The sequence below is a fragment of the Dermochelys coriacea genome, chromosome 5, assembly GCF_009764565.3.
Source record: "Dermochelys coriacea isolate rDerCor1 chromosome 5, rDerCor1.pri.v4, whole genome shotgun sequence".
In the NCBI taxonomy this organism is placed as follows: Eukaryota; Metazoa; Chordata; order Testudines; family Dermochelyidae; genus Dermochelys; species Dermochelys coriacea.
The window spans coordinates 95994637-96066725 of NC_050072.1; the positions used below are offsets into that span (position 1 = coordinate 95994637).

General features: G+C 39.8%; 1 protein-coding gene and 1 long non-coding RNA gene across 13 annotated transcripts; one reads left to right on the top strand and one right to left on the bottom strand.

Moving 5' to 3' along the window:
- Nucleotides 1–4433: 4433 nt before the first annotated feature.
- Nucleotides 4434–56086, bottom strand: CEP78 (centrosomal protein 78). Of its 12 annotated transcripts, none has more exons than XM_038403176.2 (17): nucleotides 53897–56086; nucleotides 46342–46624; nucleotides 45579–45754; nucleotides 44965–45037; nucleotides 44221–44324; nucleotides 36768–36942; nucleotides 34676–34789; nucleotides 32791–32855; nucleotides 29908–30013; nucleotides 27854–27871; nucleotides 27025–27157; nucleotides 23505–23550; nucleotides 21386–21535; nucleotides 13290–13367; nucleotides 10731–10897; nucleotides 8323–8476; nucleotides 4434–6913 (listed from the first exon to the last, which is right to left on the bottom strand). In XM_038403176.2, exons 2-17 carry the CDS (start codon nucleotides 46592–46594, stop codon nucleotides 6392–6394), a joined length of 2334 nt encoding a protein of 777 aa, XP_038259104.1. In that variant the 5' UTR covers nucleotides 46595–46624; nucleotides 53897–56086; the 3' UTR covers nucleotides 4434–6391. The 12 variants fall into 12 exon arrangements, with proteins under 12 accessions (XP_038259104.1, XP_043371248.1, XP_043371250.1 ...); XM_043515313.1 differs by lacking the exon at nucleotides 53897–56086 and adding an exon at nucleotides 53787–53873; XM_043515315.1 differs by lacking the exon at nucleotides 53897–56086 and adding an exon at nucleotides 53218–53351 and having other exon boundaries at nucleotides 21386–21532.
- LOC122460431 lies at nucleotides 48678–49057 on the top strand. The gene is made up of 2 exons (XR_006281733.1): nucleotides 48678–48739; nucleotides 48940–49057. It is a non-coding gene; the product is annotated as an uncharacterized LOC122460431 (long non-coding RNA).
- Nucleotides 56087–72089: the final 16003 nt, after the last annotated feature.

Genomic DNA, 72089 nt, shown 5'->3' on the forward strand with positions numbered 1-72089 from the left:
TACAGCGGTGCATAGACAATCCAGGAAGTTTTTGGAAAGCGTAGGGGACAATTTCCTGGTGCAAGTGCTAGGGGAGCCAACTAGGGGGAGCGCTTTTCTTGACCTGCTGCTCACAAACCGGGTAGAATTAGTGGGGGAAGCAAAAGTGGATGGGAATCTGGGAGGCAGTGACCATGAGTTGGTTGAGTTCAGGATCCTGACGCAGGGAAGAAAGGTAAGCAGCAGGATACGGACCCTGGACTTCAGGAAAGCAGACTTTGACTCCCTCAGGGAACAGATGGCCAGGATCCCCTGGGGGACTAACATGAAAGGGAAGGGAGTCCAGGAGAGCTGGCTGTATTTCAAGGAATCCCTGTTGAGGTTACAGGGACAAACCATCCCGATGAGTCGAAAGAATAGTAAATATGGCAGGCGACCAGCTTGGCTTAATGGTGAAATCCTAGCGGATCTTAAACATAAAAAAGAAGCTTACAAGAAGTGGAAGGTTGGACATATGACCAGGGAAGAGTATAAAAATATTGCTCGGGCATGTAGGAAAGATATCAGGAGGGCCAAATCGCACCTGGAGCTGCAGCTAGCAAGAGATGTCAAGAGTAACAAGAAGGGTTTCTTCAGGTATGTTGGCAACAAGAAGAAAGCCAAGGAAAGTGTGGGCCCCTTACTGAATGAGGGAGGCAAGCTAGTGACAGAGGATGTGGAAAAAGCTAATGTACTCAATGCTTTTTTTGCCTCTGTTTTCACTAACAAGGTCAGCTCCCAGACTGCTGTGCTGGGCAACACAAAATGGGGAAGAGATGGCCAGCCCTCTGTAGAGATAGAGGTGGTTAGGGACTATTTAGAAAAGCTGGACGTGCACAAGTCCATGGGGCCGGACGAATTGCATCCGAGAGTGCTGAAGGAATTGGCGGCTGTGATTGCAGAGCCCTTGGCCATTATCTTTGAAAACTCGTGGCGAACAGGGGAAGTCCCGGATGACTGGAAAAAGGCTAATGTAGTGCCCATCTTTAAAAAAGGGAAGAAGGAGGATCCTGGGAACTACAGGCCAGTCAGCCTCACCTCAGTCCCTGGAAAAATCATGGAGCAGGTCCTCAAAGAATCAATCCTGAAGCACTTAGAGGAGAGGAAAGTGATCAGGAACAGTCAGCATGGATTCACCAAGGGAAGGTCATGCCTGACTAATCTAATCGCCTTTTATGATGAGATTACTGGTTCTGTGGATGAAGGGAAAGCAGTGGATGTATTGTTTCTTGACTTTAGCAAAGCTTTTGACACGGTCTCCCACAGCATTCTTGTCAGCAAGTTAAGGAAGTATGGGCTGGATGAATGCACTATAAGGTGGGTAGAAAGCTGGTTAGATTGTCGGGCTCAACGGGTAGTGATCAATGGCTCCATGTCTAGTTGGCAGCCGGTGTCAAGTGGAGTGCCCCAGGGGTCGGTCCTGGGGCCCGTTTTGTTCAATATCTTCATAAATGATCTGGAGGATGGTGTGGATTGCACTCTCAGCAAATTTGCGGATGATACTAAACTGGGAGGAGTGGTAGATACGCTGGAGGGGAGGGATAGGATACAGAAGGACCTAGACAAATTGGAAGATTGGGCCAAAAGAAATCTAATGAGGTTCAATAAGGATAAGTGCAGGGTCCTGCACTTAGGATGGAAGAATCCAATGCACCGCTACAGACTAGGGACCGAATGGCTCGGCAGCAGTTCTGCGGAAAAGGACCTAGGGGTGACAGTGGACGAGAAGCTGGATATGAGTCAGCAGTGTGCCCTTGTTGCCAAGAAGGCCAATGGCATTTTGGGATGTATAAGTAGGGGCATAGCGAGCAGATCGAGGGACGTGATCGTTCCCCTCTATTCGACACTGGTGAGGCCTCATCTGGAGTACTGTGTCCAGTTTTGGGCCCCACACTACAGGAAGGATGTGGATAAATTGGAAAGAGTACAACGAAGGGCAACGAAAATGATTAGGGGTCTAGAGCACATGACTTATGAGGAGAGGCTGAGGGAGCTGGGATTGTTTAGTCTGCAGAAGAGAAGAATGAGGGGGGATTTGATAGCTGCTTTCAACTACCTGAAAGGGGGTTTCAAAGAGGATGGCTCTAGACTGTTCTCAATGGTAGCAGATGACAGAACGAGGAGTAATGGTCTCAAGTTGCAATGGGGGAGGTTTAGATTGGATATTAGGAAAAACTTTTTCACTAAGAGGGTGGTGAAACACTGGAATGCGTTACCTAGGGAGGTGGTAGAATCTCCTTCCTTAGAGGTTTTTAAGGTCAGGCTTGACAAAGCCCTGGCTGGGATGATTTAACTGGGACTTGGTCCTGCTTTGAGCAGGGGGTTGGACTAGATGACCTTCTGGGGTCCCTTCCAACCCTGATATTCTATGATTCTATGATTCTATGATCATTCAAGGGTGTGGATTTTTCACATCCCTATTCTAACAACCTAATTTCCTAGTGTAGATCAGGCCTAAGTGGGGCTACATATTAGACTTGGAAGCTGGCAGTGGTACAAAAGCAGCCATCCACTAGATAAATGGGGTATGCTATAAAGAGCACATGACACCTAGGACCTGTGAACTTCTGGATAGATTTAAAAGTGCCATCTTTGATCTATCAAACCCTTAACATGCTAGTACTAGCCTACCTAAGACCACCTCACCTCTTTATATACTGCTACAAGTGCAGTCAGTGGAAGAGCTGATTCTAAATTCCCATTGATATGAGAAGGGGCTTGTTGCCAAGATCACACTAAGGATATCAGGATGTCTGGAACATCCTCCTACTCCAATATAGCTACACCTGCTGACTTTAAGAACATGCTGTAGGACCCATTTGTTTGAACTGGCCTTTGAGGAGAGTTTGGTCAACATTTCAGTTCTCCCTAAATACTAGGTGGTATTGGTATTTAGACCTGTTCCGATGGAGCAAGCTGATTGACGTTTGTTTTTTGTTCATTTTTGTATTTTGAATTAGCAAGGTGCGCAGATAGTTTATACAAAAAAGTGTTTTATTGCTCTGAATTGAAAGAAAAATAATAAATGTAACTAAGACACAGCTAGTACCACATCCTGTTAACTGATGCTCATTTTGTCCCAGGTACTCTCTGTATGCCAAAAGTTGTGGCATCTCTTGGAAGCAAGCATGTAGCTTTTCTTTACCCAGTTACCACAGTGTCTCTCAGACCACTATCTGGTGTATGCCAGAGAAACAGGGTAACGTTCTCTTTAATGACATACGAGTTTTTCTTCAATAAATCAACTACCACAGGTCACTTTTGATTAACCAAAGTAGATACATCGGTATGAAATTATTAGATAATATTTTCAAATAGTTACTTGTATACAGAAAATTATTACTCAGGGTCTAAACAATCTGATAAAATTACAGTTTTGTCATATTCTGCTTATTACCTGCTACAAAGCATGTTTAAGAACCTGCTGTCACTCAAAGACATCATCTGTCTCCCTCTAACCATAACCTTGTGCATGACCTTTTCTTAGGGAAATGTGACTGCTTAGAGAAACCAGCTATAGCCCAATTCTTCTATAAAGGTTTTAATCCCTAGATCAAGGACTAGCCACTTTCTTCACACTATAGTCTTGTTAAAATTTCATTATTTATCCTGTGTTGATACAGTCACTTGCCCCTGTCAACAACAGGTAAAGGTATTTGCTTGAGAGTCCTGGTGATTAGACTAACTTGTGGTGCTAAACCTTGTTCTGTGACCTTTTCCATAACCTCTGATAATCAATCAGTGAAATCAGGGTAAATGTATCAATCTACTGCATAATTAAATGACGACTGTAAAAGTGCTATTTAAATGTGCAGTAATAAGCAAAGTTAGTGACAAGGTGGAAACAGATTTTAGTACCTCCTTTCTCCCAGCCCTATGCATAATTCACTAATCCATATGGTTTTGGGGGACTAACAGCATCACTTCCAACTCTTCAAGAGTGAATTCTTTTAAAAATATGAACAGCTGAGCTATCAGATGCATGCACACTGTTCAAAAAAAAAGAAAAAAAGAAAAAAAGTTCAATTTTCCACAGAAAAATTTCCAACTTTTGAAAATAATTGCTTGTTTTATAATCTTGAAAAAAGCCACACTTCAATTCATATATTGCCTTGATCTCTCTTCATTACAGCCATTATTCCTTTTTGTCAATAACTGAATACAGAGTAATTAAAAATAATACTTTGGACACTTCACTTCTTTCAGTTAGCAGCCGTCTTGGTTAGCTCATATTCTCTCTTTAGGAGGACATATTACAGATGGTTCTGGTTATAAAGGAGTTGCTGTTCATTATGTGTACAAGAGGTTCCCTGAAGGTGGAATAGCTAGATGATCTCAGAGGAGTCCATTCTAATATTCACAAGCCCACACTTTTTCCACTAGAAACCTCATGACAAAAGGACAAGAATGTTTCATTCTTTACAAACTTTATTTTAAAAATATTTACATTTATTTTTCTATTTAAAGTATTCTTCTGGATTCATCTCCCACAAATCTATCAAGAATATTAGGCAGAAATATTTCAAGAGGAAAGTCCAGAGAGAGGGAGAGAGAGAGCAAGTAGATTTTTTTCAGTCCATTCAGTATCTGCAGAAGTTTATTTAAAATTTAAATAAATAAAATAAAAAAAAGTGTTCATTTCAATATTATGCAGTTGATTTAAGCCTAGAACAAAATCATGAATTAGTAATTTTGTTTTATACGTTTCATACTCAGAGAAGGTACAGAGAAATTAGAAGTATACGGTTAATTGCTACAGATAGCTTAAAACTAAAAAATATTAAGGAAACCATTGCTTCAGCAACATGCTACATGTTTTTCATTAACTAGAAAGCTAGATATCACCCACAAGATATATAATAGGTTTTTCATTGAAAAGAAGGAATTTTCCTAGCTTACAGAGCAGTATCTTATTTCTAGCCATTAGGAGAAATCATTAGCTCATGATTTCTGCTGTGAAAGGAAAAAAAGTTTCATCCAGACTTCCATATTCTTTCAATATTTTTCCATTTGCCTGCGATAAAACATTTTCTACTAGAAGCAGTTCCCCATATGATACGGTTGAACAATTTTGCTGGAAAACAGGTTCAATTTTGTTGTTCTTTTAAATTCAAGGAACTTCAGTCTCTAGGGATGCCAATCTTTCATAATCACTGACATTTCATATTTCTTCATTAAATGGACTGCTCGAACCAGAGTGCCTCAATGCTGTTCTGGAAGGTCTGCTAGGGAAAGGAGTTAGTTCTATCTTCCTAGGTATTTTTGTTATTCTCAGCAGCATCAAAATCTGATTTTTCAGGCTCTACATTCGTTCTGTCATTGGCATCACTGCTAAGATTACCAACAAGAGGACAAATTAGATACAATATGAATTTTTGTGATAAGGGCACTTATCCACTAAGAACTGGACCAACACAATTAATTCATTTAAAAAGACAATTTAACAGCCATTTGATAGTAATGACTTCACTAGCTAGTCTTGAACCAGCAAGCAGGAAATGATCCCAATACTAAACGTCTTAGCTATCTCTATGAAGCCAAATTAAATTGGTTTCACTATTTCAGAATCACCATTATCTCAAAAACTAAAATTTCAAGTGGGACATGCTAGTGATTGAATGCAATCAATAACTGTCTCAATACAAAAACAGAATCGCCATACCTAATATAGGCTGATTAAATAGAGATACGCTCCACTGTCTGAAAACAACAAAAATGCTTGAAATTTTCAATTGAGTCAGTAAGAGTTATGGCTTACATTCTATAATAAAAAAAGATGAAAACAAATCACTTAAATAAAACTAATTTCAATTCACATGTTACTGTCAAAGATATACAAAACCACTATTGTCTATAACTATGAAACAAGAACATACTTTAATAAACAATGTTGACTAGCACGGGATTTAGACTCACCCTTCATTTTCCCAATAATGGGAGCTATGCGTAAACAATGAAGGGAGCATATACCATATTGTCTTCAGCACCAATGGATATGTAATTACAACTAAACAATGGTTTTAAATATGATCAACTGAAAATGCAAATCATAATTAGTACTGTCTCATTTTGTTTAAAAAACTTTATTATTTAATAAATCTATATTCATTTGTACTGCACAGCAAATCAAACACCCCTCTGCATCACATCAGAGCCTTTCTAAACTCAGATAACATTGAAGGGTACCATTCTGAGGATGTATCATTTGGTTTTCCTAAAAACTGTGTAATGAGAAAAGATTACCGTTATATGAAACAGAAACAGTAAAGAGTGTGGAAAGTTTTCAAAGCATACATTTCTCAAAAAAAAACTACGGACATTTTTTTATTCTACACATGTGGAAAACAATCTGAACTTTCTTTTTAGACTCATTTCAAATGCTTTTCATGGAATAGATATTTTCTTGTATTTCAGAATCAAATCCTTCTGTGTCATTTCTAGAATGATCTGCTGTTTGGAGTTTACTTTGATCTCCTCGGGCTGCAACATTTGCTATTCCAGTTTCATTTGTTCTGTAGATGTGTTTTTGTGGGGAAAGGTTTTGGCTGTCTTCACTAGAAGTGGCACTGAATTTTTTGCTACCCTTACTTTTCAGATTTACATTGCAATCAGAGAATGAACGCTGACTAATAGCTGATTGCTTCGAAGAATGTCCTTTTGTCTGTTCACTTAATCTGACACTCTTCTCAGAGGATGATGGCCTGCTATTTTTGGATGTTTCCTCTTCCTTTCTTTGATTATCCATTTGAGCTTCAGTTTCTCCCCATAAGCCTTGCTGCTGTTGAACAGTGACCTGAAATTCTTGTATTTCTCTGGGAATGGAACAGGTATTACTCACAAGAACCTGAGAATGGATGAGGCCAGGAAGAGAAAGTTTGATATCTCCACCAACATTCTGAAGCAAAAGATTCAAAATAAAATCAAATTTCTTAATGAAGCCAGGAAGCCACTAATTTAATTTACTGTATTTTTACACAGTCTTTGTAAAATACATACGTAATGAAATTGGATGAGGGTACATTTTTAGAATATCCTTTACTTTTTCCAGAAAGTTCAGTTTAGGAAGGGGTGGGGAGCGGAAGAGAAATAATGAGGCCTTCCTATAATGGGTTAAGTTTCAAAAAAGATTCAAACCAGATTTAAAATCAGTTGGAGACAGTGTAGACAAGGCTCCAGAGGCCAGAACCACAACTAAATCAGTCACAAAAACAGTTTTAGCAACAAGATCCTCATCTACAGTAACACTCCAACTAGTTTTAAAGCTCGTTCAGCTTAACTAATATTAAAACCGATTTGATTTAGTCAGAGAGTGTAGACCAGTCCTCAAAATTCCACAGTGTCCTGCAGCTGGTAGCATGCTTGTAAACCATTTGGACTACTTTTAATATGGATGTGAAGTGTGTTACAAGCATGTTAGAGGGTTACAATGATATTGTAGCATAGCACATTTTCCTGGGGTAGACAAGGTTTTGGATACCCACTCATTTTTTAACCTGGCAGTTAAGATCCTCTGGAACATTCAAGCTGACAGCCCCCAGATCTGCACATCTTTAGAATGGGTGTTCTTACTGAAGGGCTCTAGACTCTGGAATTCACTTCCCTTTAGTCCAACAGACTCAAGTTTGCTAACTTTTAGAACATGCTGCTAAGCTTTATCTTGTCAGCACCATATTACAAATTTATACTCGCCTGCTCCTTAGGATAAATGGCAGGTTTAACATTTAATATAACTGCCCCGCCCATGAGGGCAAGAAATGTGAACTTTATACTACTGAAAGGGGAAATTCCTAACTTTTCCATGGAACACGCAGCACTTGTTTCTAACATCAGATTTTAAAGTTGGAACACATATATATAACTAATTTAGGTAATTTGTAGACATTTCTAAAAATTGTATTCATAGTAATTCTCTTCCCTTTCCAAAGCTTCTACAGCAGGAATCATGCTAGCTAAGAAAACCTGACTTTTAAGTATAAGAAATATAAAAAATACACCATTTAAAATGATTTTCTGTAAAGAGTGACACATCCAGAAAGGTGTGGTACTTGTACTGATTTGGGATAACCTGCATTACTAATGGATGATTTTCACACTTCAGTAATATGTTATACTTTTATATTCACACAGATTTTAGACACACACTTCTGCACATGCCCCCTCTACACGATATAGGAGATTCTGAGGCTCTAAGAAATGTTCATGTGTCCTTTATCAATGTATGAATATCACATACAGTGGGGCAATAACCAGGAAATAAAGTATACTACCACAATTATTCTTCAGATTTTTCTCCCCCACACTTACTTTGCTATTCTGTGTTTGTTCCTGTCTTTCGTCTTCATATGATTTCTCCTTTTGTATAATAGCAGGTTTGCTGACAGTAGAATTCATTTGGGGATGGCCCAACAAACCAAAATCAGATTGGTCTATCCCAGCTATTGTAGCAAGTTGCCCAAGTCTGTTAAAAAAAAATATATGTAAAATGTGATCTTTCCGGAATGAGCAGTAGTTACCTGTACCAGAGGAAGGAAGAGAGCTGTTGCAAAATAAATATTTGTTTGAATTTTCGGCTTTTCTAAAGCCTGGGGAGTCCAAGGATAATTAAAAATTATGGCTACTGTAAGCTACTGGAGTTGCCCTCCTGCTTTTGCACTACAACTAAGACAACTTCAACTGGGAAGCTAAGAAGCAGTACAGATGGAAGGGTTGCTGGGAAAGGAAGGGTAGATGCTTGTATCTTATGGGTTACCTTTTCTGCCCAGTACTATCAGAGAGGCAGATTGTGATATTATTCATTGTTAATAAAACTAAGTTTCCCTATTAATCCCAGATTCCCAGTGAAATCAATGGGGCTATATATGCAGTCAGATAATATTCAATGTAAGCAAGAAAATCACAGTTTGGCCTAGAGAGAAGAAAACCTTACAGGTTTTGCCAAGCAGATCAACTGACTGGATTACAACACACATCTTGTGGTTTTAGAATACAAAATAGTGACCTGAGAAGAAAAAAAAATCAAATGACCGACAAAAATCCCTGTTAACATTGACTAAGTATATAAGACAGGATAAAAATTAATTTAAAAACATGAAAAAAGTCAGTCAGTCATTCTTGAACATTTTTTTCTACAGAAAATTTTTTATTTCAAAGGTCTTTCTGACTTAAGGAGTCTCATTCCCAAAGAACTCATACTAAGAATAATTCACTTGTCTCAGATTAATCCTACTCTTAAATGACAGAAACGACACACACATCAAAGAAACATGCAATACAAGCACACACACAAAAAACAATAGTGAGGAAAAAAAGTACAATTAATTTAACTTATTCACTACTATCCTTTCCAAAGTGTTTACAAGCTGATCCACCACTCCTGCACTGATGGAAAGCAGCAAGTAGCAGGAAATTTCCCTCATCAATGGGGAGGACAAAAATTTCCAAACTAAGACTGACCCCATGAAGTACATCCCTCAGCCTACACAGCTTCCTGCAGCCCCCATTGGCCTGGAACGGCAAACCGTGGCCAGTGGGAGCTGCAATCAGCCAAACCTGTGGATGCTGCAGGTAAACAAACCGTCCTGGCCCACCAGAGGATTTCCCTGATGGGCCGCGTGACAAAGGCTGCCAATCCCAGGTCTAGGGGCTCTATGGACAGTCCCTTCTTAACTGGAGAGTTCACATGTCTGAAGTGATATCTGCACAGGAAGAAAAAAGTTCTTCAATCTTTCTCCAAGTGCAATGTGTTCATGAGGTAATAGACATATTGTTTGGAGTAGAAGCCATTTGGAAAGCCACCTCTATCACTGCTGAACCAGGGACTGGGTGACGGAAAGAGCTGTGTGAGTGGAACTTACAAAAGCCATATTTGCTCATAAGACATAGGAGAATGATTGAAAGCCACCAATTAGTCAACTTTTAATCACCAGGCCTACAAAATTTATTGGAGATTTTTGGATTGAGATTTTCCTGTGTTTAGTAGTCTTGTCTGAGCTGTAGAAATAAAGAGCCAATCTTAAAGTCCAAAAATACAACTTGTTCATTTAATTCTGCCATAGCTTTTGTTTGGCCATGCTTTTCTTTTTTGATTTAAGTGTATACCTTTTAAGGGTGGAGAGGAAAACCTCCAGGCCATGCTATTCCATTCCAAGGTTGTCATGGCAAAGTCATACTTTACCTTCTGAGACAAGAAAAAAGCCAATGGGGGAGACGAACTGCTCTTGGAAAGACAGTAGAAGGTTCAACAAAACAAACTCAGACTACTGCCTCTAATCAGAGTCTGAGACCAGAGGTCCCCTGTGCAGTCGGAGAGGGAACTCCCCCTCAGCACTAGGATTTCTGAGAGCCATATTTCCAGAGCTGCTGGGAATTGGAGGCGACTCCAATAAAGTATGCTTGGAAAGAAGGAGAAGAAACTTCCTTCTCTTAAGAAAAAAAGGAGGGAGTTGGAGATCCTGAAAGTCTATCCTAGAGACAGGTAAGTAAACTTGATTGGGTTAGCTTGCGTGAAATGAGGAAAAAAAATTGGAGAGGGGGAAGTTTATTTTCTATTTATTCCTGATAGTGCATACCTCCCCTCCAGGTGTCTAGGTGACCCATAAGATCCTCCTAGATACCTGAAGGGTAGGCAGGCCCTTTCAGGAGGAAGAGGGGGCAGGAAGAGGGGGAAGATTTAATAGAAAAAGGTAAAATACTCAGATATTACAAAAACCTACCCAGCATCTTTAAGAAGGTCTAAAAAAGCATGAAATTTTTGGAAAGAGGTCTCAATGCTTCCCAGAACACCTTCATCTTCCAGAATCATGTTGGTTACTGACTGTGCATGAAGAACCTCAGACAGAGAGAAGTTTAGATTCCTTAACCGGGCATTTTCAACTTCCAGCTACAAAAATGGTGAGAAAAAAATTAGTATCACTTAATGTTATCACTGAGGATGATATAAGCCTTGAAAAAGGATGTAAGGCATTTCAAACTGCGCTCTTTTAGGTGAAAAAAATTTTCTGTGAAACTCTTTAAACAACCAAGCGTAATCATTATCAACAAAGAGACACCTCTTACCAAAGGTTAGTACTCTCTTTATATTTACTGGTACAAGTGTCTAAAGCAGATCTCAAATTGGGCGAGTACAGTGCACCTTTCGCCAGCTGCCTTTTTGTGACCGAGAATGTTCGCTTTCATTTAAGAAAAAAAAGCAAGTCTGCAGTGTGGCACTGTCCTCCTGTATTTGGAATAGCTTTGAAAGGTGTGAACTGCCCCCCATACTTCTTAGTGATGTCTTACTTCAGATGCACATTGAAGATGATTAGAATGTTAACACTTAAGGCTCTGTCTACACTAGGGATCTTACAAGAAACATAGCTGTACTGATGCAGCTGCACAGCAGTAAGATCTCTCATGTAGCCACGCTTCGCCAACAGGAGAGAGCTCTACTCTTGACATAATTAAACCATCCCCAAAGAGCAGTGGTAGCTATGTCAGCGGGAGAAGCTCTCCTGACAACATAGCATTGTGTATGCTACCATTTATGTCGGCAAAACTATGTCACTCAGGGGGGTGTTTTATTCACACCCCTAAGCGACATAAGCTTTGCCAATGTAATTGGTAGCGTAGACATGGCCTAAATATTTCATTGTTCATGAAAGCATGCAAGAAAGGAGAGGGGTTTACAGATCTGCACAATCTACTGCGGGTGGTGTTTGAAAGAGTACCATGACTTATCTTTTTCCTCCCAATACAAGGAACTTAGCAGAGTAGAGCATCTGATCCCCACTAAGGGAGAGCCAAGCCAAAAAAGCCCAGCAAGACATCTAAGCACCCCACCACTGGGAAGCCCTAAGAGCTCAGCAGTGCCCACAGATTTTATTCCAAACCTACTGAGGGACAGCCAAGCTCAAGCTGTCCAATGGCGCCTAGAATGTACACACAAATTTTGGACATCTGCATCCTGTACTGGGAGTGATGCCTCATGGCAACTCACATGGGTTGAGCTTGGAAGAGTATTGCCACATTTAAACCCCAACATTTAACACCAATCTAAACTTATATAAAGAACCCAAATCCACTCATACATTCTGTTTCTTTGAAGCTGAGTTTTGTTTAAAGGAATCCTATTTACTTGTTACTCTCTAACCAAGAGACTCTTACTAGTAACTCCACGGAGAAATAGTTAATTGATTGCCTATTATAAATCACAAGCAATCAAAGATTGTTCACTTTTTGCTAAGAGTGATTATCGAAGTGGCCTGGATGCTAGATACTGAAAGCACACTGAAACAGCAGCTGGGCTAAAACTGGAGTTCAAGACTCTGAAATAGGACCAGCAGTAAGAGACCAAGAGGGCAAACACACATGACTAAATACAAATGTCACCATTTCTCTCAAGCTGGTAAATGACACACATTACTTTGACCTTAGTTATTCATACCTTTTCTTATCTGGGACTACAGCAATGCAATATACCTGGGCATAAAGCCTGCAGTATTTAGGAAACTAACTAGTACAGAATGCTGCAGTGTGTCTCCCAGCAATACAGGCTACTGTGAAGACATCAAACCTGTCCTCTGTTCCACATTGGCTTCTCATAGAATACAAAATCAAGTTCAAGATGTTTGTCCCCATCTTCAAGGTGCTCCAGGATATCGAAAAGATCACCTAAAGCTCCATGATAAAGACCATGGTCAACAATTATGCTCCTATGCCACAATGCAGCTCATTATAATAAGGGTGAAGCTCACGTGTACAGAAGATACAACATCCTCAAAAGCCAATCCAAGTCTGTGGAATGACCTCCTTCAGGAGCTAAAGACCATCATAAACCTCACCACCTTCAATGCCAAGTGAAATATGCATTTCTCGGACCTTGCCTTCTCTAGCATATAGCAGCATGTATATTAAAAAACAACATTCTACCAAACAAGTCACTTCCTTGTATGCACTTCTCCTCCTGCAGAGATGGTGAGAGAACAAACAACATGTGATGGATGTTAGTCACGTCACTTAGTACACTACTGGAAAGTGTTTAGATATACCAGGCTCATCAATGTATGAAGAGCCCCTATTGAAAATAATGGAACTCATCATTTTTAAGTAATTCAAACCCTAGAGTTTTTTAAAAAAATCAGTTCACATAATTTGGCTTGACCATTATATAATATATTAATGCACACCTAATTGTCATTGATAGTTACGCCAAACTAAACATTTAGATAATACAACGTATGCAGCTATAAAAGCAAATGTGAACTGATATTTAATATTAAACAAACAATAACTACCTCCATTATTCGTTCATCAGCCTTTACTCTTGCCCTTCTTTCTTCCTTTAATTTTAAAAGGCATTCTTCCAGCTCCGTCTGTCAGAAAGTAGAATATTATCTTTAAAGTATCAGACACACCTAAATACTCTATAAATATATTTGTGTTCTAATTGGATGTACACTTTCAGTCCATAACATTATAGATATGATATAGTTGACTGCAAGAACGTCATTTTTGGTTTACTAATATGTAATTTTGAGGCAGTGGGGAGATTTGATGGTGAACAAAGGAGAGGGAAATACTTTTTGTTTTTTAATAAAATGATAACATCATTTAGATTACAATAAAGTTTAAATGTGATTAAAATGTTTACTTTAAATGTTATTGTCAACATTTTTCAATAATTTTGTGTCTCCAACTTTAAATGCAGGGATTGTTTCTGTTTGTTTCTTTTTGTCTGTCTTGTTTTAAAAATAAATAAGTCTAGCTGGTCAAATCTCAAAGTGAGGTTAGAAAAAGTAAAATGCATTTTTACTTGATAGCTACATTTATGCTTTTGGTAGGTATTTATCATCCAGGATTGTGAATGTTTACAGGAATATGAAGATTTCAAAGTTATAGGCGTTACCCTACAATACTAGATCTCCCCTCAATTGGTTACTTCATTGGATTAAAGAGGTTATTTATTTTAATACTTTTATTTTTCAGGACCCCAAGCCCTCTGTTAGGGTTAAACAAACCATATTTATTATTAATATTGTTATAAGGCAAGAAAATAAAGGTCTCAATCAAAATTAACAAATTCAGATAAAAGAAAGCAAGACTAAATTGGAATATGACATTTTGGATTATACTCCTGTTTAAAACCATGCTCGAAGACCACCAATGTAGGAGAGATTCTTGAATACTGATCAGTGAAGATGGAAATCTGCACAGGCTAAAAGGAAAGTAGAGCAGAGTTGTAGCAAAGATGTATACAACAAGGGCTGGAGAAGCTATCGGCTGCCTCTCCTGAAGTGACAGGTCACACATGGAGCTTATTTTGTCAGGATTGGCCAACACTACCATTAGAAGCACTTAGAAAGAAAGATACTTCCATCCATTATCCCATTTAAGGTACTATAACTAATGTGGTCTTGTGGCACCAAAGAAAAAAAACCAAACCAACAGTTACTTGTCCTTATAACTGTGGTTCTCCCACATGATTACATGCATGGATCCAAAATGTAGGTATTGTGCACAGCCTCTGAACTTTTTGGATAGTAATGTCTTTTGGTGCTACATTTATCACCACTCAAGTTCACATTAATGAACAGATACCCAATTGGCATTCAGTTCCTTCCTCTAATATCAATAATCTATTGTAAAACTCCAAAATTGTGGGTAAGAAGGGAAGTTAGTGCACATTGATGCAATCAAATTCCCATCAGTGTCCGAGACAGAAGGAATATTAAAAACTATACTCCTGTGGAATCTTAAAAAAATGTCAGCTCTTTTAGGAGGTGGGAGTAATGGATCTAGGGGTAAGCAAGAGGTCTATTGCAAGTTCTAGAACACAGTTAAAAAAAGGTTCTGATGGAATTACTCAGTAACAAGTTACAAACAACTCCAAGTCCGGGACTTCAGCTAGGCTTCTCAGAGTTTCTGAAAGTCTTGCAATCCTGGGTTAGGGAGGCTGGTGGTTCAAGTGACAGGATCATTCACAGACTAAAAACATGAGAATGGGCTTTCTACAGCCTCATCTTTCTCCAGGTATTCAGAGCCAGAGGCGAGTATATGCAAGGACAACTATTGATATGGAGAAAGCCTCACAGAAACTTATCTTAGAGACAGATCTAGCTGGATACAGACTTCTTCCTTCACAAGCGCTAAAGGTACTTATCTATGGCAGAGTTTCTGCCATCACAAAGGGGACTTGGTCTTCGCTATCACAAATCAAGAAAAAGGGGGACTTGTGGAGGGGGGCGGGAATTCAGAGATGCTCAGGAAAACATTCCAATAATGCCAAAACTGGTTTTTTGCCAGTATGTAACTCTACATTAAAAAAACCCTCAAAGATTTTTCTGAGGGAACAGACAGCAGATGTTACTGCATTCCTGCTTCTTGCCTACATCAGAAGAAATTGCATAACAGTTGGGGCTGCATCTCCTTCTACATTGTCTGATGGGTAGGTGAGGACAAGATATGCAGGTTGTGTGCAACAGAGACACTAGCATTCAGAAAGTTCCATATCTGCATGCTGAGGTGCATACATCCACCTCATCCTGGAATCCAGGCAGGCAATGCTTGAAGAACTTTGGAGTCAGCCATAGATTTTATGGATCTGACCAATTCTCAAAGTGCTCTTTGCAACATCATTTACGTTTTTCTAATGTTACCAAGCAATTCTCTTGTTTTTAGGGATTTAAAATCGCAATATACTTTTGCACTGGGAACAAACTTGGTTCAGCAAAGGGTGGCAAAGTTTATTTATTTTAATTTTTGCTGTTTTGGCTAAGTCACTACATTTCTTCCCAATGTAAAAGTTTATAGCACAGTTAAACCCTTGAAAATAGGGTTTAACTGTGCTATAGGGCTTGTAAAAATAAATAAAATAAAAAAATGATAAACTTTAAAATGGTACTGCAAACAGCCCTACAGTAATTCTTTAGGTCTAACAATTTCATTTGTATAGGCGCCGACTCCGAGGCTGGAGCTACAGATGCTAACTTTCCAATGTGCTGTGGGCTGCTCACTGCTCAACCCTCTGTTCTGCCCTAGGTCCTGCCACCACTCCACTCCTTCTCTTAAGCCTGCCATGCCCTCGCTCCTCTTCCCTCCCCACCAGAGCCTCCTGTACACTGTGAAACAGCTGATTGCGGCAGGTGGGAGGCGTCAGGAGGGAGGGGGAGGCGCTGACTGGTGGGGCTGCCACTAGGAGGGAGGCACTGGGAGCTGGAGTGGGGTAATGGATGTGGGGCTGCTGACATATTACTGTGGCTCTTTGGCAATGTTCATTGGTAAATTCTGGCTCCTTCTCAGGCTCAAGTTGGCCACCCCTCTATTACATTATGTAATTCTTTAACTAGGCTCTGCCAGTTTAATATACCACATATAACAGACTTCTTAATTATCATTATTACATACTTGCCCATCAAAAGTACATTAGGTCTTATACATTTGCCCAATAATGCAAACACTACTGGCACACTGCTTACTACTGTTAACAGTCCCAAAAAATCAACTTCAGTAGGATTTACTGAAGGTGGTAGGCACTACCACTGAGAGTAAATGTTTGCAGGATCAGGCCCTTAATTAGAAACTTGCAAATACATGTCTGCACTGTAGAGAGAGGAAAAAACAGTTTCTGATGAATCTCCTCCTAAGTATTATTAAAGCCAAAATTTCAAGTGTAGTTGACTGAATTGCACCCATTTGTCATGTTAAAGCAGGTGCATATGCCAGGTTTGTTGTGCAGCCTTGGTACTCACTTTTGAAATGTGTCCTTTAGTTAGTTTACCCTCTTCTGCAATCCTTATGCAGAAAATCATTTATTGAAATTTGTCAAGGGGAGTTATATCTCCAGTTTCTGACTTGCGTAAAGTGAAGCACAGAGAGAAGACTGTCACAAGAGCCTTAAAAGAATTCCATGGATAGTACAGGGATAGGTTTAAGGAGAAAACAAAATCGGTCCTTAACTCCTTTGCAGTTATGGTTTCACATTAGATCGCTAATACTAGATAAATTACCAGACAGATTAGCCTTTAAAAACTAAAAGGAAAAAAACAGGCTAACCCTTTTCACATATTACATAAACACCTGCAGTACTTATGTAAAGTTAGAGATTGCACTATGTGGAGGGTGAAGTCCACCATTTAAATCATTATTTACAACTGTATAATCCTTAGGGCTTTCCACTATGCATAAGAGCCAATTCAAGCACTTCTGATTCCCTCTAGTGGAGGGAAGGAGTATATCAGTTCCTATTTTTATTTAGTTTTGAAAAACACTGACATTTTCATTTAAAATTTCAGAATCGTTTTATCTTGTTTTAAAAATGAACTACATTAACTATTATTATATTGAATATAAGAATTAAAGAGTCTGTAAGCTGCCATTATGGCAAGAAGCATAGGACAAAAGGAAGCAATAAATTTAAATGCCACATTATGTCATCCTTTTCAAGTTCAATAGTACTCTGACCCTTGAATAGTCGCATTGAAATAAACCGGCTACCCACTGCACCAGGAATCATAGAATCATAGAATATCAGGGTTGGAAGGGACCCCAGAAGGTCATCTAGTCCAACCCCCTGCTCAAAGCAGGACCAAGTCCCAGTTAAATCATCCCAGCCAGGGCTTTGTCAAGCCTGACCTTAAAAACCTCTAAGGAAGGAGATTCTACCACCTCCCTAGGTAACGCATTCCAGTGTTTCACCACCCTCTTAGTGAAAAAGTTTTTCCTAATATCCAATCTAAACCTCCCCCATTGCAACTTGAGAGCATTACTCCTCGTTCTGTCATCTGCTAAAGGAACTACTTACTCAATGTGACAGGTATCAGAATCTGGCCCGCAGTTAATAGGAAGGGCAGGACACTGTGAAGGCATTTTTCAGATATGTTTCAAAATGTACTGAATTTGTTCACTCTCCAAGAGAAGCTTTATTCTAAATATAAAAAATACCTACTCCCCATATCCTCCATCCCCTTCCCAGTCTAGGATTTTTCAAGACAGACATGTAATAGGTTCTCCCTTTGCAAGAGAGCCTATATTGAAGTACAGTCATTCTGCTGTCTCCTCCATATCCCAATAGTTCTCTATATTCAGAAAGAGCATAGATCTGCCACTAAGCTAAATAAGTTAATATTTTATTTATTTTGATTACATAAAAAACAATCTATGTCCTTGGATAAATCTTTAAGAACCTAATCGGTACAATCAGATACAATGAATGATAGCTCAAATGGAGTGATCTGAAGCTAAAACCACTGCAAGTGCGTGGTTTAAAATAATGTTAACTTGCTGGCAAGGTATCTTTTGCAAACTAGATTCTCAACAGCTAGCATTTCAATGTCTAGTTATTCTACCTGACAGGGAGTGTTTTATAGTAATACTACTATATTACCATTTCAGTATTACTGAACCATTAAAACAAACCCCTTATTTTCTTTCTCTTCCACACATCATTATAATACACTCTGTATGAAGATGTTTGTAGCAGCTGTCAGGGAGTCTTGCTGTCACTCTTCATTTTGCTATAGATAGCAAGCAAAGGAATCGGGAAGAATAATGAAGAAATGAAAAAGATGTTACTATAAAGCTCGACTGCAAATGGAGCTTTAAAGTAACTAATTTCAATTTACTTTTTAAAACATTTTTGTACAAGGTACATTAAAGTATTTTAATAAAAAAAAACTATGTTAAAAATACATTTACTCCCTCTATGAATTTCTAAGGAAACAGAAATAACCACTTCATTATTGCTTTTATAGATTTGTACATCATGAAAATTTTATAAATACATTAGAAGCAAGAGGAAGACCAAGGACAAGGCAGGCTCATTCCTCAAACGAGAAGGGAAAGACAGTACCAGAAAACACAGCAATGGCTGAAGTGTTAAATGCCGTTTTTGTTTCATTTTCAACAAAAAGGTTAGCAGTGATCAGACAACTAACAGTGAGTATCAGTGTAAATGGGGTAGGATCTGAGGCTAAATTACGGGAAAAAAACAAATTAAGAATTACTTAAGGGGTCTTCAAGTCAGTAGGACCTGACAAAATACATCCTAGAATACTTAAGAACTGGCTGAAGAGATCACTAAGCCATTAGTGATTATCTGTGAGAACTCGTGAAGGATGGGAGAGATCCCAGAAGACTCAAAAATTGCAATATAGTATCTATCTATAGAAAGGGGGCACTAAGGAAAACCAAGGGAGTTATAGACCAGACAGCTTAACTTCAGTATTCCAAAAGATAACAGAGAAAAAAAAAATCAAACAATGAATTTGTAAGCATCAAGAAGATAATAAAGTGATAAGTAACAGATAACATGGATTTGTCATGAACAAATCACATCAATCCAATCTAATATCCTTCTTTGACAGGGTGAGGAAAAGCAGTAGATGTAATATATCTAGACTTTAGTAAGACTTTTGATACTGCCTCACATGACTTTCTCATAAACAAACTAGGGAAATACAGCCTAGATCGGGGTGGGCAAACTTTTTGGCCCGAGGGCTGCATTGGGTTTCCGGGAGCCTGTGTCTCCCCAAACAGCCAGGCATGGCCCAACCCCCATTCGACCCCCCCCCCCCGCTTCTCGTCCCCTGGGACTCCTTCCCCATCCAATCCCACCTGTTCCTTGTCCCCTGATGGCCCCCCCAGGACCCCTGCCCCATCCCCCCCACAACTCCCTGTTCCCTGACAGCCCCCGGAACTCCCGCCCCTGACTGCCCCCCATTGCCCCATCCAACCCTTCCTCTCATTCCTGACTGCCCTCCCAGTACCCCTGCCACATCCAACCACCCTGTTCCCCACCCTCTGACCATCCTGCCCCCTATCCACACCCCAGACCTGACCACCATCCTGAACTCTCCTGTCCTCTATCCAACCCCCCTATTCCCTGTCCCCTTACCATGCTACCTGGAACACCGGTGACTGAGCCACACCGCCCAGAGCACCAGGACAGGCAGCCGCGCCGCCCAGCTGGAGCGAGCCACGCCACCGTGCAAGACAGAGCACCCAGTCAGGCTGCAGCTCTGCTGCCCGAGAGGAGCTCTCCGCCCAGAGCATTGCGCTAGCAGCGCAGTGACCTGAGGCTGCGGGGGAGAGGGAACAGCAGGGTAGAGGGGCCGGGGGCTAGTCTCCCGGGCCAGGCAGGAGGCTCCCATGGGCCGGATGTGGCCCGCGGGCCACAGTTTGCCCACCTCTGGCCTAGACAAACCTATGATAAGGCAGATGTGCAACTGGTTGGAAAAATGTACTCAGAGTAATCAATGATTCACAGTCAATCTGGAAGAGTATGTCAGGTGGGGTCCTGCAGGAATCAGTCCTGCATCCCGTTCTCTTCAATATCTTCATAAATTATTCGGATAATGGCATAGAAAGTACACTTATACAGTTTACAGAAGATACTAAGATGGAGGGATTGCAGGCACTTTGGAGGACAAGATTAAAATTTAAAACAAACTAGAAAAATGATCTGAATTAGATAGGATGCAATTTGATATGGACAACTGCACAGTATTCCACTTCGGAAGGAATAATCAATTTCACAAACACAAAATGGGAAATGATTGTTAGGAAGGAGTACTACAGAAAACAATTTGGGGCTTACAGTGGCTCACAAACTAAATATGCATAATACTGTCACAAAAAAATAAAATAAAAACATCATTTTAGCATATTATTTAGCATGAAAAATGTAAGCAAGACATGAAAAGTATTTCTTCCACTCTACTTAGCACTGAGAAGGTACTGTGTCCAGTACTGGGAACCACACTTCCAGAAAGAAATGGACAAATTGAAGGAAGTCCAGAGGAGAGCAACAAAAATTATTAGAGGTCTAGAAAACATGACCCCGGAGGAAACACTGAAAAAACTGACAGGTTTCAGAGTAGCAGCCGTGTTAGTCTGTATTCGCAAAAAGAAAAGGAGTACTTGTGGCACCTTAGAGACTAACAAATTTATTAGAGCATAAGCTTTCGTGAGCTACAGCATCCGATGAAGTGAGCTGTAGCTCACGAAAGCTTATGCTCTAATAAATTTGTCAGTCTCTAAGGTGCCACAAGTACTCCTTTTCTTTTTGAAAAAACTGAGTTTGTTTAGTCTGGAGAAGAGAAGACTGATGGGGGACAGAATAACAGTCTTCGAGTATGTAAAAGGTTGTTGTAAAGAGAAGGGTCAGAAACTGATTTCCTTAACCACTGAGGACAGGAGTGGTGCTTAAAATACCCTGTTGAATTGAGGCATATATGCCATATGTTATAACAGAAGTACGCAAATATTCAGAGTTCCCTTTCAGTGATTATATACCCATTTAAACCTAATTCTAAAACCCCATTTTTCTGGAAAAATAGAAGCTCTATGCACTCATCTTTTGAAAATTCTGAAGAATTAAATTATTTCTTCTTACCCTTAATTGTTGGTATCGTCTTACATTAGTTTTAACTGGGGATTTTGTCAAATCAGAATCATGCATAATGTCCTCTAAAGCCCCTTCTGTCTCTTCAGTTTCAGATGTAGAAGCACTTTCCACTGTCACTTTCACAGGAGTGCCTGTCTGCTTATATGAAATAATATGAACATAGAGCATTATTAAACAATGCTTAACAAGGAAATAAGTCATATAATATTACTAAACATTTCCGATTAGAAGCTGTCATCCACCAAGTTCTTTCTTCTGAATTAGTTGCAACATGTTCATTTTAAATAGTTCCGCACAATCTAGAAATAAGTGTGCATGTGGAAAGAGAATGATAAATCCTTTGAAAAGAAATTTCTATGCCAAAATGGGGCAGAGCGTATCACCTGTCAGACGCTTTTACTTTATTTGTAGCCTCTCTTTATACTTGACTTGAAACATTTTAGTCAACCAGGAAGAGTATTTTTTAAGCACCAGAAACTATTAAAATATTAATTGTTTCATTATAATAACAATGGGCACAGAGGTAAACGTTGTGCCTGGATGGTAAATTTTTGTTACAATTATGCCAGGGTTCTTCATGTTTGTATGTAAGCACACCTCCACAGAACATACAGTGCAATGGTTGTGAGTGACAACACATTTAGCCTCACGGCCTCAGGAAGATCAAAAACAACAGTTTGACAGTTGTTTTTTGAAACACTGCAGTGTCAGTAGTGTGTAAGACACCTAATAGTACAAATAAAAACATGGGGAAGGATTCTCCCCTCAGTCCCCGAATTCTGCTGTAACAGTGCATAGGGGCCATAAAAGCCCCTTAGCAGACCAAGGGAGAATTCCCCCTACACAGGTAATACATAAGATAAATCCTAACCACTGTCTTACCCAGAAATCTCCTAATTTTGGTATGACAGATGGGAGCCTGACTGCCTGCAGACAGGAGAGGCAGAGTTATAGCGTACAGTGCTTCAGTAATTCTGCACAGCTCTGGGTTGCAAAGATGCTCAGAGGTACCCCAGGCAAGGTCATAACTTAGAGCAGCTCCCTGAAATGCTAAAGTTATGCTGGAAGCTGCTTGGGTTCCTGATCAGCTCAGATTCCAGTTGAGAGCAAAAGTGACATTATTCCATTAAAATCACACCTAAATATGAGAATGGCAAATTTTGCTGTAACTGTCAGGGCTCTCTGCCCCCTACAGACAATTTTTTTAAATTACCATCAATAAGATGGTCATGCTTTCAGTTACAGATGAAATGATGTCAACCTCAAAGCAGGTGATTGGTACCAGTGATTTCATTAGTATTCTTCCCTCAGTATCTTCTATAAAACAATTAACCGAAATCAAAATATTTTGATTTTTTTAAGCTAAATTTAAAAAAAAAAACAATAAAACACAACTGAGGCCTGTCTACATGAGTCAGGTTTCAGAGTAGCAGCCGTGTTAATCTGTATTCGCAAAAAAGAAAAGGAGTACTTGTGGCACCTTAGCGACTAACAAATTTATTTGAGCATAAGCTTTCGTGAGCTACAGCTCACTTCATCGGATGAGAACACTGTACTGATTTAGTGAAATCAATATAATCCTCTCATTTATTTCAGTTTAAGTCAGGATGGAATTAGTCTTCACAAAGGCTTGAGGGGGGATAAGATATGCTGTAGTATGGAGTTTTCGAACCACAAACATCCTTGATAATAAAAAATGCAAAGCCATGCCATCTTAATTATCTTTTTCTTAGTTATGTTGGAGTCTCACAAGTGTAGATTTGCTTAATTTAAAAAACAAACTCAGAAAATAGTATTAAAACCACTTATTTAACAATTAAAAAAAAAACCTGACACAAAGGAAGAAAATAAAACCTCAAGTACTGCTTAAAAAAAAAATCTTCCAAAATGTTCCCAAAAGTGTGACCATGAAGTGTTTTCACATACAGTTTCCATGATTCCAGGAAGTATTTAAGCCATAAAAAACACTCTTCACTTCTGTTTTGTCAGCTTGTGGTTTTATACTGGAAGCTCTCTGGGTACAAAGGATTTTTTTTTATTTGTTCAGCATAGTATCTACAGTACCGCATCATGCGCCTACCTAATGATATGTATCTGATAATCATACCTGGAACTTCAGTGGTAACTCCTGGGTACCATCCACTGGGAATCCCCTACAATGATATGTTTAAATCAGGGTGGGTTTTTTGAGAAAAATATTGTAATTTTGTCAACACTGTAATTTCAAGGTATAATTTTGATTAAAGGTCTTGATCCTACAAATACACATTGCTAAGATATTCAAAAGAAATAAAAGTTAAAACACGCTATAAAAATACTTTACAGGATTCTTTGAACAAACTCATTAAAATATAATTCTGTACAACAAAGTGCTCTACTTTCTAATCAAGATTTAGGTCACGCTTTCAAAACTAGGTGCCTAAAGTTAGGCTCCTAAGTCCATATTTAGATACCTAAATAAGCAGCCCAATGTGGCACCATTGCAGCTGCCTTTGGAGTTTATAAGATATGTTGGGTGCTTGACACTTTTGAAAATCAGGTCTCATTTAAATGATTAAATACGGATTTAAGAACACAACTTTAGGCATCCAGTTCTGCATATCTTGGCCTCTAATTTTATAAATTATTTGTAACTACATGTACAGTTTTTCTGAACGTTTCCTTGGCCAAACCTGCTCATGCAGGAACTATGTAAAAATGGTATTGTGAATTCCAATGTCTCAATGCTTGCAAGATCAAAATTATTGCTTAAAAAAAAAAAAAAAAAAAAAAAAGAAGAGCTATTTTCACTTGTAAACTAAAAGTCAGACCTGCACCTAGGCTCATAATGGTAAGCTGCACCCTTTCCTTCTTGTGCATCACCACCAGCAAGAAAGGCTGTGACAAACCAGATTTTTCCTTCGGTTACACCTGTGCATTCCTAGTGCCTTCAAAATTATGCTCTCAGTATTTTTAAGTCCTTATAAAGCCCTCCTATTGCCCTGGTATCTGAGCACCTTAAAAAAAAAAAACAACCAACCCACCCACCCAGAAATAGCAACAATTACTCTTTCTTCCTTCCCAATCTCTAGCAGAAATAGCCTGATTATAATATTTTGAAGGCGGACTATGTTTGTGGATGTGCAAAAGAACTCAAGGGAAAGCAAGTCAAAGAAATAAGTTTTGTATTTAATTCTGAAAGCAGTAAAGTCTATGCTCCGTCTTATTCCGCACAGGAGGGAGTGCCTCAAACTAGATCCAGCTTCTGTGAAAGTTCTGTCCCCTGCATTCACAGGCCTCCACCTAACAAACAACTATAAACCAGTGAAATCATTTCACCAACAAACTCAGAAGAAAAAGAAACAACAATATTAATATCTCTTTAAATATTTGGGAAGCACTCAAAGATTATGGTGATGGGAGCCATGTCAACTGACAATTTCATTGTGCTAGAGGAATACAGATACCTTGGGAGGTAATGGTCAGAAATGAGGTGGTATCACACGTAGATAGGGCCAATCCCATTGAGGGATTTTACTATCATGAGAGAAACCCTGAACTGTATTCTATATTCAATGGGGAGCTAATGCAGAAAGCAGAGTCCCAAACTAATGTGTTTACAGCAACCATTGCTGTTATGTTTGTACCAGTTGGAGTTTTTCAGTGTTTGTGGCTTCACTCTTAGACACAAGATGCAACAGAAGTCATGAATGCATAGATCACTGTGGCCTGGTCTGTGCCCTCTGAAACACTTGTGCAGACCAACTGTCTTCACTAGGTTAGCTCAGGTGTAACCAAAGTTGTTTGTAGTATGTTGCACAATAGGCCTAAAAACTAGGCAGCAAGGTATCCCTCATGCTGATTGTTGTAGCCAAGCCACATTAAATGATAGATAGATAGATAGATAGATACATACTAAGGTCAGAAGGGACCATTCTGATCATCTAGTCCGACCTCCTGCAGAGCGCAGGCCACAGAATCTCACCCACCCACTCCTATGAAAAACCTCACCTAAGTCCTTAAATCATGGTTTAAAGACTTCAAGGAGCAGAGAAGCCTCCCTCAAGTCAACCATGCCCCATGCTACATAGGAAGGCGAAAAACCTCCAGGGCCTCTCCAATCTGCCCTGGAGGAAAATTCCTTCCCGACCCCAAATATGGCAATCAGCTAAACCCTGAGCATATAGGCAAGATTCACCAGCCAGATACTACAGAAAATTCTTTCCTGGGTAACTCAGATCCCATCCATCTAATATCCCATCTCAGGGGATTAGTCCTATTTACCCATGAATTATGCAGCATCATTCATGAGCATCCAATTAAATTTTCAAGTTATGATTAAGTTAACACACCAAAATGAATATGCTAGTATAGTGAAAGTTAATATTTATTCTGCTATTGTCTGGAGTCAGTTTTGTCACCAAAGGTGGGGTGGGGGAGGAGGAGGGCCAGGTAACTCCTGTAAGGCTTAGGAGCGATGCATGGCCATTACCTCCTCCTGCTAGCCTCTTCTAACCTGACAAGAACTTTGGCCCATTTCACTGTTTGAGTCCCAGACTCCATCATTCCTCTAACCACAAACAACATAGTCTCCCATTCTGAGGAGCTGCTCAATTCCGCTAATGTAGAGTGGATTACAAATTTCTGCATATCTTACCCTGCCTGGATGATGAGGTTCAACAAAGATCCTCCATCACCCAGATCCAGTGATCAATTTCTTGCACCTTTACTGCTGTCTCAATTGTGGAAGATTTCCCACTCTTTCTTTTTAAAGGTTTCAGAGTAGCAGCCATGTTAGTCTGTATTCGCAAAAAGAAAAGGAGTACTTGTGGCACCTTAGAGACTAACAAATGTATTTGAGCATAAGCTACAGCTACAGCTCAAAGGTGCCACAAGTACTCCTTTTCTTTTTAAAGGTCGCAGAAAGTGAGCAGATTGGGAAATTCAATTAACTCCACATTAGGTGAAAAACACAGCAAATAAAAAAAGACAGACAGGTAAATAAGCCAGGAAGGAAAGTATTAAAAAAAAGTGGCTGTTTTGTGAATCTGTGTGGCAAAAGCAGACTGATGGTGAAACATGACACAAAGATAAATTATATGTTTATTTGTATGGTTGCGTAAATTGATTGGAATTTAGTAAACAATTATCTTGATGATGTACAAGAAGGAATAGTACCCTGCTCAGCCTCTCTCAGTTGCATTAGCACTGCAGAGCTAAAAGGAGTAACAAGCATTAAAAAGTGTTGTCACTAATGCTAGGTGATATGACTCAACAAAAGGAATGGATCAACTGAATTAGGGGGGAGGGTTAGCTCAGTGGTTTGAGCACTGGCCTGCTAAACCCAGGGTTGTGAGCTCAGTCCTTGATGGGGTCCATTTACGGATCTGGGGCAAAAATAAGGGATGATACTTGGTCCTGCTGTGAAGGCAGGGGACTGGACTCGATGATCTTTCAAGGTCCCTTCCAGTTCTATGAGATACTATAACTCCATATTTAAAAAAAAAAAAAAAAAAAAAAAAAAAAAAAAAAAAGTTCCCCACCCCTGCTTACAGTATGACCTTTGTAAACCACATCCAGTTATTCTAACATAATCCAAAATAGAATCTGCATATTGTATTTTCTTCCTCATGCTCTCGATACTTCACCTGCACCTCTTTGCACGCGCTGCAGTACGCCAAGGTAGGAAGCCATATGCACCTGGTGGTAATGGTTTTGGTGAATGACTATCTTTATCAGATGGACTCTTTCCAGGGTGTGTGGACTTTTTAGATGCTAATCCTGTATTGTAAAGCAGGAATACGGAGAGACGAGAGAGTTCATTACAGTTACAACATGGAGAGACAGCTAGAGTTAAGGTTGCTTTGACATTTCCATTTTAAGGATCCTCTTTCAGCTGCTCATAACTTACTCAAACATACACCTTTCCAGCTGAAATTTTTCAGGGCGAGTTTCTGACTAAGAATGAATTTTTCATTTTTGAATGCTTGAGTGAAAATAGTTCAGGTATTCTTCAGTACCAAGAGAGTGAGAATATATCCTTATATCCATTAACCCAGAGACTGATTTAGCTTACAGTATGGACTGCACCACATTCCTGACTGTATAGCTAAGTGCCCACCCCACCTTTGGTCTTGCATCAGTTAGAACCGGCAACATTTCAAGTGCTCATGAAGTTTATATCATTTACCTTAGTGAAATGTCTGAAAATGGAAATACATTATTTTACTTTGAGTTATATTTCTCTGGAGGACATTCTATAATCCTGCTAATCTGGTGGGAGTATAAAAAGACATGATTGATGTTGATGGGATTTCAAATTCCTGGTCACAGTTTAGCAAGTAACTAGGATTAAGGAGGGTTTAAAAAAAAAAAAAATTAACAGCAGCAGGAATTTTTCTCCACATCCTCACAACCCCTCAATTTCAAACCCTTTGAAATCTACCGATTCTGCACAGTTTGACTTATTATGCTTACCTCTGTGTCTCCAAATCACTGAAGCAAAGATTAAAACAAGAGAAACAGCCAAAGAAATGCAATTAAATATGATTTTAGTAACTTTTTAAAAATATTTAGACTATCATGTGTTGCATTTATTAGCCATGTTTAAGAGATGTATATTCAAAATAAGAACATTTTGACTAATTTATTCAAATTAGCAGGTTTACTTTCAGTAAAGAAGCAACAGGACTGCCATTCACACATAGAGCCAGATTCGTCCTATCTTATGCTGGCAGTGGAGAGTCTGCTATGGAAAGCCTGAGACATGAAAAAATAGACAACTATCTGTTGCCAAGCCTCCAAGAGCCATAGCAGTTCAAAGAGTATAACAAAGCCATTGTAGGAGGAAAGGAAAGGGTCTTGCTGATACAGCACACATCATTCAGATGTGCTTATTTTGCTTTTCTACTGATTGTGTGTTATTTGAAATGAAATCGGATCAGCAGAAGTAGGAATCTGATTCACGTAGCAATGAGAAAATCTGGAGAACTTTTGCATTTTAGGAAACGCAAAACACTGGGCCAATTTTAGATATTCTAAAACACGTTTGCAGGGTTGAGGGTTTTTGGGGGTTTTTTTTTTTTTAAGTGTTTATTTTTCTTCATTTTAGATTGGATTTCAGTTGTTGAATCCTAATCTTCAAATTTTCACCTGATTTTCCATAAAGTGTTCTTGCCTGGCCATGTGGGGTCACTGCTTATGCTGCTCCCAAATTACTGGATCTTTTGCTTTTGTATCTTTGATCGCTTCTCAGTTCATTCTGCATGAACCTAAGTACACAGTCTATTGAAAATATTGCTACCTCTCAAACAGAAAAGGGAATGGAGCACCGAAAGCACTAATCCAGTGTACATGGAACTGAGAACTCACAAAGAATGTTACTAATTCTACCAAGTACCAGGAAAAAGGGGAAGAAAAGAATAAGGCCTGGTCTAGACACAGTTTTTGTACCTATAGAAATATTTTGATTAGGGTGTCAAATTTTACGGAAATAATTATACCAACAGAACCCCTCAGATGGTATAACAGTGCTTCCTGTAAAGGAAGAGGAATAAATTATACTGATAAAAAAACCTTTATACCGTTATAACTGCATTCACACTAAGGGGCGTACTACTTTGACTATACCAGCAAACTTAAAGCAATACAAAAACTTTTGTGTTTAGACAAACCCTTAATGCGGTCTGGTCTCTTTTATGCCCCAACAGGAAGGAAGCAGTGAAATTTGACGAGAGGGGCTGAAACTATTCAATTCAGTTTTTCCAAACTAAAAGAGGGGAAACTCTACAGTTGAGAAAAAAGAAAAGGAGGACTTGTAGCACCTTAGAGACTAACAAATTTATCTGAGCATAAGCTTTCTTGAGCTACAGCTCACTTCATCGGATGCATTCAGTGTGTATTCAATGAAGTGAGCTGTAGCTCACGAAAGCTTATGCTCAGATAAATTTGTTAGTCTCTAAGGTGCCACAAGTCTTCCTTTCCTTTTTGTGGATACAGTCTAACACGGCTGCTACTCTGAAACCTGTCTACAGCTGAGGTTTTCCTACCTCTGTTCTAATAGGGAAAGTACTATTAGCTATGTCTAATGTCATCAACATAAAAGGTATCCCGATTAATGACTAGAGTGATGATCAACATAAGAACAAGAGATCAGCAGCTAGTATTTTTAATCTGTGGGATGGCTAAGGGCTAATTGTTGGTTTAAGAATGTAGTTTCAATGGTTATTTCATACCCAAAAAGCACTACATCTAATTTTCCTCCCACCCTCTGTAGGTCTTCACAAAAAAATTCTATTTATTTTTCTCTCACTATTGAGATCAACAACATGTATAGTAAAATCATCATACAGAGATGAAGTGTTTGTATAAAATAAATGAAAACTGTGTCATTACAATTTGTATTTGCCATCCTCTTGGGACCAATTTTACTGCCTTCTTTCTAGACAGATGGGGTCATGTAGAAAGCAAGACCTGACAAGCTTAGAAATAACTTTTGATTTCTTTCAAAGAGAAAGGGAAGGCAGTATTACCAATACGAATAGTAGCTTTTCCTTTCCGACCACTTCCTAGGACAATAGTTCTTTTTTTTGATTTGGGTTTGAGAATATCCTTTGAAGGAGATGTCAGCCACTTGTACTAGAACATTAAATAAAAACAAAAACACAAAACGCCCAAAATGTTAAACTTCATTTTAGTAACTGATATTTCCGGAGGTACTGGCTTTGGAGTTTCATAGCTAATATGCTAAAGATTACTTTTCTATATTGAATAGTTTATTTAATAAACTTCACTTATGCAGCCTTGTTAACAAATCTGAGTTTTCAATAATCAGGAATGAGTTAAAAATCTTCAAGATTTTTAGAGGGTGTGATCACTTATTATAAGAAAATAATGTCCAACTTAATTGGATATAAACATCATACTATCTGCAGGCAAATGTTCCCAGAACACCTCTAAAGCACCCCCATCCAACTTTTCTTCCTCTGTGCAATAGTTCTCCTTTTATAGTAAGAAGAACTGAACATGCCCTGTAAAAAGGAAAAACTGGCACTTGCTTTCCATGCTCCCCTACAGAGCTGACTCGTAGGAATGTCTGGCTCAAGCCAAAGTTCTCCAGAGTAATAAAGACTTTCTAGTAAGATATTATATTACAAATAAAATACAGCTTTTTTTAAAACAGCGTCAAGGGGTTTTTTTGTTTTTGTTTTTTCAGTGCTTGCAGTATAGGGCATGCCAACAGGGCACACTTATCACAAGAATTCACACTAAAATTGAAGTGTATTGAGATCAAAGGAAAAGCTGTGCTTTGAATTTACTGTTTTCCTTCAAGGTGACACCGTGCTGCTCTAGATGATTCTCAAAAAGGACTGGGTCTGGCCAGTATTTTTCTAGCTTTATATTCCAAGTATTTATTCCAGTGTTTTGTTTGCTTTTTGAAGTATGTACCTCCATGTTGTAGATATAATGGCACTTGGAAGACACTGGCTCCAAAAAGCTTGGCATCAGTACAACAGCATTTGTCACATCAGAAAATCCTACACCCCCAATGCGTGAAATTATTAAGAGCATTCTGGTAGGATTTTATGATTCTCTCTATTAGTGTTGTGATGATCAGAAAAGAATGTTAATATAAAAGCAGCTTTGCCTTTCTCAGATGATCTGCCTTCCTTGTATTCAGAGTCAGATTAAAATACTTTATGGACAAAAATAAGTTTTTACTACTTTTTACAGCAGAGCCAACAATTATAGGAAAGTTAACTGGATTCTAATCTGGCTCATAAGACAACAGAAAAAGACTCTGCAAGTGAAGCTTAATAAACTAACGACAAAATATAAGCAAGAGTGAACATAGTTGGACGTTCAGAGTCCAGGTTGAATTTGCAGGTCTGACAGTTGGAAAGAGGGGCTACTTGCCATTTACGGTTGTTCTTCGAAAGTCACGTCTGCATTTTCACACTTGTATTCACATTTGTGGGATATATTATCTCTAGTATTGAGATGTGGAACTGCTTTGAAAAGCTGTGTCCTTTGGGAGGTGCTTCATATAAGGGTGTGCAATCCCCAACTGTCTCAGTTCTTTCTCCCTAACCACAGAGACCTGAGGTTATATAGAACTACGAGACAAAAGAGAAGGTAAGCAGAGAGAGCAAATATACAGACATAACTCTTGAAGAACAACAGTCACTGGTAAATAATCTCCCTTTCTTCTTCAAGGTCTTGCGAGTCTTCTCACTTGTGGGAGACTAAAAATAGTGAAATCCACCAGCAGGACAGTGAGCTAGGAGTTTAGTTAAATAGGGATTGTAGCACATGTCTCCTAAACTAAGCATTGGAGCACAATGTTAAATCCAATTATAAATTAAATCCAAGATAAGCACAATGCTGCTGTGCTTATCTTCATTAAGGGAACTTGCCTAATGCAATTATGCTACATTGGCTCTCATGGAGTATGTATTTTATAGTAGAGTGTACTGGTTTCCCACGTGAGATGTAATAATGTTTCATACATCTCCTAATCCAGCGAGAGCCTCTAGTAAACAGGTCCCTCACATCTCCCCAAATGCTACAAATAACCTATTGGGGATTTTATAAAAGGCTTGGTATTTTCCAAGTAAGAGCAGAACACCCTATTCACACTTGGGGTTGGGAGACAAGATTCCCATAGGTGGGAATGGGGTATGGAGAAGAACACAGGGAGAGAAATACATTGTGCTAGGTACCAATCTGAGAACACCTTAGGCATGAAGCTGGGATGGGGTCTCATAATGACTTTGACCTGGTTTATCACAGTACAAGATGGTGTGGCCATCAAAGCGAAGGGCTGTTCCAAAGGGTACCAGTGAGGTAAAAAGATCTTCAATAAGTGTACACAGAGCGCACGATGGACATGTGCAATCACTCGAAGAAGAATTTAATTCACTGATTTAAAAAAAAAATCATCATATATTTTAGATTAGGTGTTCTTTTCCTAACCTAGGGAATTAGGAACACAAACAAAGAACAGCTTTACTGAGACATTAAGGTTGACCAATTAAAGACCACTAAACATCAGAATTTACAGAAGACAGAACTTCCAACAGCATTTTTAACTTGATTATGTTGTACATGTGCACGGTTTTCTATTTCTATTTTTTTTGTTAAATAACCAATTCCTGTTTTATTAGTTTATATTTTGTGTATTTTACAACATACAGGACGTTCAAAGTGGCATAGTTAATGCTGCCGCTGGTGCTTTAACTTTTGCATTTTCTAAACTTTGGTGATTTTTAACTGCAACCTGATCATTGTTTTTATTTAATACTAAATAAAAACAGTTATACTAAACTGTACAGAATCACATGGTGTCATATCATGGTTTGTTTTAAATTCAAATACAGATAAACAAAAGTCATTCCAGAACACCTGAAATGTACCTCTGAGCTGGCACTGTTTCCATTCATGAGAACTCTTTCAATAAGTTTTTTCATCAAAGTGTGATCTAGAGTGAAACAAAAATAAACTCATTTAATTAATTTCAATATTATTTTTGATAAAATATTCAAAAATTCATCTCGATTAATTGCGCTGTTAAACAATAATAGAATACGATTTATTTAAACATTTTTGAATGTTTTCTACATTTTCAAACATACTGATTTAAATTACAACACAGAATACAAAGTGTACAGTGCTCACTTTATATTTATTTTTGATTACAAGTATTTGCGCTGTAAGAAAACCAAAAGAAATAAGAAAAGGAATACTTGTGGCACCTTAGAGACGAACAAATTTATTAGAGCATAAGCTTTCGTGAGCTACAGCTCACGCTTATGCTCTAATAAATTTGTTCGTCTCTAAGGTGCCACAAGTACTCCTTTTCTTTTTGCGAATACAGACTAACACGGCTGCTACTCTGAAACCAAAAGAAATAGTATCAGAGGGGTAGCCATGTTAGTCTGTATCCAAAAAAATAACGAGGAGTCCGGTGGCATCTCAAAAACTAACAGATTTATTTGGGCATAAGCTTTTGTGAGTAAAAAACCCCACTTCTTCTGATGCATGGAGTGAAAATTACAGATGCAGTGTAGCAGGGTGGACACACACTCAGGCCCAGAAGGATTTAAGATAGCCCTGGGAGAGGGCTGGGGCAGGGGAAGAGCTGGGCTGATTGGCAGAGCAGCCGCAGCTGTGGGCCACGTCCCAAACAGACCCTGTGGGCCTTATAAAAGCCAGGGAAGCCAGGAGCAGAAGAGCATTCTCTCTCTAGCTTCTGAGAGGGAGGGACCTGGCTGCAGGGACCTAAGCAGAGTACCTAGATTGGAGCAGGGCTGGGGAAGGGCCTGAGGCGCTGGGGAGCTCCAGCTAGGAAAGCTCCAGGCTGCGGCCTAGCATTAGGTCCAACAGGTACTGGGGTTGCAGGGGACAGCCCAAGGTTAGACAGAGGCAACAGGTCCAAATCCAACCTTGCCTGTGATGAGTGATACTGCAGTCTGAACCAGGGCGTGGCGGTTAGCTGGTGACTAGCAGGAGCCTACGAATGAGGCGAGGTAGGGATAGTGGGTGGGCGTTTCCCCTGGGAGGGGAAGACCCAGAACTGTGGGGTACTGCCAGGGGGCAGCACCCAGTAAAAGGGGCACCGGGATCCTGGGAGGGACACGGAAGCCAGAAGCAAGGCGAGACACCGGCCTGAAGAGGGCGCTCTAGAGGCTGGAACGCTAATTTCCTAAGACAACCAGCAGGAGGCGCCGCCGGGCAGTTTGCGTCCAATTACATGCAGGCGTAAATATACTGACACTCTACCTTTTCTTCATGTGTCAGTATACTTATGCCTGCATCTGCAATTTTCACTCCATGCAAAAGAAATAGTATTTTTCAATTCACCTAATACAAGTATTGTAGTTCAATATTTCTTTTGTTTATCATTTTTACAGTGCAAATATTTGTAATAAAAAATATACACTTTGATTTCAATTACAAACACAGAATAAAATATATATGAAAATGTAGAAAAAACATCCAAAATATTAAATTCCAATTGTTATTCTATTGTTTAATAGGGCAATTAAAACTGTGATTAACCACAGTTTTAACTTTTTTGAGTTAATCACATGACTTAACTGCGATTAATTGACAGCCCTAATATTCGCACAAATAGAGAGAGATAAAACAAGTCAACATCTCCCTTTATTTAAAATGTACTTGGCAAATATTCAGTAAAATCTGGTTTACATTTTTCTGAAAATGCTACATTTTTTTAAAAGGTATAAATGAAATATCTTTGTTTTTAATCGGAATGGAAGGACAGATAAAAGTACATACCAATTAATGGATTTTTTCTTACATCCAATATCACTAGAGTTGTATTAGTTTGAAAAGCATCTAACAATGATTTTGCACCATCATTGGAAATTCCACACTGCTGCATGTCAAGTGCTGAAATGTTTAAAAAGGTTAAACATTACTCAGTTGCATAAAACCAAAAATTCAAATAACTAATCTATCCATAATGAAAACATCCACATGCATGTACCTAAGAGTTTTGCGAGTAACCAAAATAAATACATAAATAAATAGTATTCTGAACTCTACCCAAGGGAGAGCTAAGGTAATATTTTAAATGCAGGATGGAGATTAACATTTAAGTCATTATCAGATATCAAAGTTTCAAGATACAGCTGCTGGCAATGTTCCCTCTAATTTTTCCCACTCATGTGTGGAATGAATTTTGTTATGTGCACCAGTATAGAGGTGAGGTATGACACATCACCTCCATATTGGTGCACATAACAAAATTCATGTGGTGGGGGGCTTCGGGCGGGCTCTGGGGTGGGGCCAGGGATGAGGTGTTTGGGCTGCAGGCTGCCCCGGGGCAGCGACAGGGAGAGAGGACTCCCAGCACAGCAGCACCTGGGATGGGCGGGAAGGGAGCCTCTCCCCACTGTGGCAGTTCCGAGGCTGGTGCCATGGGATAGCCACCTCTCCCACAGCCGCGGCAGGTCCAGACCAGGCAGGGTGGAGGCTAGGGAAGGGGTGCGTCTCCCCCGGCTGCAGCAAGTCCGTGACTGGGGGAGAGGCATCTCTCCCAGCCGCTGCCCTGAGCACCTGTGTGGCACTTAATAGGCTGCTGCGCAGCTTAGAGAAAACTTAGGCTGCTGGACAATCATGAAAGAAAATAAATATTTGTGACATGAAAGAGGATTGTTCTTTAAAAAGTTTTTAAAATACTGAAATATTAGCAGAATTTAAAGGTTTATGTTTAAATCCAGAATACTCTTGACTAGAATGGTCTCTTGCACTAAATGATAGCAGTTGTACAATATTTCTGAACATTTACATTAATTTAAAAATCCCTACCGCATCATCGCATACAGTCAGTTATCTTTATGATTGGTTTTGAAAATTGCTAACTTGAACAGCAGTGAAGCAAGGTCTAATATGCAAGGCAATATTAAATGTAATGGTGCTCAACACCAATCAACAGCAGCTGGGAGAAAATAAATAAATTCAATAACTTAGGTTTTAAATACTGGCTTCGTATTTCATGGAGGGCGGAAGGGGAGACACATCACTATGCAGATAATTGTATTATCCAATACTTTTAAACTTGCTGTAGCTTTGCCATATCTTGCAATATTTCATGTTGGACAGCCACAGTATTTTCCTAGATGTGGTCCACAGTCAAACATACTGAAAGGTAAAATAAGTTCTACAACCAATAAATTATCCAGATTACAGAGCTGTAAGAAAGCCAAGACATCTGGAATTCTATAGCCACCTTAGGGTTTATGTACAGTAGATGAAGACCCTTATTAGACTGCCACCAAAATTTGTTCAGGAGTTTCATAAAATTAGTTACCAAAATTAAAAATTAAATATCAAGTTGTGTCTAATCACCATGAAAACATTATTTCTTCTTCTTCTATAAAACCTCTCCACATATTAGCTACTAGATTTATATTTTGTGTTATCCCTAGCTTGTAAATACTGAAACTTAGAAAATATTACCTATACATTTATTACAGATGCGAATCAACTACTGTTAAGACAATTTCTAATGTGCCAAGGTGCATTTCGTTTTGGTTGGGAAAGTCCACTTTTTAAGCCCTGTCCCAAGGGTCTCGATTATTTTGGTATAACTGCAAATTTGTCCAATTTGCTCTTGCCACCTGATCATCAGTTGTCAAAAGCAAATGGGACAAATGCCCAGTTTTCCCAAAAAATGGGACACGGAGGAACGTTTGGGGTGCAGGGGGAGTAGGAAGGGAGGAAGGAGAAGAGATCAGCAACACCAGCCCCACATAGCGGGGCTTGGGTGAGCAGCGACGCTCACCCAAACCCCTCCCGGTCTTCCGATTTTACCTTTGGGAAATAGGGTCACCCTGCTTAGAAGCAAAGAATTTTTTTACCATACCTTTCAGCCACAGGTCTTCTCCAAGACATTCTGCAAAGGCTCTAGCCCCTCGATCACCAACAAGTGTATTGCAGTTGAGAGTGATACGCCTCAAAGCTGTCATGCAGTCAAGATCAGGTCTCCTGTAGCGTAGGCTTTCAGCCCAAGCTTCACCATGTCTTTTCATTGCCTGATGCTTTGAAAACAGAACAAGTTAACATTAATGGTGAGGTGAAGCCATCAACACTGATGCAAAGAAGATTAATTAAAATAATGATTAATTTACAATTACTATTATTGAAATGAAATAAAACCCAACTACAATGTTAGTGAATTTAAGAAATAAATACACACAATCATGCTCTTACACATTATGCCTATGATATACTTATTAAATCACATGCTTATTACTGATAATTTCATGAAGTAAAATATAAACCAGGTTCAGAGAATTCCTTCAGAATCTCCCTGCCTGCTTTTTGTCAAGCAGAGGTATACGATAGCCTCTTTGACATTTGTGTCTTAACTAACAGACACTCATTAAAATGTTTTGTTTCTTATTATTTTCACAAAGACCAATACTTTAGGTCTGTTAGTTCTACCATATTCTCTTCTATTATTGAAAAAATATTTAAATAATTTTAATCATTGAGCTAGTTGTGCATGAAATGTTCACTGTAAGTCTTGAATTGCAAACTTGATTTGCTCATTAATCCAAGAAATATAGGGCTGGAAGGGACCTCAAAAGGTCATCTACCTCACACTCCCCAGGAGAAAGATTGACTACCTAGACCATCCCTGAGAGATGTTTGTCTAACCGGTCCATAAAAGCCATCAATGACAGGGATTCCACAGCCCCAAGGTAACCAGTTCCAGAGCTTAACATTCCTTATAGTTAGAAAGGTATTCCTAATATCCAACCTAAATCTCCCTTGCAGAAAATGAGACTGATTACTTCTTGTTCAACCCTCACTGAACATGGAAAACAACTGATCATCGTCCTCTTTATAACCACCTTTCACATATTTGAAGACCATTACCTGGTCCCCTCTCAGTCTTACCTTCTCAATACTAAACATGGCCAATTATTTAAATCTTTTCTCATAGGTCATTTTTTCTAAACCTCTTATGTTTCTTGATCTCCTCTGGACTTTCTTCAATTGGTCCACATCCTTCTTAAAGCGTAATGCCCAAAACTGGATGCAGTTCTTCAGGTGAGGTGTCACCAGTGCCAAATGTCATTCTTGTGGATGACATTCCTGTTTAAATAAATGGAGTACTTGTGGCACCTTAGAGACTAACAAAGTACTCCTTTTCTTTTTCCGGTACAGACTAACACAGCTGCTACTCTGATTCCTGTTTAAATATTCCTGAATGACACTTGCATTTTTTTTTTGCAACAGAATCATATTGTTGACTAATATCCAACTTGTAATCCACTATAACCCCGATCTTTTTTTCTGCATTACAACTGCCTAGTTTTTCCCCATTTTATATTTGTGCATTTGATTTTGTCTTCCTAAGTGCAGTACCTTACATCAGTCTGAATTTCATCTTGCTGATTTTACACCAATTCTCCAATTTATCGAGATCATTTTGAATACTGAATACTTTAATACTTGAATTTTAATAAAATTTTAATTTTATAAGAATTACTCTCCACTCCATCATCCAAGTCATTAATGAAAATACATTACAAACAAAAACACTGGCCAGATCCCTGCAGGACCCCATTTGTATGAGGTATGTCCTCATACTTTGACTGAAAATCACTGGTAACTGCTCTTTGAGAAAGGTATGTTATATGTATACGAAAGACCTAATGCAAAAATCACAAAAGCAAGAAAGCAATAAGCCATCTAGCAAGTTTATAGCCTCTTCTCCTTCTCCTAGAGACACAGATTTCCCAAACATACCCACCATATACCACTCAGCATTGCTGGGTAGACAGGGAACAGCGTCATTCTTCATGTCCTACTATTGTTTTTAAACCAAAATTTATAGTACAGGAAAACAACAATTAAGCCTTAGAACTGGCATTCTAGAACTTTTAAAGATAAGTGCTGATGTTTTTCCATCAGTAAAAGGATACCAGCCCCACAACTATCTTTATGAATAAAGACTTCTTATTTTTTTTATAAATTTTATAAAGAGTTCTTCCTGGGAAGCAATAACTCAGAGACTTGAAGGTCACAGTGGATATCAAATGAACACAAGCTTCCAGTTCAATGCTGTGGCCAAAGGGCTAATATGATCCTTGGATGCATAAACAGGTAGATCTCAAGTAGGAATAAAGAAATTATATTACTTCTGTATTTGGGACTGGTCTGACTACTGCTGGAATACTGCATCCAATTCTGGTGTCCACAATTTAAGAAGGAGATGATATATTAGAGAAGGTTCAAAAAGCCACAAGAATTATTAAAGTACTGGAAAACATGTTTCAGAATGACTGAGTTTCTTGAGTCTATTATTTAGCTCAACAAAGAGAAAATTAAGGGATGACTTGATCAGAGTCTATACGTACCTACATGGGATACAGGTGCTTGATAATAGGATCTTTAATCTCGCAAACAAAGGCAGAACAAGATGCAATAACTGCAAACTGAAGCTAGACAAACCAAACTGGAAATAAGGCACATAGTTGTAAGGGTAATTAATCCTTGAAAAAACATACCAAGGTTTGTGGAGGAGTCTTCATCATTGGCAATTTATTTATTTTTTATTTTAACACAGCTAATAAAATATAACAGAGATGAGAAAGAAAAGAAAGCTATCTAACTCGGAATAGAGAAACATCATCAGATTATACAATAAGAAAGGTAAAACAAGTAAAATCAAACTATTCTCCAGAATCACTTCTTTAGAAAGGGGGAAAGAACAGAAGGGGGGGGGAGAAAGAGAGACAAAAGAAGGAAAAAAGGGTATTGAAAGTGAAGAGAGGACCAAAGAAAAGCTTGAAAGGTAAGTAAAAAAGAATAAAGAGAAAAATGATAAAACAGAGAGAGGAAAGGGCGGCGGAGTGGGGGGATACAACAGATGGAAGGGATAGTCTCAGAAGATGAGTGGGACCTAGTGTCTTGGAGGGCATTGCAGACAAGGTTACCCACTGAGAATTAAATTGATTATTCCAATACTTCAAAAAATACAGACCACATATCTATACGTTCATTTTGGTTGTTACTATTGCTAAACATTATTTATTGCACGGCTGGCAGGCTAACCAAGTCAGAGTACCAATCTTTGGTAGCTGGGCACCTTTGGAACTTCTACCATTGTAGAATTAGACATTTGGCTACGATCCGAGCTCTACCCAATCAAAGTTTTTTCAAAGGATTTCAGTTTCCAAGACAGATTGCATAGGCGAGGCATGAAGGAATCATTTTCAATTATGTGGTTTATGCTCAAAATTTCTTTTTAATCCTATCAGGCCAAAGAATAGGTCTGTGGGCAGTTACATTTTTCAAGTTATCCCAAATTAAAGACAGTGTAATAAAGGATGATATTTAAACTTAAAAGCAACCAGACTCCAGGCTTTCCGAGCAGCAAAACTGTGACAAATTTCTCCCTAAAGAAAGGGTAGAAGTCTAAGTTTAGGACTGATTCTGGTGGTAGTGGGATGACAATTCCCTCTTACATGTACAACTGGGGCTGGAGAAGATGGGAATGAATATGAGAATTGAAAGGTGGATAAGGAACTGATTAAAGGGAAGACTAAAGAGGGTCATGCTGAAAGATGAACTGTCAGGAAGGCAGGTAATTACTAGTGGAATTCCTCAGGGATCATTCATGGGACCACTCTTATTTAATATTTTCATTTATGACCTTGGCACAAAAAGTGGGGGGTGCTAATAAAATATGCATATAAACACACAGTTGGGAGTTATTGCTGGTATGGAGGAGGACTGGAGTATCACACAAGAAGATATGAACGACTTTGAAAACAGGAGTAATAGAAATGGGATGAAAACTAATAGTACAGACGCTGCCCGACTTACGCAATCATTCTGTTCCGGAACGCCTTGCGTAACTCGAATTTTGCATAAGTCGGGAACGTATACCAGACTATTACGCCAAAACCCACCCTACAGCCTCCTATTTCTAGCTTACAGAACTTTTTCTGTAAGTGCGGATTTGTGTAAGTTGGGTCTTGCGTAACCCGGGAGCATCTATGCTAAGTGCAAAATTACACACTTAGGGACTAATAACAAAGACTTATCAATTGGAAGTGACAGAGGAGGAGAAAAAGCTGGGTGTACTGGTCAATTATAGGATGACTACAAGCTGCCAAGGCAATGTGGCCATGAAAGAGGCAAATGCAATCCTAGAATGTATCAAGTGAGGTATTTCCAGTGAAGTTAGGGAAGTGTATTACTACTATACAAGGCACGGGTGAGACCTCATCTAGAATAGTGCGTTATTCTGGTCTCCTTTGTGTTTAAGAAAAATAAATTCAAACTGATCCAGAGAAAGGCTACTAGGAGGATCAGAGGAATGAAGGAGGAGGAGCTTGGCTTGTTTAGCCTAACTCAGTGGTTCTCTAACTTTTCTACTGGTGACCCCTTTCACATAGCAAGCCTCCGAGTGTGACCCCCCCTTATAAATTAAGAACACTTTTAAATATATTTAACACCATTATAAATGCTGGCGGTAAAGCAGGGTTTGGGGTGGAGGCTGACAGCTCGTGATCTCCCCCATGTAATAACCTTGCGATCCCCTGAGGGGTCCCGACCCCCAGTTTGAGAACTCCTGGCCTAACCAAACGAAGGCTAAGGGAAGATATGATTATCCCTCTGATCTATTTATGGAGAGCAAACACCAGGGAGGGAGAGAAGTTATTTAAGTTAAGGGCCAATACTGGCACAAGAATAAGTGGATATAAACAGGCCATCAACAAGTTTAGGCTTAAAATTAGACAAAGGTTTCTAACCACCAAAAGAGTAAAGTTCCAGGGAGAATAATGGGGACAAAATCCTAACTGGCTTTAAGACTGAGCTTAATAAATTTATGGAGCAGATGGTATGATGAGGTTGCCTACAGAGTCAGATGGCCCGCTGTAATTGCTATTAACAAATATCTCCAACAGTCAGAGATGGATCACCAGATGGGGAGGGTTCTGAGTTATTACAGAGAACTCTTTCCCAGGTGTCTGGCTGGTGGGTCTCACCCACATGCTCAGGGACTAACTAATCACCATATTTGGAGTTGGGGGAAGGATTTTTTCCCCCATATCAGATAGGCAGAGATCCTTAGGGTTTTTCATTTTCCTCTGCAGCCTGGGGACCCGGGTCACTTGCTGGTTTGAACTAGAGTAAATGGATTCTCTATAACATGAAGTCTTTACATAAAAATTTGATGATTTCAGTAACTCAGCCAGAGGTTATGGACTTATTACAGGAATTGGGTGGGTGAGATTCTGTGGCCAGCAATGTGCAGGAGGTCAGACTAGATGATCACGATGGTCCCTTCTGGCCTTAAAGTGTATGACAGCCTGGGTGTCGGGGAGAGGGACACACCACTGTGTTGCCTTACTCATGATTCAGAATACATAGTTGAGTAGACCAAAGGCAGTTGTATTTTTTCAAAGAATAATCTGGGCTTGTTGCCCATACTCCACAAGGAGTTCTTAAAAGTGTTATTAATTTTGAAAAGAAACAGAGCAAGGAGCTAAGAACAAGTAGAAGTCACAGGAGAACATTCATTTTTAATATTTTAACTCTGCCTGAATAGGAGGAAGGGCCTGACATCTATGTAAATCAAAAACCATCTGTGTGATAAAAGAATTGAAATTAAATTTTTACTATTTTTCTTAGGTCTCTGGAAAAGAGGACTCTTAACTACCTGATTTCCGCCTGCTGCCAATGAAAACTATAATCTGAGAGGGAAAGTTGAGCACCCCTGAGAGATACTGAGACTCATCAACCTTTGCCAATTTATTTTCTACCTGAAATTTTCCTGAACAATTCAGCAGTTTGTAATATTGGGGATGGTCTGAAGAGGGTTGGTAGTGAATAAAAATATATAATCAGCATGTTGGCATATTTTCATCTCTTCGGAACCCTAGACACTCTAACTTGTATTTGACTCCAAAGCCAAATCAAACAGGAGGGAGGAGAGGGGACATCCCTGTCTTGTACCAAGGAGGGGAGAGGATATAATTGGTTACAACACAGGAGCTAGGACTAGAGTATGAAAGTCTAATCCAGGAAATGAAAGATGGACCAAATCCAAATTTTTGTAGGGTGAGGAACAAAGACTTTTTCTACGTGTGACAGAACAGTTCTGAAGGGTTTTAATAGTAGGACAGCACAGAGAAGCTGATGAGTGTTGTCTGACCCACGTCTCTTTTGTAAAAATCCTATGTAAGCAGCGTTACATTCCTCATTATTTTTTCTAGTCATCCAGATAGAATTTTAGACAAGTAATGCCAGAGTTCATTAACGGTATTGAGCAATAGCTAGCACATTCTTGGGCATCTTTGCCAGGCTTAAAGCTTGACAGAAACTAGGGATTCATTCACTAAAGAAGGTAGAGCGTCTTTAACAAAAGCCTCAGTATATACAATCAGACAGTCTGGGAGCCAGGCGGTCTTAGATTTGGGCCTAAATTTCAATTAGAAAGCTATCTAGACAATATTTTTAATTATGCAGCTCTAATTTAAGCATATCTGTTTTTCCTTTCATGGTTTAACAGTTTCTAAATGATCAAATACAGCCCATAAGACCTACAGTCCGGATCCAAGCCCACTGAACTAAGTAGAAAGACTTTCATTTTCTTCCATGGGCATTGGATCAGGCCCTCATTTCTTGGGATAGAAGAGGAGGTTGCATTGCCAAAAGTACAATAGTTTTCCTTGAACTACTGATGTGCATAAGCTTAGCTTGTTTCTTTATCAACAAAAAGAAGACAGCAGCTAAAATGTAGTGCAAACAATTAAAATTAGAATGACTATTTGTGCTCTCATAGGCCCTAATTCTGGGCAGTATAAAAGCACATATGTAACTTTAAACATGCGAATAGTCCTATTGACTTCACTGTTTGAAGTTATGCACATGCTTAAGTACTCTGTTTAATTGGGTCTCAAGTCACCTAATCAAACTGGGATATGTAGAACTATGATTACATTAAGACTCCAATAACATAGCTCAGCACATTAAACATTCATATGGCATGAACTATTTCTCATCATATAACCCTCTATTATTTTCAGGGATGTAATCAAAAATAGCCATATATGCATATCTTGCTAGCAGCAATTCTCTCGCTGAAGAGATATCATCTTAAGAGAAATATTGGGAACCCAATGTGATACTAGCAGTGAATTACACTAGGGCTTTTCTTATAGTATCAGAACGTTATTAATATTAAAATATGTAAATAAATTGTGTTCACATACTAGACTCAGCTATGAATCACAACATATATACATTACATGAATCCATTTAAATATTTGCCTTTACAAAAGGTAGGTTACCTTTAAGACATTGGCCAAGTGTTCTGCTCCCCGCCAGGTCAAACTACATCCTGTAAAATTTATAGATTTGATGTTGGCTGAGTTCCTCATACTTTGACAGATTGCTGAAGTTAAAAAGATACAAAAAATACAGTCAGATCATTAAAATGAATAATACTTACCATGTTCCTTACAGTGGTGTTATAAAGGCATAATTAGCATTTGGAAAGAACCTAGATCCTTGAATGAAGAACTACTGTAGAAGAACAAAGTATATTATTTATTTTAAATAAAAATATTAACTGTTCCATAACTTTTTGCATAAAAACATGAAATATCGTTAAAATAGGTATATTTCAGACGTGCTTTATATTTCATGTTAAAGCAGTTTAGACATTTCACTTGATATTAGTGTTAGCCAATGTATTTCATGACTTGTAAAGATTTACAAAAGGACCTTTTCAACCTAAGAGTTTATTTGCTTACAGCATACCAGTAGGGTACTACTTTATTTCAATGTGAAGAATACTCGGAACCAAACACCAAAAAAAGAAAAAGACAGATAGTCACAGCAATGACAAGTCTTGCACTTTACATGCAAAATTTCACAATGTTCAAAGTGAACATGATTGTTTTCTGTTATAATCAATATAGATTAAAATAGGGATGGAACAATGAGATTTTTTTTTAAAAAGGTATTTTAAAAGCAACACCACAAAAGACACAGATCACCTTAGGCTATTTCTTTTAAATTTCAAAACTTACTTTCCAATCCTCCATCTCCAATTGGACAATGTGCTAATGACAAGCTCTCCAAAGATGACGTCTTGGCCAACCCCTTCAAAATAAAAATCACTGAAAACATTTTTTAAAATTATTGTTCAAGCATTTTAATAGCACATATCTGAAGAAAAAGTAGTGGTCCTCACTCCCACTATGACTCCTTTATGCATGTAAAAGGAGCCAGAATGGTGCAAAGGGGCCCTAAAAGCCTTATTTGTGTCTGAGGGAGGAGTCTCCTAGTGCAGAAACTGTGGAAGATAGCTGTAAATCTGCCTTCTAAGCACTCCCTCTTAAGCCCCAGTGAACGGGGCAGGCCAGGGTAGTGCTGGGAGGGCATGTGGGGGGGGAGGGGAGGCTGCAACATGCCAGACAACCTGAAGAGGCTGCAGAAACTTTGAGAGGTCCCTAGATCTGTCTAAGTTACACTAGGGGCCTCTCCAACCCTGAGAATAATCAAGGACAAAAAGAAGCTTAAATCTACCATAGCTCCACCTACATCTGTGGTAAACCTTCAAGAAGTGCAAAATAGAATATCACCCAACATCTTTATTACTAAGTGTATACATTGGGTTTTTTTGTGTATTTCAAAATCTTACCTTTGTTAAAAATATTAGATCTCGCTCTCTTAGAAGCAATCCCTCAAGTTCCAAATTTTTTAGAGCACTTGAAGCATTCAGACAACCTCTGATGGCTTTACATAATTGAGTAGTCATGTCTTTTGATCTAATTGCTGGAATTCGTCTTCTAAAGTAGGTTTTATATCTTTCAGCCCCTAATAAACAACAAAAGTGAATCGCTGGTAAAATCCAGGTCCCACTAAATCAGTGGGATTTTTGCCATTGAGATAAGTGGGGCCAGAATTTTTCCCTATTTCTTTGTTTTATGATAGCTGAAGAATTATTCCTTTTTCCCCCCCATACACACACTGATGCTATATTGGATCAGAACTGTCGTTCATTTAATCCAGTATCCTATCTTCCACAGAAGCCAAAACCCAGAAGGGTGGGGGCGGGAATCTAAACAGACAAATAAACTGGCCATAGGGAACGTTTTTCCTATCCCCAAGAAGTAATGCCTGAAACTTCGTTTTTGTACCTCTAGGATTTATCACCACCATCTCATAGTGGACCATTAAAAGGAAAGGAGAGAGCTCCTCTAAGTGTCTCCAGCTAATGTTATTCACACCACACAATCCTATGCTGTGATAGACCAATCTTGTGCTGAAAGTTGAGTTATTGTGTTTTAACTAAAAGAGGACATGATAATAAACCATTTAAAAAAAAACCCACCTCCCAGCTTTCCTGTAATGAATTCCCATCTAAACAGATATAATTATAATCTCAAGTGGTCATTACAAACCTGATTCTCCAAGACCTTGTTGATGAAAGCTTCTTATTACAACAGAAGTCAAAGTCTTATTATGCCTGATAGCATTCAGAAGTGGTGCCCAGTCAGGAGCCTTGAGGCGATCTGCATTTAGCTCAAGAATGCCCTGATTCATATTAGCTTTCACAGTTTTTAGTGGGACAGAGCCTTGAACGGCACAGAGAAATTCATAGTGAGAGTAAAAATCCAAGGTGCTCTGTCTCCTTATTTTGACCGAGTCAATCATTTCTATTCATGTGCTGAGTTTCTCTCTAAACTGAGGGAGAAAGAAAAAAATAAAAGACAGACTGATTCCACTGAACAGTAGATTTAATGTTACATGCTTTCAATATTAACATACGGGCACACAATATTAAAAAAGTCAGAATAAAGCTTACATTTGAACAATTCACTAAATTCACACATACATGAAGACAGTATCATTATGTTTAAAGTATTATACTCAGCTGAATGAGATGGAAGGAAAGAAAAACCCTTACATTGATCCCTTCACAGACGTAGTCAACGTGCCAACTACTATAAAGCTAATCTTTCAAGGCTCCATGTTCCCACATGCTGGGTGCTTCTTGTCAAATGCTCAATGCCTTAAGCTGGTGCTGACTTAGATCCTGATCCAGCAATAAGATACATACAGGGAGACCCTTGCTCCTAGGACTGCTCACATGTTCCAAATTAAGCACATGCTCAGGTGCTTTGCTGGGCAAGAATCTAATCTACTACTCTGGGATAGTCCAACTATAGAAAATAATCAAAACCAGAACTCGTCAGCTGCAACCACTGAGAAGCTGCTTCACTGACTGCAGGCAGACCACCAGAAATTGAGTTTTCTTATTCTGAAAGAACTGGAGTAATCATCTCACTGTTACCCTGTGCTTCCTCTATGTATCAGGGTCTCTCATCTTAGAATGAGAAGAGTTTACGATCTAAGTATTTATGTTATGTGTTGGTATAGCACCTAGCATAATGGGGCCTTAATCCATGGTTAGGGTCTCCAGGCTCTACCATAACAGGGTGGATAAAAATCAAGGATTAAAAAAAAATAAAAATTGGATTTTTTTTATTTATATTGGATTTTTTTGATCAAAGGCTTTTTCCTCAAAAAGCATATCTAAAGATAGTTTTAATTAAGATTCATTATAGCTCAAAGATATCTCATCCATGGAATTGGGATTATAAATTCTAATTCTATAGTATGAGACAATATATTCATGTAATGTTTAAGAAAAGATTTGTAAATGAGTTCCAATAGTTCATGGATTAGGGACCCAATCTATGGGGTTCCACAGGCTTCTGTAGAGATTATTTAGGTTAATCTTTCCACCTACCCAATGGGACTCAGTGCTCAGTCTAGAAGATGCCATCAGAGATGCTTAGTTTTGCAGTTCTCCAACTGTGGATTTATGTCTCCAGAGGTAACATGCTTGTTAACAGCAAAAATGTTTTTAAATAGAGAGAGAGAGAGAGAGAGAGAGAGAGAGGTGAGAAATAACAGACCTCAACCCCACTGTCCCTCTGAAAATTTGTGTACACTGAGTCAATCCCTTACCTCTCTCTAAAAGTGCAAAGTTTCAAAAAGCTCAATGAATAGAAGATTGTTGGGGGCAGAATAGATCTGGACAAGGAGGAGAAGTCTGGAGATAAATGTGAGAAGGGAGGGACAGGCAGTAGAAACAAAAGTGAAACTGTTTGAGCAGCATATTCCAGAAGTCTTGAGGTCTTTCTGAGTTAGCCTTTATTGATTTGAGATCTACTGTACCATTCTCTCACTAGAAGGGAAAACCTATAATGGCAGCAGGCTGTAAGAGAGACCCAGTTTGGGAATATTTTAATGAAGTTCCTCTACCTGTGGGTAAGACAGGCATGTGTGCAAAATGCAAACAGAGAAACAAAGAAATGCAAGGCCTGGTTGCCAGAATGAAACAACATCATGAGAAGTGTTCCTTCTCAGGAGGAAGCTGCGTTGAAGATGATGAAAGGAACATGTCTGAACATACAGGATCTTCAGGTTGGTAAACTTTTTTATTTCATACTTCTTTCTTAAAGAATGCCTGTCTTCCTTCTGGACTATTCTTGAATTCTCATGTTGGAGGAAAAATACAGTTGTTACTCTATGGTACTATCATTTTAGATGCAGTTGTGACAAAAAAATAAATAATTGAAATAGGCAGATCTTCTTTTTACAATTTCACCTTTAAAGTAGTACTGAATGTCAGTGAATAACACTGAATGAGCAGTATGGTAATAATTAAATAACTGCATTGACTTATTTTGTTTAGGAAAATCCATCCTCAACATACATGGATCCTGAAGACTATCCACCTTCACAATCATCATCGTTTCCCATAGCTTCAGAGTTATCTGCCAATGATAGGTTTCAGAGTAGCAGCCGTGTTAGTCTGTATTCGCAAAAAGAAAAGGAGTACTTGTGGCACCTTAGAGACTAACAAATTTATTAGAGCATAAGCTTTCGTGAGCTATGAAGTGAGCTGTAGCTCACGAAAGCTTATGCTCTAATAAATTTGTTAGTCTCTAAGGTGCCACAAGTACTCCTTTTCTTTCTGCCAATGATAGTGTTTCAGTCACATAGCCACAGAATATCACCTGTAGCAAAAACAAAACAAAAAAATCTATCATCTAGAAACAACCATGGATAAATTTGTGATAAGGACCAGCAGATTACAAAAAGAGGTAATTGATGAAAAAACTGCCCGGTTTGTTTATGCAACAAACTCTCCTTTCCATATGATTGAGTACCCACACTTGATTAACATGTTTCAGTCATTAAGATCAGGATACAGTCCACCCAACAGAGCAGATGCTGCAGGCAAATTGCTGGATAAAGTATATGAAAGAGAAATTGAGCAGTGTACAAAAAGTCTAAGGGTGAAATTGTTAACCTGAGTCTTGATGAGGGAAGCAATGTCCACAATGATCCTGTTGTATGTGCTTCTGTGACAAGAGAAGAAGGGAATGTCTTTCTTACAGAAATAATTGATACATCAGGAAATGCACACACAGCAGAATACTTACAAGAATTAGCAGTAAAAGCTATAACAAACTGTGGAAAAAAAATTCAAATGTCTAGTATGCAGCTTGGTCACAGACAATGCTGCAAATGTATCCAAGATGAGAAGAAATGTAGATGAGTCCCAAACTCATAACACATGGTTGCAGTGCTCATTTGATGCATCTTCTAGCCAAAGACTTCAGTGTTGCAGAAATAAAGGCTAATGCTGAAACTGCAAAATACTTTCGTAACAACCACTTTGCAGCATTTCAGAGTAGCTTTGCAGCAGTGGCTCTGAAAAAAGTGGGAGGAACCAAGCTAACTGTTCCACAAGACATACAATGGAACTCAGTAGTGGACTGTTATGAGCACTATATCAAGAACTGGCCTAATCTGATGACAGTTTGTGAACAAAATCGTGCAAAAATAGATGGCGCTGTCACAGCCAGAGTTCTCAACATTGGGCTTAAGAGAAATGTTGAACACATGCTGAATAGCCTGAAGCCTATTTCTGTAGCCTTGCACAAAATGCGGGGAAATAGTTGTTTTGTTGCTGACGCTGTTGAAATTTGAAAGGAACCGAGTGAGATCTTAAAAAGAGAAATATGCAATGACAGAGTTAAATTACAAGCATTAAAAAAAATGAATGGGACAAGCACTATCTCCAGCTCATTTTCTTGCAAATATTCTCAATACTCAGTACCAGGGTCAAACCTTAACCTTAAGAAGAGGAGTTGGCTACGACATGGACATCCAGCAACCATCCCTCCATAAGGCAACTATAATAAACTTCAGAGCTAAGGGTGGATCATTCAAGAAATATATGTTTGCTGATGATGTTTTAAAGTAAGTCACACCAGTGAACTGTGGAAGTCACTTAAGCACTTGGATTCAGAGACTGTTGAAATGATAATCTCACTTTTAACAGCAGTAGCTTCTTCTGCCGGTGTAGAAAGAATATTTTCTTCCTTTGGACTAATTCATTCCAAATTGAGAAATCGTTTAGGACTTGAAAAAGCAGGAAAGCTTGTTTTTCTTTTCCAGATTATGAACAAACAGTAAAATGAAGGTGAAAATGACTGTTAGCTGCAGAAGCCAATATTTGAAATTTCTCATCTTGACCTGGCTGACATAGTTGATTTAATTTTGTTGGTTTTTTTTTAAATATTTCATTTAACTATTTTAGTTAAAAACAATTTTAACAAAAACAAACCTGATTTTAAAAAACTTGAATGTTTAACTAAATTCAAAAATTCATATGCTCATTTTGTTAAAATATTATGTTTGTTGTTGAAGAAAAAAAAATCCAAAGTACATAATGTTGTTGTTTTAGTTAAATAAAACAATTTAAATGTCCGTCTAGTAAAGTTCTCCTCCTAATACAGCATGGCAAGAAAATCCTCCAAATATTAATGATTAACCTGTTGAACTGGAGATATTTATGAAGTCACTGGGAGATAAACTATCTGCTTCAATTACCTTTGGTAAATGAAATAACCAAACAATCATTCATTTTCTGATATAGCTGTAAAACTAATCAGAAAAGTTTCCAAAATAAATCACTTTAAAAATATATAGTGTGTAAATAAAAATGAAACCTACATCTATCTCTGAGTTGTGAAGAATATGTATTAAGGTTATAAAAACCAACAAGAATGCATTTTTATGTAGAAATCCATGATTAAATCGAGTCTTCCTGACTAGTTATTTAAATAATTAATTAAATCAATTTGATTTAAATCAAATCCACCCTGTATCATAATACAAATAATGAGAACAACAAAAGGTTCTGGGACCACCCTGAGACTGGAGATGCTCAGAGGGTCAAAGATTTTAAGAGTTATGGGAATTTTATTCATGAATCAAAACTGAGCCTTCGTATACACTACAAACTTATGTCAGTATAATTATGTCACTACACTGAGCAACATAGTAATACCGATCTAACTCCTGATGTAGACAATGCTATGTTGACAGGAGGGCTTCTCCCATCGACATAGCTACTGTCTCTCCGGGAGGTGGAGAACCTACACTGACAGAAGAAACTCTCCCGACGCTGTAGGCAGTCTTCACTAAGCACTACAGTGGCTATGCTGCTCCGGCGCTATAAGTGTAAACAAGCCCCTAAGTATCCTATACTGATAGTACCTACAGAAATAATTTGAAAAAGTGTTTGGAAATATAAAAGTTGACTAGACAATTTTTGTGTTGCATTGATATACTTTGCATATATTACATCTCTATCAAGGCGTGAAACTTCTATTTTTCCTAAAAGTTCCTCCTGAACTAGAAATTGTTACCAACCATTGCATGAGATTAGGCAAATACTGAAGTTAGTATGTGACAAGAAGTTGATGGTTACATACAGACATAGAATATGAATACACTAACTTGACCTTAAACAAACAAACACAAGCAAACACCTGTGCTTCCATAACCAATAATACCCAACTCCAACACCTTGCCACTCCTGCTTTAAACCAGTCTTCAACATAACAAAATATTAATACAGGATTTGAGTGAAATAAGCATGACAGTCATTCAGTCTTGACTAGAAGTAAGACGGTTTGATTTTATCCACAAGTTTAGCTCTATAAGCAGGTCAGGTCTGCTTTTATTCCTCCCGTGTGCTAAAAAGGAAACTTATGTGTTCAAAAAAATCTTTGCAAATTAAAGATGTTTCTAAGAAACCAATAAATATGTACTTCTAAATACTGGCCAAAAATAAACTGGCCAAGTCATCTTTCATAAAAGACCATCTACCATCTTATACTGCTAGTCAAGATTATTTGTATAAATAAGCACTTTCTACACAATTCACAAGTAAACTATCTTGGCTATTCAGAGTGTCAACCACTTCCTCCACTTTTAGATGCAATAATCAGATTTAAAAAAAAAAAAAAAAACACCAAACTATTAGGTAACTAAAAGTTACACTAAGTCACTGCATCTCTCAGACAATCACTTTCGCATATATTTCTTGCAAGTAAGAGTCAGGAATAAGCACAGTCTTCCATCTATTTACTTGTAAGGCATAAGATTCAGGAAGACTTCAAAGACAGGGCACTGTATTTTCACATCTGTTTTACTGACAGCTCAGGCACAACCTAATTAAGAAGCACCTCTAGTGGAAACTACAGATTTATTACGCTTCTTTTGGAAAAACTTACTAGGAAGGATTTGAATTGCCTCGTATGACAATTATAAGTAATACCAACAAGAAGGAACATGGTCCAAGTTTGCTTCCCTTTCCTCACAGATTGGGCATTCATTCTGTAGACAATATAACATAAGGTAAGCATATATATGATAAATGTATCAGGAATTTATTGCCTTGCAGGTTGAAGACATGACTGAAAATGACAGTAAAGTAGACAGTGGGCTATGATGTATTAAACCTCCCAGGACAAGCAGTTTTCTATTATGTACTTCCAATATATATTTTATCAAAGACAACCTTAACATTCTTATCATGGATTTCTTTCTGCCACTGGCCCTTACCACCCAGCGTTATCATAGGACTTGATTTTCACAAGTGCTAAACCTCACAACTCCATCGGTTGTCAATAGACATATAGGTACCCAGGACCTCTGAAAAACGTTCAAAAGTTATCTATGCAAAATGCACTCAAAAGCGAGCACCCCTGCTGTTCAACAAATGTTTGTCTTTTTCCTTGCTGTTAAAAAGATCCTGAAAATACTGGATAGCGTGTTGAGTTTTGTATCATAAGCAAATAATCTACGCAATAAGATCCAATCACAGAAAACTATTCATGTTCTACACGTTCAGAGAGCTGTTCCAAGTAAACCGTTTATTAACGCAGCATAACTCGAATTTGTATCGTTACAGGCAAAGCCCCAAACCCGAATGTGCGTAGAATAGGATCAGGAAGCGGCTGACCTCTGCCTAGGCTGACCCCATACACCCGCCAGCTTTCCACTTGTTCTGATCTCACAATACGCCCCTCTCGAGAGCGATATAAACCTTCACTTCCGAGTTACCTGATTTACTAGCGCCAGCCAGTAACGGAAACAGACTGGGAGCCTTTATTCCAGAGTCAAACCAAACAGCGCGCGCAACCTGCAAGTTCAAAATCAGCCGCAAACACGCCCGACTGGCAGAGACCCCCCGAGGACACACAAACGGGCCACACTCTGCGCTGCCAGACGTGCGTGCGCACCCCCGCCCCCTCACGCTCCCAATAAGCGTGGTCACGGCGACCCCCCAGGCTCACAGGTTTCTACCACCCGCCCTCTTGGCGCGCTCGCCCCTACTTTCCCCCGGCAGGCCCGTGCCCAGCGCACCCGCGTGCCCCTGCCCTCAGGCCCCATCGACTCTTCTGCACCGCACGCTCTGCCCCTCCCCGCGCAGCCCGCCACCTCCAGCGCGCACCCAGCCAGCCGGACTCACCGACCCCGGCCCCCACCCCCTTTGCGGCTAGCAGCCGGCGGCCAGCGCGTGGGGAGGTTTCCTTGGTTTCCCAACCGCCCCTTACCACGCGACTCCTGGTGCGCGCTCACCCATTGGTTGCTGCCACGGCTCAAAATGGCCGCGCCCATCAAGCGGCCTCTGTAGGTAGCCCCTCGCGCGCCGTTACTCGGCGATGCCGCCAGGCGCTCCCGGGCCGAACTTCTGAATCCAAGGGCAGGATCGAAACGTCCCGCGCGCCAGCTTCCGCCTCCGCTTTCATCCGCAGGCGGGATTTCACCGAGTCCACGCTCGCGCCCGCTAAGCTATGCCCCCCTCGCATCAGTAGCCACGCGCTGAATTCTCCCCCTTCCCCATCCGCCCTTGCCACCCAGCTACACCTCAGCCCGTGAGCCCCACCCAACGGCCCGAGGCCTACCCGGGAGATACGCCGCCCATTGCCAGACACTACGCCTTTCTCCCCTCCCCCCGCCGCCTTAGACACCCCGATGCCCCCTCCCAGCAAGACCCATCTTCACAGCAGACCCAGCACCTAGTGCAGGTAAGGGCCGTATCCGCAGCAGAAACCTTTGCTTCTTGGCTCCTTTTCCCGTTTACGTGAGGTTGGAGGTGCCCACCATTCTTGGCCACTCCTTGGGGTCCAGGGCATGGGTTTGTAGGTGTTGGGATTCCCGTCCTTTTCTTTTCAAAGGTCTCATCATCATAGCCTTGGTCTTCCACACTGTTTCTTGGTGTTTTCTATCTCTTATGCTTTCTTTCCTGGTGACTCTCCCATTCTTATCACATGTCCAGCCCACCTCAGCCATATGCTTTCAGTGGGCCTCCCAAGTCCATCTTCCTGCTAATTTCTTCCATGGACACTCAATCTACCTTGCACTTGCCTACCATTCAGTGTGTAATTTTCTACTACTTGTATCTTCTTTTTCTCTGCCATCTCCCGGAGACCCCACTATTTCCAAACCATAGAGCAGGCTGGGACAGACACACACAGCATACAGTTTTCCTTTGTTTGTTACTTACTTGCCAGTTCCACAGTACTCCTGCCCCCTTTTTCACTGTTGCCCATGTACATTGGGTTCTTCAAATCTCTGGCTGATGGTACTAAGAGTATTTCCCATGTACACAAATGCTTTCCTTTGCTTGAACTTATCTCCTGAAACTTCAATCAAGAGCTCTTCTTCTACCTTCCTATTTGCATCACTTCAGTTTTCTTTGTGTTTACCTTCAAATGATGGTCTTCAAACATACACCCACTCTGATACCATATTTGCCAGTTCCTCTTTGGGGGGCCAGATCATCAACGTACATTAGTTTTCTTTGCATCTCCACAGGCTTGGTTATCCTACTTAACTCCATAACTAGTATGAAGGTAAGTGGAGTCAGCATGCTCTTGTCTCAATCCCGCCCCCACATCAAAATTCTGTGAAATTACATGTACTGTTACTACGCTTAATTCAACACCTCTATCTCCACTTCTTGAAGTCCCCCACCCATTGATCTCAATACTCCAAATACCAGCTGCCACAGAACTAAGTCATTTGCTTTCATCACAATCAATATATGCTATGTAAGTTATGCCTCCCATTTATAATTCTTTCAGACTTCTGTCTTATTGCAAATACTGTGTCTATAGTATTCCTTCCCTTCCTAAAGCCATGTTGCTCCTCTCTTTTATTTTCCTCCACCTTGCCCCTGAGTCTTCCCTCCAGAACTCTCTCAAGGACTTTGGGAGATGCACTGAACAGGGTGATGCTCCAATCATTTGCATCACCCTTATCCTTCCAAAGAGGCACAATCAGTCACGTTCTCCAGTCAACATTCTTGCTTGATCCCGCAAACACACAGTAATCTATGAAACCACTTTATTTCAGTATCTCCAACTGCGTTGATCATATCAACTGTTGTTTCATCTTCACCAGCTGCTTTGGCATCCTTCATCTTATTTAGTTCTTCTTCTATCTCCCTCACAGATATCAATATATTTTCAGGGTTCCTCATAATTGCTTGCAGTTCTTGCACTCACAACCCTCTCTTCTCATTTAACGGCCTTTGAAAATATTTTTTGCATACCTTTACCACCTCTTTAGGCTTAGTCACCATACAGTTCCCATCTTTCACACAAAGATCTCTTCATATTTTATGTCAGTGTCCTCTTTTTTGTCAACCCAAAACCAATTTCCTGTAACTGTCTTCCTCCAGCTCTCTCTATAAATCCTCTTCACCGTCCATTCTACATGTAACAGGATCTATTGGAGTCAATTCAATAAGAGTTTATAGACATGACAAGTAATGACATGACAAGTAAGGTAGATTGAAACAGAAGGGAAAGCATTTGTTGTACCTGCCAAGGAGAAGGGGCAGCTGTTGAGGAGCTGCTGCTTATCCAAGCCAAGGAGAGGTAGAGAGAGCGTTCCCACACCCCATGACTGTAACGCCTGATAAAACTGTACAAGTGCTGCCAAAGTGAAAAAGTCATTTTTTTTATTCCAGATAGTCAAGGAATATAAGAAATAAAGGTCACAAGTAAAGTGTCTCATCCTTCTCTTTGGTACACTTTAATTGTGCAGCTCACACACATCCAATTTGAGGGCAGGCACATTTTAGGAGATATGCACACGCCTCCCAATAGGAAAACCCTTATTACAGATATAGCCCTATGAAGACGGGTATTTTTCTTTGTCTGTAGTAGGTAGCTATGAAGGAGGGGTTGCGTGAAGGCTCTAGACAAAAACTGCAATGAAGAAGGAACAAAATATTTTTGGACCGTATTGGAAGAAAATACCTTTCTGGGACTTTGTACCATTATCACATAACTTCATACACACTGTATACAGGTGCATTAATCCCTGTTTAGTGAGAAATCTTGAAAATATGTAGCCTTGCCTTTAAGGCTAGATTTCTGCAATTAACTCATGGATAGAGAAGCCTACCTCTTGTGAAAACAATTACTATACATTTATGGCTGAATTTAAATAAGATGTGTGCAGTGCTTTTTATAGATTCCATCAACCTATGATGCAGTGTATTGAGCAAGCTTGTGAGATCTGATGAGACAGCTTAGTATCCCTTGGAAGACAGTGTCATTGATAGAAGAGCTCTGTACTGGAATGGAAAACTGTTCGAGTCAATGGTAGATACATAGCATGCTTTGCTATTTCAATGGGAATTCAAAAAGGCTGCATCCTGTCATCACTGCTCTTCAGCATTCATTGGTTGATGGATAAGCTTCAGGAGGCAACTGTTGGTCCCATGGAGCTGAATGCCATTTTGCTTTGCAACCTGAGTATATCAGTGACTTTGTCTTGTTGTTTCAGTTTGGTGAACTGCTTTAGCTGATGGCCAGGCAGGCAAGAAGCAGTGGGCACTGGACTATATTAAACCAAATAAAACTGCATTCCTGGCCATTACCATCAAGCAGTCTCCAGCTTCAGATTACAACCAGCTCAGTATTAACCTGTCTGGATGGGATATCAAGCAGCTGACAACAGTCATATACTTGAGAAACATCATAGCACTGAAGGTGTCCAAAAGATGTGGATGCTTGTATAGCAAGCAGCCACTGATATGTTCTGTGCCCTTCAGCAGTTACTGTGGAGACATTGTAACACCAAGCTTATTATGAAGCTGTGGAGGTAGTTATGCTAATTCTGTTGTATGGTAGTGAAACATGGGAAGGCTGAAGAGTGGCAGATTGACTTTTCAGTTCTTGTCATCTTTGTCAGCTGCTCCATTCTGAGTAACAGGACTGACTCATTAATGCTCATATTCAAGCCGAACCCAGCAACCACCTCCATCAGTACTGGTTCAATTTTGGCAGCTTTCTTGGTATTGACATATTAGAATGGAAGACTTACAAATTACATAGTATGTTTACTAAGAAATGCCACTACCTGGCTGGCCACTACATGGTCCCCAGAAGCTTTGGCAACAAGATCACCAATGATGGACATAGACTGAACATCAGTGGTTTTCAAACTGTGGGTCAGAACCCCAAAGTGGATCACGATCTCATTTTAATAGGGTCACCAGGGCCAGTATTAGCCTTTCTGGGGCTCGGGGTTGAAGCCCGAGCTCCACCCCCACCCAGGGCAGCGGGGCTCAGGCTGCCGCCTCCTCTCCCCTCACTTGGGGCAGTGAGGCTCAAGCTGCAGCCCCTTCTGTCTCCATCCATGGCCCTAGGATCATGTAACTTTTTTGTCAAAGGGGATCACGGTGCAACGATTTTGACAACCCCTGAGCAAGACCATTTTAAGGATATACCCAGAAATTTTGATTCAGGTGGTGCCTGATGTAAGCAGACCACATTCCTTTGGTATTTGTCTTGATGATGATGTAATATGGGTAAGTGCAATTGCTTATTTTACAAGTTATGTTTGTTGCCTTGCCTAGGGATCCGAGGATCAAACTCTGAAGACAGATATCATCTAAAGTTAAATGAGCTAAAGCCCATAGAACGTTTGTAGAATACTTTGTTTCCACACAGATTTAATAATATTGGACATCAAAATCTTCATCTTTCATCAGAAGATGATCTATGAATACAAGTGCAATCTCAGGCTCCACTCCTCTTCCCACCCTGCCTCTTCCAGTCCAGTTCTACTCCCATCCCCACTCCTCCTCCCCCCGCAGTGCCTCCTGCATGCTGTGTAACAGCTGATTGTGGTAGGCAGGAGGCACTGGTAGGGAGTGGGAGGAGTTGATCAGCGGGGCCGTGAGAGGTGCTGCGGGGGGGATGGAGGCGAGCTGGCTGCCAGTGGGTGCTAAGCATCCACTAATTTTTTTTCCGTTCGTGCTCCAGCCCTGAGTCGGCACCTATGCTCCAGAGACATTAATTAGATCTGTACCATTTTTTAAGCAATAGTGCTGTTTGGCCAAATAACTTCTAACCAAAAAGTACCATTATACATCTTCACTCATATACTACATGCTTTTTTAAAAAAAAAATATTTTTCATTGTGTCCCTAATCACTTTTGTATTTCTTTAAATTCCGCCTCTGTTCTGCATTAGTTTCCTTTCTTTGATATTCTCTTAACTGTATCAGAAGTCCCAAGAAGGTGGCTATTTGTATATAAGATCATTGTGACAGGACATTTCCTACAATATCCTCGAGAGACTTTATTTTGTGTTAAATTTATGTATTATTGTGGGCTGAGATCATACGTAATCTTACTGGGGCGAGATGTGAGGCTTGGGAGTTTAAATAAGACTACATTGATAGTGTTTCAGACAAGTATAGACTTTTGGCACAATAAGTATTAAGTGAAATTCCTGAGGAGTCCCTAGGGGAGAGGTAAATACAAATTCCCCAACTCCAGTTATGCCAAAATCTGGCCTTTTGAAGATATGCCTGAGGGGAGAGTTATTGATTGCTGATTACCTATTGTAGAAGGCAAACATCCAAGGCTTGAAAGAAACATAGAATACTAAGGTTGGAAGGGACCTCAGGAGGTCATCTAGTCCAACCCTCTGCTCAATCCCTAATTTTTGCCCCTGATCCCTATATGGCCCCCTCAAGCATTGAGCTCACAACCCTGAGTTTAGCAGGCCAATGCTCAAACCACTGAGCTATGCCTGCCCCCAATAGCCAATCTGCTCAGTCGAGGGCAGATCTTTCCTCTGGATCTAAGCAGGATGAACTGGTAGCCAGGGGGGAAAACTAGTTATAGGTTTTGAAGGATTAAATCCAACAACAGCTCTAGGTTGGAATTGGGGGTGACCTCTAGTAAGCCCCTGTGCGTGCTAGGCGATTCTTCTGTTGTTTAATATGTTTTCTCTATAATGCTTAGAAGAAGCTCTGTGGTAACTAATAAATGTGACCAATACACTGGTCAGAGCCTTCTGAGAAAAAGCGATGTGCAGCCACTGAGCTTTTTAGGCAGTCTGGCTTTCTGGGGATATCATAATGTAATTCCAGGTTGCTGTGTAGCCTTAAAACTAATGGTCAGGAGGGGATGAGATGCAGGTCTCTGCTCAAGAGAGGTGATGGCTGGGGGATGGCTTAAGTGGGTGCCCTCGAGGGACCACAGAACGGGAATGCAGTTGCAGTTACCCAAAAACTGTGACAACTATTACTAGTTTTATACTTACATCTACCAATCAAAGGCATGAATGATGCAGGTCTTTTCAAATCTCTGTATCCCCCATGCGACTGCTTAAGAATTGTTATGCATTTCGTATTTTCTTGAACTTGTATTTAAACATTGGCTTTACACTTGATAAGATGCTTGAGAAGAAACATCTCAGATACCATACATGAAAAACAGAAAGAGTAAAATTGGTTTGAGATTCCATAGGAGATAACGTCTTAGTGAATACAACTGCTATATGTTGGATGGTTTCCAGCCAGGCATTTTGCCGTCAAATTCCTGTCAACTGTAGTGAACTGGGATTTGCAGATGAATTCTGAATCTCAGCAACATTGCCATTGACATGTAAATGAAATGAAAAGCTATTATTTGGTTTTATACTTGATGCTTTATATATTAGTTCTGTTTCTGTCGAGAATAAGATTGAAGGGTTAGGCTGAGGACAGCTCATAGAGCAGAATCAAAGATGATCAGAATATAAATATAGCCCTCATTATCTTACGATATGGCAAAATTTTTCTCTAAATTATTCACCAGTGACAGCCTGTAGCTACCCACATATCCTAATAAATCTAACGAAAGATTCTGTAATGCAGCTGTAACTAGAGAGGGATTTGCCTTTTCAGTAAATACAATATATGAGACATTAGCTTTAAGGGTGACATTCACCCTATTACTAAAGGTGTAACGGGCTTCACTGGCGGGAGGCAGCAGGTGTAGTGGCCAGGACATGGTCAGCAGTTTCCCAGAATCTTTGAATGACCTTGCTGGGCAAATCTGAGTTAGAGTACATCCATCCCCCAGATGAAAGGGGAGGGTAAGAGCACCCAGCCTTCCCTCTCCACCAGGCCAGCCAGGGCCCTAGGAGGAAAGGGGTGAGAAGAGTCTCCAAGCTCTCTAGCTGATACCCAAATCACCCCCTGCCCTGGCCAATTTCTACCTCCTCATGTTCTCTCTTCAGTTTGGAGCAAGGTCACAGCAATCTGCTTCCCTTCCAGCAGGGGCTTGCTCACGTACTCTTCACAATTCAGATAGTCAGTTGGGGCTTCCCAGCTTACTTTTCAGTATCCTTTTGTTCCCTCTTGTCAGGTGTGGGGGTAGGGAGAAAAAGAGTCTGGCCCCTGGCCACCCAGTCAGGTCTTACCCATAGTCCAGGCCCTTGCCCTGTGAATCCCTCTGCCCCAGAAGTTACAAACTCACTCACTTCCTTTCTGTGGACAACCTCCCCTTCACACTCCCCCTGTATGACTGTTAGAGTCTCCTTTTAAGCAGGGTCTCTATTTGAAGCATGTTCTGTAGCAGATGAGTGGTGGGGCCTTCTTTGCCAAATACTATTCCAACATGTAGCTGGAGTAGCGTAATTTAGGTCAATTTACTCCAGACAAGGCCAAAGATTGGCTGAGTGATAAGTAATGATGAGGATAGGGCAGCGTCCATCTCCCCAGTAGTGAAGACAAGCCCTTAGTGTGGGGTCTGTAAACCCCATCACAGAGGGCCTGCACAAAGTCCTCCACATTAAGCACTCTTTCTATATAAAAAACTGTAGATTGATTAATTAAAAAATATTGTTTTATTCATTTACATTCAATTGTATTTTATTTCCTGCAAAAAAGTTTACATTTTTGCAGTCTTTTTGAGCCAAATCCTGATCCCTGCGGCACAGACTAACCAAACATCTTTGTGTTGGAGAGATTAAAAAGACTCTGATTTTTAAGCTTGGAAAAGAGACAACTAAGGGCGGATCTGATACAGGTTGATAAAATCATGAATGGTGTGGAGAAAATGAATAAAGGAGCATTAATTTACTCCTTCAAAAAGCATGAGAATTAGGGGTCACCCAATTAAATGAATAAGCAGAAGGTTTAAAACAAAAGGAAGCACTTCTTCACACAATGCACAGTTAGCCTGTGGAACACATTGCCTAGGGATATTGTGAAGACCAAAACTATAACCAGGTTCAAAAAAGAATTAGGTAAATTCATGGAGGATAGGTCCATCTGTAGCTATTAGCCAAGATGGTCAGGGATGCAACCCCATGCTTTGGGTGGCCTTAACCTCTGACTGCTGGGAGTGGATGACAGGGGATGGATTACTTGATGATTGCCTCCTCTGAAGAACCTGGCATTGGCCACTGTCAGAAGACAGGATATGGGCTAGATGGACCATTGGTCTGACTACGTATGGCTGTTCTGATGTTCTTATGTTCATGAAGGGTGCAGTAGTATAAGTGATCCACTGTGTGTGCCCTACGTGCAGGCTTTTGCCAGTGGATCTGTGTGTAATGATGAATCCACTGACCGTGCCCCTTCCCTGATCTTTTTTCTGTGAATACACAGAGCTGCTGTTCATAGCATACAGGGCCTGTGCAGTACAATTTTATGGCCTCTCCATGCAGTGGAACTACAGAATTCTAAGAAGTCGATAACAAAATATTGCTGATGTTAGTAAACATAGCAAGATACTTGGAGTCACATCTACAGTAAAGAAACAGTATGGGCAAGACTTAGAACATTTCAGACTGAAAAAGTTATATTACACTGGGGTTCACACATACAAACTGGAGACTATACACAAGAAGCTGAATGTTTACACAGACAACTAAGGGGCTAATAAAAGTAATCTAGACATTCTATCCCAAAGGAATAGTTGTCACCTATCTCATATAATGTAACTTTTGCATCTTATTCCAATTTTTTTCCCTTTATTTCTTCTCTTTCTTCATTGGCTAGATACTAGAAGCAGGGCTGCATTTCCAGTTAGGCACAGTTGGCACATGCCTGGGGCACCAGCATTCTAGGGGCACCTGCCTCTCTAAAACTGTGTGCAACATGAAGGTTAGGCCAGGAGGGCGCTGTAGGCCAGGGGGGCACTGAAGATGCTGTGCCTAGGGGCACGTAAGGTATAAATCCAGCCTTGACTGGAGGCTAACATAAGGAACTCTCTTTTGGCTTCTAATAACTTCTCAATTAATCTAAGTAGTATTTAGCTCTTTTAGTAAAGCCTGTTAGTGTCAATGGAGGGTTTTGGAAAATACTGATTTTATAGTACTCTGGTCTTGTATAGCTGTCCTGACCTCATTCTTTGAGAGTTATAAAAGCAGTTATGTTAAATTTGGCTTATCAGAGCACTAAAAAATAATTCTATATGTGAATCTTCCCACTACCCATGAGAGTGTGGTCAGAGAGTTTTATGGCAGATTAATCTATTCTTCCATAGGAGCTAGAGTGAGTTTTTACATGCATATTTTAGGAGACAAACATTTCTACTGATGTATTGTGCCTCATTATTCTCCCATATCATACAGTGTCATTTAACTACATTGTTTGCTAGTGTTTTATAATCATTTAAAATAAAAATGAGATCCAAAATTTGTATGGTTTTGTGTATCTTCTTTGGCTATTTTTCTTATTTTGGGGTACAGTGTCTAAAGCGTTATAACCGTGGTTATCATCATTACTTACTTTTACAGAGTTAACTTACACTACTGTATTCTGATGATGAGTCAGTGAGATGCCAATACATACATGTTTCTTCTCCAAGAAGACAGTTCCTGAGTCCACTTTAACAGGCCCTTCTTTGTGTGTCACTCTGGCAAATTGTGTCTTTTTCCCAAGCCATCATTTTGCTGAATTAGTTGTACTAATTTTTGTTCTCAGTTGTGACAGGGTCAGGCCAGATGGCTACAAGAGAGTGGTCGAAGGTAGATACATTAGTTCCAGGTTAAGCAGGTCCCTTTTCCTTGGGTAAGATAACAGGGACTATTCCAGAACACTCAGGAACTTTCTAGAGCTAATTAAGGCAGGCAGACTAATTAGGACACCTGTAGCCAATTGGGAAGCTACTAGAATTAATTAAGGCTAATCAGGACATTTAAAAAGGCTGTCACTCCAGTTAGTGAGGTGTGTGAATAAGGAGCTGGAAGTGAGAGGATATGCTGCTGAAGGACTGAGGAGTACAAGCGTTAACAGACATTAGGAGGAAGGTCCTGTGGTGAGGACAAAGAAGGTGTTGGGAGGAGACCAAGGGGAAGTAGCCCAGGGAATTGTAGCTGTTGCGCAGCTGTTCCAGAAGGCACTCTAGACAGCTGCAGTCCACAGGGCCCTGGGCTGGAACCTGGGATAGAGTGTGGGCCCGGGATCCCACCCAAACCTCCGAACTCCTGACCCAACACAGGAGCTTCCACCAGAGGGGAAGGTCTCTGAGCTGGTGCCCGATCCACATGGTGGACCAACAGAAACTGTGGGGATTGTTCTTACTCTTTTTTTCCCCATGCTGGTCATTGATGAGGTTATCTGAGTGAACAGCAGATTTGAGCCATGTAAGTGGCCAAACTGAGGGCTACTGTGAATCTCTGAGGCGAGCAAAATCCGCCAATAAGTGCAGGACCAACCAAGGTAGAGGAGGAACTTTGTCACAAAATGTTTTTTCAAACATCTTTCTAGGCCATATGCTCTGATGTCTATTTTTAATTTACACTGATTCTGATTTTAAACACAAAGTCAAATGTATTTCAAAGAGTGCAAGCACTTCGCAAGTTTAATGCTACAGCCAGTGCAAGATTTTCCAGAGGAGGAGGGAAGGGACAAATGAAGATGGGTCTGTGGCTGAGGGAGTCCACTCTGGACACTCTCAAAGGGTCATGTAGCAACTAATCTCTCCTTGCTGCATGAGGCATGATGTGTCCTGGAGCAGTCTCCAGGTTTGATGTGCCTCTATCTTGTCCTTTAATGCATGTGTGCCTTAAAGGAACAATTTAGCTCAGAGGTTCTCAAACTTCATTGCACCGCGACCCCCTTCTGACAACACAAATTACTCCACAATCCCAGGAGAAGGGACTGAAGCCTGAGCCCATCCGAGCCCCAATGCCCCAGGTGGGGGGACCAATTCCGAATGTCACCACTCTGGGCAGGGGGACCAAAGCTGAAGCTCAAGGGCTTCAGCCCCAGGAAGGCGGCCTGCAACCTGAGTCCCATCACCCAGGGCTGAAGCTCTTGGGCTTTGGCTTTGGCCTTGGCCCTGGACAGTGGAGCTTGGGCTTCAGCCCTAGGCTCCAGCAACTCTAAGCTAGCCCTGGTGACCCTACTTTGGGATCCCGACCCACAGTTTGAGAACCTCTGATTTACCTCATAGTTTGGCTTTTCTTTTAAATTTCTTTACTACTGTACTTGCCTTGCCTTTTAAAGTCTGCTTCCAAAAGTCAATTGCTAGCTATTTCTCTCCTGTGTTCTGCAGAAAGCCAGCTGGCATTGAATGCTAATGGCAGAGGAACAAAAACAAAATTTTCAATGCTATTTGAAAATGTTCTAGGAGCTGCTGCTGAAGCTGTTCTTTATAGCTTTTGTCCCGCAGCCTGAGAGGATACTTTGAGGCTGTTGCTAGGTGGCAATGTTCCTTAAGTAAAGAGATACTCCTAGTGACTGAAACTTTTTTTTTTTTTTTTTTTAAAAAGCAGAACAGAAATAGTGATTTAACCAGGTCATCATTAGGTGGCTTTATCATGGTTTTCTTGGATGCTCACACTATGACTATAGAATCATAGAATCATAGAATATCAGGGTTGGAAGGGACCCCAGAAGGTCATCTAGTCCAACCCCCTGCTCAAAGCAGGACCAAGTCCCAGTTAAATCATCCTAGCCAGGGCTTTGTCAAGCCTGACCTTAAAAACCTCTAAGGAAGGAGATTCTACCACCTCCCTAGGTAACGCATTCCAGTGTTTCACCACCCTCTTAGTGAAAAAGTTTTTCCTAATATCCAATCTAAACCTCCCCCATTGCAACTTGAGACCATTACTCCTCGTTCTGTCATCTGCTACCATTGAGAACAGTCTAGAGCCATCCTCTTTGAAACCCCCTTTCAGGTAGTTGAAAGCAGCTATCAAATCCCCCCTCATTCTTCTCTTCTGCAGACTAAACAATCCCAGCTCCCTCAGCCTCTCCTCATAAGTCATGTGCTCTAGACCCCTAATCATTTTTGTTGCCCTTCGCTGTACTCTTTCCAATTTATCCACATCCTTCTTGTAGTGTGGGGCCCAAAACTGGACACAGTACTCCAGATGAGGCCTCACCAGTGTCGAATAGAGGGGAACGATCACGTCCCTCGATCTGCTCGCTATGCCCCTACTTATACATCCCAAAATGCCATTGGCCTTCTTGGCAACAAGGGCACACTGCTGACTCATATCCAGCTTCTCGTCCACTGTCACCCCTAGGTCCTTTTCCGCAGAACTGCTGCCGAGCCATTCGGTCCCTAGTCTGTAGCGGTGCATTGGATTCTTCCATCCTAAGTGCAGGACCCTGCACTTATCCTTATTGAACCTCATTAGATTTCTTTTGGCCCAATCTTCCAATTTGTCTAGGAATTTTGACTATCACACAGGATTGATTATTTATATAATGTTATAACAAAAAATGGCACTGACATGCTCAAAATATGAGAAACAAATCTCCAAATCTCTGTTTAAAAAAAAATAATAATAAAAAATCAGGGCAATCCAAAAATGTGAACTGACTTGCTCAAGTTGAAAAACAAAAACTGGCCTGTGAATTTTATCACTAATTTAGTTTGAGTGATTCAAAGATATAGGGAATTTGGTATAAGTCAGGAGTCTATTCCAATTATAAAGTGGAGCATGAAAAAAGGCATTAAAGCCTGAAGTGGGAATAGGAGACTGCGACAAGTCTGCCTCTGAATGTTAATGGTGCTTAGGGGTCAGTCCATTCATGTGGCATGGTCCTTTACGATTTTGAAAAGTCTGATATATACACAAAGACTTAAGAGATACTGAGAGAGAAAGTGATTCTGGGAATAAGTGGGCTTTGGGAGGAAATCCTATTTCTTTAACAACAGCAGCCTTGACCTGGCCTCTGTCTAAGGTGCCCTGGATTCTATTCACATCTCTGCCACTGTCTACTGCATGGCCTTGGGCAAGTCATTTCACTTTGTTGTGCCTCTGTTTCCCCTCCTACACTGTTTCTGTCATGTCTGTTTAGAGGGCCGGAATTGTTTTTTATTATGTTTGTATAGCACCTAGCACAATGGAATCCCAGTCTCAGGGTTTTAAGCTCTACTATAATACAAATAAGTAATAATAACACCCCAAAATTCTTATAGTCTGAATCAGGGATCAGCAACCTTTGGCCCGCAGCCCGCCAGGGTAAGCCCCCTGGTGTGCCGAGCCAGTTTGTTTACCTGCCACATCCACAGGTTCAACCGATCGTGGCTCCCACTGGCCGCAGTTTGCTGCTCCAGGCCGATGGGGGCTATGGGAAGCGGTGCGGGGCAAAGGATGTGTGGCCACCACTTCCCACAGCCCCCATCGGCCTGGAGTGGCAAACCATGGCCAGCAGACGCAGCAGGTAAACAAACAGGCCCAGCTGGCCAGGGGGCTTACCCTGGTGGGCCGTGTGCCAAAGATTGCTAATCCCTGGTCTAAATCAGTGTGATGTCAATAAAAATCTCTAGGCAAAGGAAGAAGGGAGGATAAGAATCTCATGCAATTGCTGTAGACTACTATATGCATTTTAAGGGTTATCCTTCTTTTTAAAATTTTTCTTTGGTATTTATAAACAAAAATATTTGGGTTTTTTTTTTAAATTTTTGGGGTCTCGCTGAAGCAGTCAATTTAAGTGCCTCAAGCCTCTTGGGTGCAGAAACCACACTATCTCCTGCTTGATGTTTTGTGGATCAGCATTAGTTTCAATGTGTTGGGAATTCTCAATTCAAAGCTGAGTGCAAAGCAGAAGTTATTTAACAGAACTGGGAACTTTTTTAGTCTTGTCTGTCACTGGCATCCTCTCTTTCATCTTATAAGCTGCTTTCTGGAACAGCTTTTTTGTATCTCTCCCTCTCATTGTCAGACCCATTTCAGATTTCTACTAAAAAGATACCTTTTCTCCTTTGTCTATACATCTTAATATCTCTTTTCTGTACTGTTCTTTTTTTATTTTGATTTTAAAGCTGTGATATTTAACAGTGTAGAGCTTGTAGGGATCCAGTTATTAGAAAAGATGTACAAATAAAAAGGTTGTATGGAAATGTGACTTAGATTAAATTTAAAAAGCTGCTATTATATCTAAAAAGATATGATATGAAGAAACACCACATTGAAAACTGAAATAAAATCACAGGACAGAAGTTAGGGATGAAATAATTCTAAAGTATAGTAAGTGCTGTTGAGGAAGTGTGAACAAAAATAGTACTGTCATTTACAATGGTTCTGTTACTTCCAACAGAGTTGAAATGAGGATGATTATTAATCAGATCTGATTTATAATACAATAAATGTTTTTGAAAATGATCTGTGTATATTCCAGCAATGCCCTTCTGCCATGTACATTGGCCAAACCGGACAGTCTCTATGCAAAAGAATAAATGGACACAAATCAGACATCAGGAATGGCAACGTACAAAGCAAGTAGGAGAACACTTCAATCTCCCTGGACATTCAATAACAGACTTAAAAGTGGCAATTCTTCAACAAAAAATCTTCAAAAACAGACTCCAACAAGAAACTGCAGAACTGGAATTAATTTGCAAACTGGACACCATCAAATTAGGCCTGAATAAAAACTGGGAGTGGATAGGTCACTACAAACACTAATTTCCCCATAAAATTTTCCCTCTACAGTTATTCACACCTTATCAACTGTTTGAAATAGGCCACCCTGATTATATTGGCCTCATTACCACTACAAAAGTGATTTTTCCTCCTTTTTGGTATTCTACTGTTGAGAATAGCCCACTTCCACTTTAATTGAATTGTCTCCTTAGCAGTAACACCACCGCTTGGTAAGGCAATTCTCATCTTTTCATGTACTGTGTATATATACCTGACTATTGTATTTTCTACTCCATGCATCTGATGAAGTGGGTTTTAGCCCATGAAAACTTATGCCCAAATAAATGTGTTAGTCTCTAAGGTGCCACAAGTACTCCTTGTTGTTTTTGTGTATAGTCTGTTGCTCTAAATCAGTGAAAACACTATATATGCTCACAGTGTGACCTAAACATGTAAAAAGCATGTTTTATGGATGTTTTCATAAGCATGATTCTGTCACATGGTTATAGCATTCTGTCATATGGTTTCATCCATACAGGCAAGATGAAACCATCTAACAATAGTTTCCTGCATGGTCAATGCTACTGTGTAGTAGATAGGCCCTTAATCCCATCCCTTGCAGAATTTGAGAGTCAAAGCCCTGGCCTATACCAAGGCAATGTTTTGAAAAAATCCCACTGGTTAGAAGCACTGGGAAACAGTATAGACAAAGGAGAAGCAGCCAGAACCATTTTTACCACAACTGTAATTAAACTTGCTGAAAAGGTGGTTAAAATGGTTCTGATCCTCAGACCCTTTTTTTATAATGGGATAGAACTGGCTTAAATGTAAAAAATGTGGTGTGTCCACACTAGTCATGCTGTGTCTCAATCTGAACCATTGCAGTTTTGTCTTGTATCCACACCAGCACTGTTCTGAACAGTTTCAGTCACTATACCCTTTGGGTATTTATCCCACAGTTCCTGGCACCGTTCCCAGAAACAGTGGAAGAATTTGAAAGACTGCCAGTGTACTTTGGGATGGCAGTGGGAGGGCTCTTTGATGATTTGTGCTATTAAACCAATGACCTCGGTACACACTGTTACTAAAAAGAAACAGAATGTTATACTCCTATTACATGAGGATGATGACCTACTTTCTAAGTCCATTAGTAATTAAAGAGGATGTTAAACAGCAGCTACTAGCAATAAACATTTTTAAATGGCAGGGCCAGATACCTTGCACTCAAGAATCCCAAAAGAGCTCGTTGAGATCTCTGGCCTGCTGATCTTAACTTCCAATAAATCTTGGAATACCAGAAATATTAATATGCCAATATTCAAAAAGAACAAGCAGGATGATATGGGTAATTACAGGCCAGTTAGCCAGTCAATAAAGAATTAAAGGATGGGAATATAATTAATGCCAGTCAACATGATTTTAAGGAAAATAGGATTGGTCATATAACCCTGATTTCATTTTTATGAGATATATTTGGTTGATAAATGTAACTGCATAGGTATAACAGAATTTTGTAAGGCATTTAACTTAATATCCTATTGTATTCTGTCTTAAAAAATAGCACTATGCAATATCAATAAACCACTCATTAAATGGCTTCAGGACCAGCTAACAGACAGATCCAAAAAAATAGTGGTCAATGGGCAACTGTCATCAAATGGGGGTGTTTTGAGTGGGACAGGTAGTAGGCCCAATGCTATTCAACAATTTCATCAATGATCTGGAAGTAAATATAAAATCACTTTCGGGAAAATTTGTGTATGACAAAAAGATTGGTGAGGTGGTGAATAATGATGAGGATAAGGCACTCATACAGCGTGATCTGGATTGCTTGTTAAAACGTTAAAATTCAAACAAAATGTGTTTTAATACAGTCAAATGCAAAGTTATACATCTATGAACAAAGAATGCAGACCATACCTACAAAATGGTGTACGATAGACTAGAAAGTAGCGACTGAAAAGGATGTAGCGGTCATAGTCGATAAGAAACTCAATATGAGATCCCAGTGCGATGCTGTGGCAAAAAGGGCTAATGCAATCCTTGGCTGTATGAACAGGGGAGTAATGAGCAGGAGTAGGCAGGTGGTTTTTACCTCTGTATATGGCACTGATGAGACAGCTACCAGTTTTGATGTCCACATTTTAAAAACCTTGAAAAATTGGGGAATGCAGAAAAGAGCCACAAACATTATTCCAGGCCTGGAGAAAAGGCCTTATGGTGAGAGATTTAAAGAGCTCAATCTGTTAAGTTTATCAAAAAGAAAACAGAATCACTTCATTATGGTCCTCATTTTCTTATATATTTTCCTTCTTTCTCACTAGTATTAATTTCCCCATATTTTCCATTATAACTTATAGCACATGTGAGCCAGTTTGTTTACTGAAAAAATTTCAGTAAAACACACATATGATTTGATTTCTTAATTTTCAACTGCAGTAATAATCAATGTGCAAAATATTCTCATGGTGCAATTCCTCCAAGTGAGATCTCCAGTATGAAATAAAAGACATTTAGTTCAATTATGAGGCATACTACAACATTGGTCATGTCCAATTAGAGGGTTAAAAAGATGAATATTTCTGATCCTTGTTACAATTCATGGGAATCAAATTAAGTGTGATAATATTAATGAAAGAGATGAGGTAGGTGAAATCTTTTATTGAACCAGTGTCTGGTGATGAAAGGGACAAGCATACAAGCTACACCGAGCTTCAATGAACTCACACAGAAGAATGATAAAAGACAAAACCACAGTATCACCTGTGGGTGAACACTTTTCACAAATTTCAGAGTAGCAGCCGTGTTAGTCTGTATTCGCAAAAAGAAAAGGAGTACTTGTGGCACCTTAGAGACTAACAAATTTATTAGAGCATAAGCTTTCGTGAGCTACAGCTCACTTCATCGGATGCATTTGGTGGAAAAAACAGAGGAGAGATTTATATACACACACACAGAGAACATGAAACAATGGGTTTATCATACACACTGTAAGGAGAGTGATCACTTAAGATAAGCCATCACCAACAGCAGGGGGGGGAAAGGAGGAAAACCTTTCATGGTGACATGCTCTAATAAATTTGTTAGTCTCTAAGGTGCCACAAGTACTCCTTTTCTTTTTGCGAATACAGACTAACACGGCTGCTACTCTGAAACCTGTGATTATGCAAGGCACTGAATTTAGCCGTATAGAGTGGAAATCTGTCAACTTCATGAAAAAACTCGCACAGATACAGACAGACATCATCTTCCTCTCCAAATGCAAACAGATGGACATCATACCGAAAGGACTGAAGGTAAAAAATCCATTACAATCTACATACCACACAGACTATGCTGACAGCTTGTGCCACACACTCTCAAGGAAACTGCGGAACCACCTGATCAACATCCTCTACAGCAAACAGGGAAAGATTAAGAATGAGCTCTCAAAACTGGATACTATCATAAAGAACCCACCTTCCACACAAACTTCCTCGTGGCTGGACTTTACAAAAACTAGACAAGCCATTTACAAAACACACTTTGATTCTCTACAAAAGAAAAAGGACACTAAGCTATCTAAACTACTATATGCCACAAGGGGCCACAACAATGGTTCCTGTAACCCACCCAGCAATATTGTTAATCTATCCAACTAT

Excerpts from the sequence above, each read along its gene's own strand:
- CEP78 (XM_038403176.2), bottom strand. The coding sequence starts at position 46,594 with ATGATTGACTCGGTCAAAATAAGGAGACAGAGCACCTTGGATTTTTAC. Across the intron at positions 36,943-44,220 it reads ACTTGGCCAATGTCTTAAAG|CATCAGGCAATGAAAAGACA; the intron begins GTAACCTACCTT and ends CTGTTTTCAAAG. Across the intron at positions 23,551-27,024 it reads GCGCGTGCAAAGAGGTGCAG|GGGATTCCCAGTGGATGGTA; the intron begins GTGAAGTATCGA and ends ATATCATTGTAG.